The sequence below is a fragment of the Nelumbo lutea genome, chromosome 5 (genome assembly GCF_056320005.1).
Source record: "Nelumbo lutea isolate HS-2025 chromosome 5, American lotus-T2T, whole genome shotgun sequence".
Classification (NCBI taxonomy): domain Eukaryota; kingdom Viridiplantae; phylum Streptophyta; class Magnoliopsida; order Proteales; family Nelumbonaceae; genus Nelumbo; species Nelumbo lutea.
The window spans coordinates 47,822,194-47,894,282 of NC_142688.1; the positions used below are offsets into that span (position 1 = coordinate 47,822,194).

The 72,089-nt window shown below is 34.6% G+C and overlaps 1 protein-coding gene, 1 long non-coding RNA gene and 1 pseudogene across 5 annotated transcripts; all 3 read left to right on the plus strand.

The window, feature by feature from the left end:
- The first annotated feature begins 13,642 nt into the window (after positions 1-13,642).
- Positions 13,643-30,017, plus strand: LOC148852210 (uncharacterized). 2 transcript variants are annotated; one of them, XR_016098824.1, is made up of 4 exons: positions 13,643-14,089; positions 14,166-14,363; positions 14,457-14,608; positions 29,807-30,017. It is a non-coding gene; the product is annotated as an uncharacterized LOC148852210 (long non-coding RNA). The 2 variants fall into 2 exon arrangements; XR_016098825.1 differs by having other exon boundaries at positions 13,657-14,089; positions 14,166-14,331.
- A 2,266-nt stretch (positions 30,018-32,283) lies between these two features.
- LOC148852211 (dihydroflavonol 4-reductase-like) lies at positions 32,284-37,255 on the plus strand (annotated as a pseudogene). Its single transcript, XR_016099929.1, has 6 exons — positions 32,284-32,539; positions 32,645-32,814; positions 35,350-35,496; positions 36,228-36,387; positions 36,469-36,661; positions 36,931-37,255. The product of XR_016099929.1 is annotated as a dihydroflavonol 4-reductase-like (transcript).
- LOC148852212 (dihydroflavonol 4-reductase-like) lies at positions 36,973-49,276 on the plus strand. 2 transcript variants are annotated; one of them, XM_088947732.1, is made up of 8 exons: positions 36,973-37,111; positions 39,559-39,615; positions 39,722-39,837; positions 39,943-40,112; positions 47,371-47,565; positions 48,378-48,537; positions 48,615-48,807; positions 49,014-49,276. In XM_088947732.1, exons 3-8 carry the CDS (start codon positions 39,723-39,725, stop codon positions 49,168-49,170), a joined length of 990 nt encoding a protein of 329 aa, XP_088803858.1. In that variant the 5' UTR covers positions 36,973-37,111; positions 39,559-39,615; position 39,722; the 3' UTR covers positions 49,171-49,276. The 2 variants fall into 2 exon arrangements, with proteins under 2 accessions (XP_088803858.1, XP_088803859.1); XM_088947733.1 differs by having other exon boundaries at positions 39,754-39,837.
- The last annotated feature ends 22,813 nt before the right edge of the window (positions 49,277-72,089 follow it).

The window sequence follows — 72,089 nt, forward strand, 5'->3', positions numbered from 1 at the left end:
AAAACCCTTCAATTTCTGGGTTGATTTTCAGAACATTATTGCAATCTAATAGCCATGTGAAGTTCCTGAACTAATATGTTCACTAGCTCTTCTCTCAAAAGCATATAGAAAGGACTAAGAAACACCCTCTTTTTCTGCTTATAGTCATGAAAATCTCTCATTGCCAAATTCTATTCAAGTTTTGTCTGTATTTCGTCTCTACATCAAGTGAAACTTCATTTGCAGCTAATGAGAAACCAACAGAAACTTAATTCTATGACATAAATACTAGCTTTTTCACTAAGATTCTAATTTTACAGTGTTCATTTCTGTGTTTTAATTTCATTTGATTTTTTGTTGCCACAGTTTAGCGAATTACTAAGTGGGTGTTTGGCATCAATGCTGTTTTTTTAGAAAAAACTTTATCTAAACTATGTCTTGGAAATCGGAAAAGTGTGGTCAGGACTACTACCAAAGCAATGGTGTAGCATCAATGTGACATCATCTTCGACATTGGATGATATAGACAATGTTGAAAACATTGTTGCTAGCACCGGTACCAAACAAAACCAATGCTGTTTTCTCATTAAATAACCTATGTGATAGCATCGGTGCTTACAACTTTACATGCCAAGCACCGTTTTTCTCAGAAAAGAATGCAATATTCCTATGCCTATGCCAAACACCTACTAAAGTTTAAGTGAATATATAAAGTGTTATTAGATACTCAGACACTCTACTTGAGTGGGCATATACCATGTGCCCTTGCTGCAAAGCCAATCAACCTTGATAAGAACGAATGTTTTTAAACTGTTGTTGATCCAAATGGTTGGATCATTCGGCCCAAAAATCGTTTAGGCAATTAATTCCGTTTTACCCCAAACCCAATTCAAATAAACCGTTGAATTGGTTAAATCATTGATCCATTTGATCCATTTAACTGTTTTTATATTTTAATTGTTTTTTAATTTTTTATTAGGCCACTTGTTCGAACCGGACAGTGGAATCACCAACCAAAAAAGAAACGGTACAAAAAGAAATGGTACATTGGTACTTGGACATATTATCCAATTGACGTAGAGGACCAATGGCATTTAAAGAATTTGAAGCCCAGTAGCACCATGCTTTTTGATTGCGAAACCCGAAGGAACCCATAGCCAGAGAAAGCACATCGAAGCTTTTATAATTTGTGTACGGCTGGACGTTTGGAAGTTGGAACAACTCAGCTTCTCTGTTTTTATGCTGGAGTGTTTCTCTCATAGGCCGGGTTCAGTGGATACCAGGGCCCAGAGTGTACAGAAAGGTGGCATACACGTCCCCCACTTCACTGTAGCTACAAAGCTGAGCAGAATCGGGTGAATGTATGCAGACGCCTAGGGTCATTCAGTTGTAGATTTGGGTCAGGTAATGAATCAAAAGGGTACATGGTGGACACAAGCTTTTTGGATAGGAAGCATCCTATGGGGGTGGGACCATTTCAATTTGAGCCAATGACCAATTTGATGGTACTGAGGAAGAAAGATGGTTGCATTAGTTCCCCTACGTACTCTCCGGTTGACAGTTGACATGACCCAAATTAGTTCTTGGGTGGAACCATTAATGAATCAGCTGGTCACTTTATAGTGACAGTTTACTACAACATTCAGGTACCATTTGTTGGGCCATGTCCTTGATTAACTCAGTTGTGAGTCCCCTTACTCTTTTTAACTTTTCTTCTTGACTCGGGGTTCTGGTCGGGCGGGATGAACCAGGTTTAAGGTCAAACTAGGTTCAGCCCTAATAATTGAACCTATGGCCTGAGCCTGGATTGAATCCAACGCCAAGCCCAACCTATCCAATTTAGGCTCATCCCACTGAAATTTGATGTATTTGAATTGGGTTCGAACTCAATCTGGGCCCAGATTTGTAGACAATTAGTTCCTACTAAATTTTGACAAACATCTTTATATGTATAATGTATCTATGTAAAATTGTAAATCTATATCTATCATGTATCTTTATAATCAAATAGGACTCAGACCATATAAGGGGTAAGGGCTACGCCTAAGCTTAGTCGGAAAAACAAAAAGGCCTAAAGTTTTGGGCCCAGGTTCAGCCCGTATAAAATTGCAGGATATGGGTCAACTCAGGCTCGGATTGGACCTATTAGTGACCTGGTGAGCCTTCAGGTTCAGCCATTCATGATCCTTGTAATAATAGCCTGAACGACCTAACCAACAGATTAACCAGTAATTGAAATTAAACCATGACCCATTTCGTTTTCTCTTTGACAACATTGAAACCTTCCTACTTTGAAGGAACACAAACACAAATATGGACATTGCAGAGCCTTGTATTTTGTATTATGAAAGGTGTTTTTGTACTCTTTCCAAACTGAGCCTAATAAGGCTGTGTTTGGTTGCAGTACAAATAAGTGTATTTTACACTAATGCAAAATTATGGTAGTGTAATTTATCTCTGGATGCAAATTGTGATTTATTTCTGTTTCAAATTTTGCTTTATTTTGTTTGATTGCATTACAAACGAAGTAAAATAATACATGAAACATAATGAAATAAAACCCAAAACAAAATTTAATCAGAATTTGCATTTTATTCATTTGCACTCCTATGCATTTGTACTAGTACAAACAAGATTATACTATAATCAAACACAGCCAAAAGGGGAGAAAAAAAAGAGCTTATCTAGAACTGTCCCCCCTCCCGCAAACACAAGCACATGGATTGGACATGTAGAACTTTTAACGGAGAAAGACAGATGGGAAAGAATGAAACAAAGAAGAAAAAGGTAACCAGAAGTTAAAAAGACCAAGTAAAAAAGGAAAGCATCAAACAAAAGAAGGAAGAGGTAACGCAAGGCCAACACGGGTAATGCAAAAATGCACCAGTGAGAGTTGGGGCAGAGACGCTTGGAAAAGAGAAGTGCGTGGCCTCAACTCAACCTCAAAATGCCATAACTGTATCTATATTATTGCACATAAGTTTTTTTTTTTTTTTTTTTTTTTCTATTCTAAGGGCAAAATATGGAATAGAGAAATTTGGGTTCATCCTTGGCTCCTCGCCTAATAATAGGGAAATCCATTCATTTAATAAGTAGCATATAAGATACACATGCTTATTTATTTGTTTATTTTGAAAATCTCCCTTTGGAAATTCAATGATTATATATGTTTATTTATTTATTTTTTTTTAATTTAAAACTTTGTTCATATTTTTATTAATACAGGACCAGGTAATATTGAAAAAGGATTTTATTAATAGAGCTATATTGCATTTGGACATGTTCCAGGACTTCTGCTTTTAAAGAGCAAAAGCATAAAGCCTCAAGCCCATTTGGCAGAGTTCATGCAATAATTGAGCTGTGTTGACAGAGTTCAAAAAAAAAAAAAATCTGTTGAAAAGAGTTGATTCTGAGAAACTATCTTGAATAAGTTACCTACAATGACTTCACCGGGAAATCCATTTTTGGGCTCATCCAAGTCTATTTTTGGTTTCTTGGATTTTTATCAAATAGGATTTAAATACAATGCAAAGGTGCTAAGCTTGAAAGCCCTCCCAAATAGGAGACCGGGATCTGCTCTTCACACATGGTGCCTCACATCAATTTTACAGACATATCCCATCATACATTGGGACATTTTTCATACTTATATGTATTATTATTTATGGGAAATGTTTCTAATGCATGATGTGATATACTCATGAGGTCATTGTGAGAAGTAGATCCTAATTCCCCAAATAAACACTTAATTTTAATATTTGTGCTTTAGGACTTTCAAATATTTCTTTAGATTATTGTAGTTTAAGAAACTAGTTTTTTTGCTTAATTTCTGTTTTCCATGGCACAAAATTCAAAAATAATAACTTATCCAAATGGAGTCCAATTTGCAAAAACAAACTACTTACACATTTAATTTTGAAAATAGAAAACTTTGGGTTTAGAGTACGTGACAAAGTTTATTTGGATCAAATTTACCCCCAAAATAAAATGATCCAATGGAAAGAGGAGCTTTCTAAGCGTCAGAAGAGAGTCTAACCAATTATTGTCTGGTAGGGGTGCAATTCGGGCCAGTTGGGTCGAGTTGAGGGTCAACCCAGGCCCTACCTTAAAAGTGCAAACCTCGGGTTTGGATCTGGCTTAACCCGAGGTTAAATCCGAGTTTATCAATCCAGGCCTACTTGATCTTAAACTAATACAACTTGGGCTTGGCTCAGGCTCAAGTTGGATCAATCTAGGCTTGGGTAGATTGGTTGGGTTTGAAATTTGTAAATATAATTTTGTATGGTCTTCTTTTATTGGGTTTTGTAGGTGAACTCAGGAGTAAAATTGGTTAAAATTATATACAAATTTCATTTATAATTATACATATACATATTTTATATATACATATATACATACATGCATTAGGGGTGGAAAATGGGTGGGTTGAGTTAGATTGGGTGTGGATTGAGTACCAACCCACCCATATTGACCCAATAACCCATTTGCCACCCATGAGAGTGGGTCAGAGTGGGTTGAGCCTGACCTACACTAATCCACCCATTTGACCCTCTAATTCAAATTAGACCTTTTTTTTTTTATTTTTCTCTATTTTAATTGCATAAAAACACAAATTTGTATACTTCAACTAAAATAACATAAAAAGTTTCAATTTTTCACCCATAAAAAACAAAGAAATGTAAAACACTAGAAATTGCAATAAAATACGGGAAAATTATAAAAATTCAAAAAATGTAAAAGTTTGTAGAAAATTACAAAAAGATAAATACACACACACACACACACACACACACACATATATCTATATATATATATATATATATAAAAGAGGGACACCTTTGGCTTCCAAAATTTTTCATGGTATCAGAGCCATTGCTATTCGTTGCGCAACCAACGGTTATTGCTACAGATCTTGATCCAACCACACCTTGTTATCTTCAAGACTTCAACTATTATGGTCTTCACAGACTTCGCCTATCAACTGGAGAGAAGAGGAGTTGTCGATCGCCGGGTGTCATCGCTACAGCCGTGGAATAGAGGAACCGCCGACTGACAGGCCACATCCTTAACGTCAACTCGTGATCCAAACCTATATCCAGATCCTTGATTTGTACCTGCGTGCCCGCCCCGTTATTCACCTCCTCCACCTGCTCACCTTCCATGAATGGGAGTACGTGAGCTTGAACCAACGCCTTCTTCAGCATAAGCCGAGAAAGGTTGTCTACGTCGCTTATCATCAACGTCTTCTTCAATACCCAGGGATCTTCGTGTAGCTTCAATTCTGTTGATATACCGAAGTGATCATCATTTAATCCTCGGGGGCGATCATGGTAGCGATTCATCCTTTCAACTGCGACAAGGCCGATCCAGAATAACTCATCACTTTGATCTCCTCTCTTAGGGCGGTTGTGGCGTGCATTCATCATTTCATCAGCTATAGCAGTGTGGACGACGGGGAAAATGATTTCTTGTAAGTTTCCATTGTTGCTCTCCTCGTCGGCAAAGAAACCGGAGAAGGTGACTTCTTGTGCTTCTACAGAAACTTGGTGAGAGTAAAATAATCCAATTGAAAGGGAAAGGGAAAGCCATTCCTTGGGTACAGTCGAAGAATCAACCAACTTTTTTAGCACCATTGTCGAAACCCTTGCAACACTGACTTCTTGATACTTCACCTTAGAATTATATTAGAGACAGTACTGATCAGTCGCTCAACTCAAGTAGTGTTGTTGATCGGTCATAGTGGGTATTGCTGATCGGTCACCATGGATGCCAACAACGACAGGAACGGTGAGAGCTCGAGTAAGTCTGTTGGACCCTCTAGCAGATGTGGCCGAGGTACGGCAAAGGCTCATACTGCTCAGTCATCAGCGGGGCGTGAGGTGGTTGCTAATGCAGTTGTGATAGACGAAGACAGGACCGGACTGAACAAGCTTAATGACGAGCAATGGCAGACTCTTGTAAGCATGCTTAGTGCTTACAAAACTAGGACTAATGAAAAACTCTCTAGTAAGAATTACTCCACTGAATGGATTGTTGATTCTGAGGCGTCACATCACATGATAGGGAATTTAAATGTGTTCATCGACACCTATGATGTTGCACCTTGTCTTGTTAGCTTATCCAACGGTGCGCACATCGAGGCCATGAAAGAAGACACTATTGAACTTGGAAATAATTTTAAATTGTTGCACGTATTATATGTCCCAAAACTCAATTGTAATTTATTATCAGTAGGTCGGTTACTTCGTGACACAGATTGGATTGTGACGTTTACTAATAAGTTAGGTGTGATATAGGACAGCATCTCGAGGACTCTGATCAGTGCGGGTGAACAGCTTGATGGGGTCTATGTCTTCAAGGGTGTGGTGCCGGTTCGTACTTACAAGACAGATGAAATTGGATCATGCGATTTGTGGCATCAGAGATTAGGACACCCTTCTTATTAAACGGTTAGTTTGCTTCTTAATATCGATAATAGTAAGAACAAAACCTGTGATGTTTGTTTAAAGGCAAAGCAAACTAGAGATGTTTTTATTCAAAGCGGCAATAAATCAACCGATTGTTTTGCATTGATTCATTGTGACTTATGGGGTGTTTATAGAGTACCTGTATCTTGTGGTGATGTATATTTTTTGACAATTGTTGATGATTATTCTCAAGCAGTTTGGATTTATTTGCTGGCTGAAAAAAGTAAAGTTGGTCGAACACTCAAAAATTTTTGTGCAGTGATTGAATGACAATTTAATAAGAAGGTTAAGGTGGTGAAAAGTGATAATGGAACTAAGTTTAAATCCTTGAAATCATATTTTGACGAGCAAGGGATTTTATTTTAGACTTCTTGTGTTGGAACACCACAACAAAATGGTCGTGTGGAGAGAAAGCATCATCATATCTTGAATGTGGCCAAAGCACTCAGGTTTCAAGCACATATTTTGATCAATTTCTGTGGTGAGTTTGTTTTGACCACAGGGTACTTGATTAACCGGACGCCTTCGACCCTTCTTAGTGGTAAAACACCTTACGAGATGCTGTTTGGACAAAGTCCTTATAAACATCTTAGAGTTTTTGGTTGCTTGTGTTTTTCGCATACTCGGGACCGTGACAAATTTGCTGCTAAGAGTAGGAAATGTGTCTTTGTTGGGTATCCTTTTGAGAAAAAGGGATGGAAATTATACGATCTTGAGTCTGGTGATTACTTCGTCTCACGAGACGTGGTGTTTAGTGAGGCCGAGTTTTTCTTTGCCACTCTGGAACATCAACCCTCAATAACCAGTCCTCTCGTAGCCAAAGAAAATGTTGGGTTGCCTTGGGCCACTCCTCCTGACATGGTATCTGAGTCACCTCATATAGAAGTCAGGGGGAGCGACACGACCAATGAAGAAGGACATCAGAACACGGGTAATGAGGAGGAGGTAGGTCCTCTTGATGAGACAACGAGCCATACAGATTGCAGAAATAATGAAACTCCAGCTGCTCCTCAGCCCGCCACGGAGTTATTAGGCCGCAAACATCGAGAAAAGCGGCCCCCCAGCTATTTTCAGGACTTTGTCACACACTCTGCTCGTCGTTTAGACCCCTCTGTTGTTTCTCCCGCATCATCTCAACCCTTAGGTACTCCTTATCCCATAACTCATTATGCGACGTATGATAATTTTTCTATGAAACATAGACATTTCTTGGCAGCTGTTACTGTAGGCCGAGAACCTACTCGTTTCTCTGAGGCAATGACTGATGCTCGATGGCGCGAGGCTATGCACCAAGAGATACAGGCTTTGGAAGATAATGGGACATGGACCTTGGAAGACCTCCCACCTGGAAAAAATGCAATCGGGTGTACATGGGTCTACAAAATCAAGTACTGATGGATCCATTGAAAGATTTAAAGCACGGTTGGTAGTCCTGGGCAACACTCAAGTTGAAGGTCTTGATTTCAATGAGACATTTGCCCCTGTGGCTAAAATGGTCACAGTTCGAACCTTCTTAGTAGTTGCTGCGACCCAACATTGGGAATTGCATCAGATGGATGTCCACAATGCTTTTTTGCATGGTGATCTCCATGATGAGGTCTATATGAATCCTCCTCCAGGTTTTTCGGTCTCCGGGACTAGAAAGGTATGCAAACTCCGGAAATCTTTGTATGGTCTGCAGAAAGCCCCCTGGAACTGGTTCTCTAAGTTAGGTGCTACCTTGAAAACTTTTGGCTTTGAACAGTCCTATTCCGATTATTCCTTATTTACATATCGCAAGAATGGGCTTGTCTTGCACGTCCTGGTTTATGTTGATGACTTAATCATTGGGGGGAATAACCCAGAGTTCATACACGAATTTAAACAATATATGAATCGGTGTTTTCACATGAAGGACTTGGGTGTTCTTAAATATTTTTTGGGCATCGAAGTGACTCGCAGATCATCGGGGATATTTCTTTGCCAAAGAAAATATGCACTTGATATTATTACAGAAACTGGTTTATTGGGGTCCAAACCTGCTTCCTTTCCTATTACTCATAATCATAAACTTGCCCTTGCTAATAGAGCACTCCTGGATGACCCTGAACGATATCGACGTCTTGTGGGTCGTTTGATTTATTTAACCATTACACGACCAGAGTTTAGTTATTGAATCCATGTCCTGGCTCAATTTATGCAGTGTCCTCGTGTTGATCATTGGGATACAGCATTACGTGTGGTTCGTTATCTAAAAGGACGTCCTGGTCAAGGAATATTTTTGTGTTCTGATAATGATATGCAATTATATGCCTATTGTGATTTCGACTGGGCGAGTTGACCTCTAACTCGTCGCTCTCTTACTGGGTACTTTGTCATGTTAGGACATTCACCCATCTCCTAGAAGACTAAGAAACAACATACTATCTCCCGGTCCTCTGTTGAGGCTGAATACCGATCAACGACTACTACCAATTGTGAATTGAAGTGGCTGAAATGTCTGTTGTCATCTTTGGGTATATCTCATCCTCAACCTATACGCTTGTTTTGTGACAATCAAGCTGCTCTGCACATTGTTGTGAACCATGTCTTCCATGAGGGAACCAAACATATTGAAGTTGATTGTCATTTCATTCTCAATGAGCTCCAAGCTGGCACCATTGCGCCTTCCTATGTATGTATCGGTGAACAAGTTGCCAACATTTTTACAAAGGCTCTCGGACAAAAACAATTTGATTTTTTCCTTCCCAAGCTCGGCATTCACAATCCTCATGCACCACCTTGAGGGGGAGTATTGGACAAAGATAGACTCGCGAGAGTCCCAAATAGGAAGTCTTTTTGTTTTCATTTTCTTTTTGGATAAGGAAGACCTTTTTGTTTTTAGAAAGTTTTGGGGAGCAAGGAACTCCATCGTTTGTATATAAATATCATAAGGTATCAATGGAAGAGGGACACCTTTGGCTTCCGAAATTTTTCACAAATCTGGGTATGCTTATATGATCCGTTTGCAGCCCTAGTGATTAGAGATATGAGAGAGGGAGAGAGAGAGAGAGAGAGAGAGAGAGAGAGAGAGTGGAAGTCTACTTCAAACAGAGATCTAGGCGAGGGAGAGGTAGAGAGGGGTGATTGGTGACATGAGAAAGAGAGAAAGAGAGACAATTAGTGTGGTTGACATCAAACAAAGAACTAGGTGAGAGAAGCATAGAGGGGTGACCAGTGACATGAAAGATAAAGAGAGGGAGGGTTTCAAGAGAATAAATCCAACCCTAAAGAGAGGGTTGATGGGTAATTCTTGACCCAATCGACCTTAACCCTTTTTCTCCTAACCCTTATGGGTCATTCAATCAATATCTATAACTATGTACTTAAAGCTTTGGGAAAATGTACGATGGCATTTGGAGGTTGACATGTGATTTGCTCTTGCCTTGACAAGCATGCTCTAAATTATTAATAGGTGTTTCTCCCTCCTCTCTTTTACTCTTCCTCTCCCTCTCTCTCTCTCCTCTTCCACCTTTTTTTACTCTAGCATTTGAAAATTACAAGAATGCCACATACAAGGCAAACCTCCCTCCCTATATAATTGATTCTATAATATTTGAAAATCATAAAAATGCCACATATAAGACAAATGCACTTTCTTTACCTTCCCATGTAATTGCCTTTATGATATTCAAAAATTACAGGAATAACACATATAAGATAAGCCTCCTTATATAATTGAGTATGGCATTTGAAATTATAGGAGTGCCACATACAATTACATACGATTAAGCCATCCCTCTTCTTTCTCGGTTCTCTCTCTTCTCCTATTCTTAATCTCAAATTTCATCTATTCATTTATTCATTTTATTATTATTATCTAAACATTTATTTATTTAAAAAATAAACAAGTTATTTATTTTAATAAAATAAACTAGTAAAATAAAGGAGATGTGACATTGAGAGAAATATTTTAATGTTTATTTATTTATTTTACTAAATTATTTATTTATTTAAAAATAATTTATTAACAAATTATTCTCTCCCTTTGAGCCCATATTTTGGTCTATCAAAAGGTTAGGTCTAATTTGAGATAGCCTATACCAGTCCCATCCCAATAAACTTTTATTTATTTATTTTATTCAATTTAATAAATTATTATACAAATGTTAATTTATTTAAGAAAAACTAGGGTTGAACCAATCGATTGGGTCTATCCTAATGGAGCTAAATTGACTGAACATAATCATAATGGTTTTGGTTCCATGATTTTGTCTTTATTAATTATTGGATTGGTTCTCGTTCTTGCCTGTCTAGAATTGATTCAAGTCCAAAACCAAATATTTTATGAAAAATATAATTTTTTCTTTCATTTAATTTTTATCGTGTTTCATGTTTGAAATAGTAAATTTGATAAATAATAAATAAGATAATATTGGTTAAAAATGTTTAACTTATTAACATAAAAATAAACTAATATTATTTTAACTTTTCTTTTCAATATAATCAGATCTATTATTTGATCCCAATTAAATAATTGATTCAAAATTGGTTCTAATTAGTCCTGAATTATTAACAACTCTAAACCAGATTGGAGCCCACTATAATTATTTATTATTTATAGTAATATAGTTATAGTTATTTTATTTAAAAAATATTACATAATTTATTATTATATCTTCAAATGACATTTTTCTATTTTGCCCCTGTAAAGCAAGGGCTTCCCCCCTAGTTGACCCACTATTCAAATGGGTGGGTTGGATGGGCCATGTGAGTTAGGGTCAAAATTGGCAGCCTTATGCATATATTTGTTTTGGCAGACTCGAGTGGGGTTGGACTTGTGCCACCTGATTCCTTAAGCCTATTGCACAGCTTGAAATATCATTGAGATCCTATGGGCAAGGAAGAACTTGAAGATGTAAATCATGTCAAGCATGAGCTTGATAGATGCGAAAGCTCAAGCTCAAGGACAAGATTTATCTAACCCAGGGAGTATGATGAAGCCTACGGACTCCAAAGTTATATCAAAACCTAAGTTTAAGTCAAATCTGTAGGCCAAAACGCCAAGCCCAGCCTAGCTATAACCTGAAAATTAACTCAGACCCAAACCATATAAAAACTAGATTTGGTTGGGCCGGGCTTGGGTTAGGCTTACCCAAGTTGCAGTTGTAGTTATATACTGTGAAACAAAACAACCAGATCTAATGTAAAACTCAGTCTCTCATATTTGCATTAGATACGTCTAATGGAGCACCTATCACGTAGTGGATGGTTACTTTAGAAAACCCAAACTCCTAAAAAGAAGCCTGCCACATGGAAGATTATTGAGTTTGGATAGGTGTTTGGCATCGTTTCTTCAAAAAAGCAGTGCCATATCAGCACCACATTTGAAATCGTTTTTTCCGAAAAATCCATGATGTTTGGTTAGCCATTTTTGCAAAAAACATTTTCTCAGACCATGCCTTGGATATCTGGAAAGTTGTGGTCTGAGAAAATACCCTTTTTGGTGTTTTTTCATTTTTTTCTTTTGTTTCTAAAAATACTATGCTGAGTTGCTGACATGGCGTTGAAAAATGTCTATGTAATAGCAACAACAGTGGTATCGAATAGAAAACTCGAAAAAAAAAAAAAAATCTGTGAAATCGACTTTCAGGAAATGGCATTGGTTTCAAACACCATTTAAATAAATTAAGGGCCCATTTGATAACAGCTGAAGATGCTGAACTAAAAAGCTTATCACTTTGTGTTTTAGTGAATAAGATTTTGTAGAGGTTATATACTCTTAATGGCTAAAACTAATGTTGGGTAAACTACTATATGTTTAAGAATCTTATTATTTAATTATTTTAATAATTAAATGAGAAACCAATAGGTCTTTCGGTTCATCAATTTAACTACTACAACTGCAAGTTTGAAATGATTTTTTGATGCATGGACACTGGGCTGCAACTTGGGTGGATTAAATCGGGTTATTTTTATGCCAACCCAAGTTCAGTCATAAACCAGAAACCTAGGTCCAAGCCCATCAATACATCATCGTTTAAGCCTTGTCTTATCTATATAGGCTCGGCCACATGAATCTTGTTTTACCATTCCATTTTATATATTCAATGCCATATCAATTATTAAATTGTGAATACTTAAATAATTTCTCAATAGATTTAAACATTGATATTGGTCTGAGTCACGGCTTGTTTTTTGAGAAATATAAGCAAAGGGAACTTTACAATGGTTTTTTTTTTTTTCGTTAGCTCTCGGTCCCATGCTAAAGTTAGTTTCCATGGTACCTATCTCCCAAGTGGATAAATAACTTTCTTACCTGGCGAGAATTTTACAAAGTATATTCGGACAAATTTGTTATATAATTTACCGGAAATTAAAAGAATATGGATAAATGAACTTATCCAGATAAATATTTTACAAGAAACATTTACCTTAATAAGTGTAATTATTCGGGCAAGTGACATTCTTAAAAACAAAGAAGACCTTAATACATCCACATTTAAATTTTCAAAGTGAAAAGAAAGAGTATCAATGGTTGATAACACTGGATACACAATTTTTGCATATACAGCATACTTTGAACCTTGGTCATAAAGATGAACGGTCCTCCTCATCTGTTATATCTGCAATTTGGTGAGGTCGAATTAAAGTATTTGTACGCCAACTGAGGGGTGGCTTAGTTGATATATTAACTGGTTCGTTCCAGTATAGATGTGGATTTAATTCTCCAACCACCGACTTGAAGCTATTAGTTGGTGCATATCACCAAATACCAAAACAACGAAAAATCCAAGTTTTTGTATAAGATTTTTTTTTGTAATTTCGAACTGTCATCTGGGCCTGGGCCTGGACACTTGGGTTTTGTCCTGGATTTGGTTCTGCCTCGAGCCCTGGACCCAGTCCTTGGGTAGCCCAAACCTAGACTCAACCTGCCCACTCCAACCAGACCTAAGCCGTGACCATTTTAACATAGTTATATGTGTGCAGGATTTGATGCACTATACCAATTGGTAATTCCACTCGAATATTATGCAACTTTTAGTATTCAATATTGAAAAGTCAATATACCTAATTAAGGGGTCTCTGATAACGGCTTAACTGCTGAACTGAATCACTTATTTGCTTTGTCTTTTAGTAGATCAATGGCAATCCCAAAGTATGTTCTTGGGTTGATAACCCAAATACGCTCTACACCATAAATTATTATAAACTTGGTCACGTTAAGACGTAAATCTAGAGGCGATGCACTGATGCACACACATTTAGTTATTGAGAGAGAGAGAGAGAGATGAGGTGCCGAAAGAAAATAGTGTTGTTGTAACTGAAAGCGCAATTAATGCACTGTTTTCTTGCAGAATACCCTCCTTACCAAGTCCAGTTCTTGAGAGAGGTTATCAATGGGTAAGGAAGAGAGAGGAGAAGAGAAGGAGAAGAGGAAGAAGATTCCCAACAAGAAAGGTGTCATCATCACTGTATATGTTGAATTGCCTACAAGACGTCCCTCTACCTCTGATTCCGGCAATTTAACCAGGAGAAAACCACGCACCTCCAGGCCTCCGATATCTGTGACGCATGGGAACGATCGCAAGGCGCAACTCCTAGCCTACACTCGGCAACTGAGGTGTTCTAATTATTCAGATCAAAGCGAATTTTCCAGAAGAAGCTCGAGATCTGAAAGGAAGGTAACCCACCTATTACATATCACATACGGTGCAATGTAGACCTGTGCGATTTTGTATTGACAATGCTTGATTACAGTGGAGGTGGGGACCTTCTCGGACAAAATTCCGGTTCTGTTTCCAGAAGCAGAAGATCTTCCATCCAGTAAAAAGACGGTCGAGTTACGACAAAATGGTGTTTGTAGAGAAGACAACAGAGGAGAGATCAAGCAGCCAGAAAACAAGCCATCGAGATAAGACAAGAGGTGCTCAGAGAAACAATTCAAACCGGTTCTGTGTATGGCATTAACACCACCTTGAAAATTAGGTTTATTTAGTAATGGAATTTCTTCGAAACTGATTGTTGCATCCCCTTCTCCTTGTGATGCAGAAACAATTAAGACGTATGCTGAAAGAACTAAGTGATTGGAAGTGCAAATGAGTTGGGGGTTCTGTTATTGTGGTTTCCATTTTTATCAGTGCACGACATCAATACTATCATTCTATTTCAATACTTGGAAGTAGCGTTGAAATAAACCACAGGTACAATTTGAGTCATTTTCCTGAAAGAGAAAAACGACTGAGTAACAATAATATATAGTTTGGGCTGCCTGATTTCTAGAGTTTCAACTTGGGTTGGTAAGGACCCACAATCTATACTTAAATTACTCCTACTAACGATGTCTTTTTTTGAATTTCATCCCACTATTATATTTTTGTATCTAAGATCAGCACTTAGGGTATGTTGGAGTTTTATTGCTTGTGATTCAAATCATCAATTAAGTTTTTTCCTCTGTTTTGTGTTTGTTTTATGCCTTTTAAGTTTCCTTCGTGCCTCTGTCTACTCTGTTTTTTTAGAATTTACAAGCCTTTAACTCTTGTCTTTTGTCCTCTTGAGTTATGGAAAGTAGGGGTGAGCGACAATTTATTCAATTACAAACCGATCTAAATAAACCAAATTTTTAAATTAAAAAAAAAGCAAAACTGAAATAATGAAAAACCAAAATAACTGAAATTGAACTTTTTTTATTCGCTTTTTTGGTTATTTCAGTTAAAACCGGATTTCTTCATTATATATAATAAATTATATATTTTAATATATAATATAATACGATATAGTATATATTATACATATTATATATGTATTTGTTAGACGGTGTATATGCCCTCAGCCCCAACTGATGTATTGTACATACTTTTGTTATGAATAAAATCATATTTATTTCATGTGTTATCGGGTTGTTTTATTAAATACCCTTAGTTCACATAAGTATTATGTATGAGACCACATGATTATTTTAATTTTGACTTAAAACTTCACAACTAGTGGATACACTTGGAAAAGTCTATCCTTACAAGGTTGTCATTCCCACACTACCCAAAGTAGTAAGTAGAGTAGTGGGCCTCAGTTGCTTGGGTTGTGACCTAAGGTGTGATGATGAATGTTTACAAGAGACATTAAATTGAACTAAACCCAGCACGTTCTAGACTTTATGATAGGTGGAATAACTAGGTATTGTTTTTAATACCTAGATTTGATATTGGCATCAGGTTGAGTATTAAACTTTTTATCCTTAATATACCATCCGGTGAGAGGTCCTTCTGGGATCAAACATCTGGGTATGTTGGGACATTCAAGGATGGTATGTCAACTGGTGATCAATGAGTAGTAGGATTATCTAATTCCTCAATGAAGGATGCAATGGTGTTGTAAATTGGATATTATGTCATAAAGATAAAAGATGGAAAAAGTCCTTACGTAAATATAGTGTCAAGTGTTTATAGCAGTTGATTGCAAGTGATTAATTGGGTTGCTTTGACTTGATTATCACATAATGAGCTGAACCAATAGACTTAAGCCTTTGGGATGGTAAAGTTCCAAGTGTTTTTAACTGTTTGGACACTTAGGGCATGTTTGTTTGCTTTAAATGTCTGACTTTTGAAAGTGTAATAATTACATTAAGAGGTATTTTGGTATTTGTGAATTCTTTCCTCTGAAATCTAAATGTAGAGAATGTTGTTTTGAATTCTGAGTTCTAAATTTTGAAAATTGTTAAATGTCCATTTTAACCCCATATATGAAAATTTTTGTTTGTATTTTATAGGTATCATTGAAAACAAAAAGTTGTAACATTCCTCTTTAAGACATAAGACATAAGAGAAAACGACCACACATTTTTCTCTTAAATTTGTAAGATTCCTTTTAAGAGATAAGAATTAAGACTGACCATTAATGGGCCTGATCACTTAAACACATAATGGCTAAAGTCGAATTTGCCTATAATGGCTAATTAAAACTTAAGCCCCACTAACTTGTATAAGGCATGTGACACGTCAACTCTCCCATTAAGTTGTGGGCTCCACACCATATAAGCTGTAATCTTGCAGCCCTCCCAAGTCTATAAATAGAGAAGAATGAAAGGGGATCAAATCATGTTTTGTTCTCTCTATTAGCAGAATTCGATCCCCTCATTATGGAACACTTAAAATAGGGTTTTGAACCCCATTCTACAGGAGTCAATATCTGTTGGTTCAAGCATTATTCCAGCCTTCTTTTGGGTTAATAAAATCACCCAAAAACATTACAAAGGTTGGTCCTTTATTTTTGTACTTTCTAGAGAAGCAATCCAAGACTACAACATAGAGTTACGCCATCTTCAACATGTTGCAATATTACCAGGAGGATTCAAAGTTTGGGTGTAAACACATTGAAATCTGTAATTTTAGACTTCAATTCATCCAAAAAGATCTAATCTTTCAATGTCTAAGAACCCAATCAATCCTACGAGAAAAAACAGTTTTCTCATATGTGCGATTTCAACACTAGGGTTTTTTGAATTTTTGAAATCCTACCTCTCTTGTTGGTATGATTTTTGGCACAATATGATCATTGGATAATCATATTTCAATACATATGATCATTCAATTAATTCATATTTTTTCTTAACCAATTTTTCAAACCTGAAAAACCAAAATGAAAACTGAAATTTTTGGTTTGGTTTTTTGGTTTTAAACAAACAATGCTCACCCCTAATGGAAAGTACTAGAGTTCCACATAGACCAGGAAGGGAACTCCACTTGACAATTTTGGTAGTTATTTCTTCTTACTTTGTCTTAAAGGCATATAGAGAGAGTGGGATAGGCTACTAGGGATGGCAATTTTTCACCCAACCCACTGAACCCACCCAACCCACCTAGTATCTAACCCACCCAAACCGCCCATTAATTTGGCGGGTTGTGTGATCAACCCATCACCCAACCCGCCCATTTAAATGGGTTGGGTTGGGTTGGGTTGGGTTGTGGATAACCATTGGGTTAACCATTGCAGACATACTTATTAATTCCTTAGCTTTTTTTTTTAATTTTCTTCATTTGAATTAAATAATTTATAATTGATGCATTAATTTTCTATTAATTATTGACTAAATTTATTTTTATCTTGAATCAACACACTTCACCTAACATAAATCCGAATCAATTTGACCCGAATTCAGACCAATTCAATACGATATGACACGATCCAACATACACCAATCCGGGTCAACCCAAATCCGAAATGGACCCCGGGCAGGATGGTTCAGTACCGCTTGCTCTGCCCAGTTTGGGTCATTCGGTCCAACCAGTATTCGCACAGGCTGACCCGACTCGATACAAGGCGATTCAGGTCGACTCGAATTCGAAATGACTTCAGGCAGGATGGTTCAGTGTCCACGTGCTTTGCCCGATTTTGACCGTCTAGCCGGCCAAACTCGATTTACTTATGTTGACCCATTTTGAGTCAGTCAGTTCAGTCCCAAACCCATGCACAAACCTGATATGGTCTGGTCCAAGTCAATCCACCATTGATTGAACCGATCCGACCGGAATGATCCAGATCTAAACGGTTCAACCACCCTTTATGTGATTAGCTTGAAAATAATCCAATTAGATAGTTCAAGTTGGTTTGACTGGTTTGAACCTAAGTGGTTCGGTCGAACCCAAAATCCAAACATAGTCAAATGGCTTTGTCGCTTGTGTAAAAATAGCATGCATGTAATGTGATTTGAACCTTCACCACTTGTGTAAATAATAACTACAGTTACCACTAAGGTATGACCAACTTATTTGTTAAGAGAGAGTTAGTTTATCTTTTAAGTCAATAAATATAAGATTAATGGGTTTGGGCGGGTTGAATTGGGTTAAAGCAAGTTTGGGTTGAACCCAACCCATTTAATTTTATATAGCTGGGTCATTAATGGGTTGGCGGGTTAGATGGGTTGAGTTGAATCTCAACCCAAACCAAACCCAACCCAATCCACCGAATTGCCACCGCTACAAGCTACCTTTTATTTTCTCATGAGAACAACAAGTAACAAAATGGTCATGGAGAATATGACTGTTGGACAAAGTTCTTTTTTACCTTCTTCTTCTTCCTTAGACACCGGGCAATTTTTATTTATAGAGCTTTCACTCTTACTTCTCACCTCTTGCATTTCGGCATATATAGTGTTTTGGTTTGTAGTTCCTAGTCATAAAACACCTCTTTCGAGTAGTGAGCAGTCCGTGAACCCAATCCAATCCAACCCGAAAAATAGGGTTAGGGTCTCATATTTAGCTATCTGAATTTGAAAATGACCTGACCCAACCCGTTGACCCAATTGTTAGGTCTAATTGGGACTATTTATGCATTGTTAGAAGTTTCCACTCTTTAACTTTTACTGTTTAGTCTTTACTTTTTATTGTTTACTCTTTGAATTGTTAAATGTTCAGGTTTTTTTGTTTTACTTTTGGAATTTTAAGGTTAATTCCTTTAATTTTGGCAATTTCACATTTTTTTTTATTTTTTAAAATTTCAATTATTTATTAAAATGATCCAAATTGACCCATGCGTCAACCCTAACCCAAACATTTTAGGGTTAGGGTTTAGCATTTGACAACCCAGCCAAAAATTTAACCCAACCCGAAATCAAACTGAAATATGTTGACTCAACCTGAACCCAACCCAACTATCAAGTCTATCTCTTGGACACCGACCACCTGTCATGGGGGTTCTGTAGCGGAAGAAACCCGTGCGGCGTGTAGGCCAAGGTAGGCCAGGACAAGCCTTTGTGTGATGCAAGGCTAGGAGTTGCCCAATGAGATGGCTCCACCAAGTTCAGTAGCATTGGATCATGACCTCAAGTCACATGGCTAGGGCTCTCGGTTGGCTCTTGGCGGTCCATGGGAGGCGCCTCTTACGTGCTAAAGGGGGACGGCCATGATGTGAGGCGACTGGGCACCGATGAGAGGTGACTGGGCACCAATGTGATGGGTCTCCTGTATGCCGATGATGTAGGCACCTGTGTGCCATGAAGATAGGCAACCGCTTGGGCCAGAACACACCCGTAAGCTATGGGCAACGGGATAACTCATTCAGCTTGGGCAAGGGGGTGGGGTGGTGAAGGGTCATGCTTGAGCCAGGCCCGCATGTCGGTCCATGCACTGTCCCCATGAGAATGTGTGCACCCATGAGGAACCTTGGTAGCCATGCTAGTCATTAACCAGGGCCATCCCGCAAGGGAAGTTGGTCTAGGTGTGCCAAGGTTAGGCACACAAGGAGGTTGACCACCCTTCCTCAAAGTGTACGTTAAGATTTTGGTGGTTTGCTTGAAGATAACATCAATTTTCCCAAAATTCTTACAAGCAAAAATGATGGTGATGTCCCTTAACGTAAGCTTGCCAAGCGTAGGCAAGGCTAAGCCTGTGTTAGACCGTGATAGGCTCCCCCACTCAATCCATTGTTGTCCTCGACAATGGCTCTTTTTGTAAATGGGCATTTGTGTTTCGCGCCATTCACTTGTCTGCCAGATCCAGGCTCACCTAGCCAACCCGGGTCTCACCTATATTGGTGTCCATTTATGGGGACGGAACCATTTCACCACGCCGACCTGCCTAGACTTCACCCCATGTGTTGAGGTTACTCAAACCACGCAATGGCTATGCCATTGAAATGTGTGAGAAGGGCCGTCGAAGAAATTGGGTGTGTGTGCTTCGCGGAGGTCCGCCCCATGTATCATCTTTACCTCAAGGCTCGACCATCTTTTTGGTAGCTTTTTGGTGGTGCTACCAAACACGATGTGATAGGTCTACTCCTATTGTTGGCGATGTGTGCTGGGTGTACCCTCTCACCATGCTAGCTTGCAGACTTCACCTCGCCGTGTGTGGGTTACTCAAACCTACTTCATGGCTTATGCTCTGTTGGCCCTCAAAACTACACTTCACCTCACCGGTTCGGGCTACATCTTCACTCTGAGGGGGCCCCAATGTGTTGCTGCCTCAAGGAGATCTGATCACTTTGTGTGGGAGTGGTGGCAACTTGTACCCATGATGTTGCCGAACATGCACTCGCCTTGTGATGAGTTGTTGCTGCTACAAGTGTTCCACTTGTTTGTTGAACTGAGCATGTCCTCCAATGCTTTTCCGATGTAGGGTCGCCATGCTTCAATGGCTAGTGTACCCACATTCCTATCATTCCAACATTGTGCCTTCAATTGTGGATCCATTTGTGCTAAACTGCCACTTCAGTGATATTCCTTGACCAACCGTCGACATCAACTAATTTTGAATCGTTGTCCCTGCCTTAGTAGTGCCTTAGACAAAGCTACGGAACAATGGCTCATCTGACATGAAACCAAGATGTAGGCACACTGCCCACAACTCACTAAAATTAACAGCAACTGATGTTCGTGAGGAAGCAAGGCACTTCCCCACTCAAACCACCACAATATGCCTTCCACGAAAAGGCTCATGCGTTTGCCCCTGCATGAGCACAACAACCAATGTGTCTTCCCCCACAAGGGTGTTGTTTTTGGGGTCATTGGAATGGGGACACGAATGAATGGCCTCTTGCCAGGCTTGATATGATTTGCTTGCTTGAACCCAAGTGGAAGTGCCTAGGGACCGCACCCCATGATGCTGCTTGTCGAGATGACCGCTTCAACTAGCTCTGGGATAATCTGCTTTGACAACTATGGCAGCAATTGGCTAGCTTGCTCTGATACCAATTGTCATGGGGGTAGTTCTGCAGTGGAAGAAACCCATGCGGCGTTTAGGCCATGGTAGGCCAAGACAAGCCTTTGTGTGATGCGAGGCTAGGATTTTCCTGATGAGATGGCTCCACCCATGTCAGTAGCACTGGATCATGACTTCAAGTCGCATGGCCGGGGCTCTCGGCTAGCTCTTGCCAGTCCATGGGAGGCGCCTCTTACGTGCTAAAGGGGGATGGCCATGATGTGAGGCGACTGGGCACCGATGAAAGGTGACTGGGCACCGATGTGATGGGTCTCCTATATGGCGATGATGTAGGCACCTGTGTGCCATGAAGATAGGCAACCGCTTGGGTCGAAACACACCTGTGTGCTATGGGCAACGGGATAACTCATTCAGCTTGGGCAAGGGGCTGGCATGGTGAAGGGTCATGCTTGAGCTAGGCCCGCATGCCAAGCCTCCCTTGAGTGTTGGTAGCACAGTGCCGGTCCATGCACTGTCCCCATGAGCATGTGTGCGCCCATGAGGAACCCTGGTAGCCATGCTAGCCATTAACCAGGGCCGCCCTACAAGGGAAGTTGATCTAGGAGTGCCAAGGTTAGGCACCCAAGGAGGTCGACCATCCCTCCTCAAAGAGTATGTTAAGCTTTTGGTGGTCTGCCTAAAGATAACATCAATTCTCCTAAAAATCTTACAGGCAAAAATGACGGTGATGTCCCTTAACGTAAGCCCGCCAAGCATAGACAAGGCTAAATCTGTGCCAGACCGTGACACACCGGCATCGTTTTCTCCTAGATGACATAATTGGTTTTAAGGACAATGGCGTTTGGTGTAACTTAGGTTGTATATATATTCAATAAATTTTCCTCTCACTCTACTTGTAGGGTTGATTACATTACTGACTCAGAGGCATATATGCTACATTGAGTGCTAAATTTGATTTGTTTTTCGCATTCTACTTATCATTTATTGCTAATCAGATTTCATATTAGTATATCTTGCCTTTGCTTTGGCCATTTGCGCTATAGGTTTGCTTTATCTTAGTATTATTATAGAATTTTTTCCTATCAATCTTAAAACCAATTACTCTTATGGCAAATTCATATATAGCTTGTTTTTTTTTTCTAAACTTGAACTATCTGATGGTAACCGTAATAGAAGATGGTTTGAGAAAATTATGATATTCCTTAAAAATCAGATTATGACCTATGTATTGAATGAATCCCTTGAATCGACTTATGTACATTAGTACATAAACCTAATAGAACTAAAATTAATCGTGTGTTTGAAAAGGATAATAGATATGTTTGAGGACAATTCAAACCTTTCTTTAATGTTTATTGTACATATCGAACCTTTAAAGAAATTTGGTTTGCTTTGAAAAAAAAATATGAAATCAAAGATGTAGGTCTAAGAAATATGCTATAGCAAATTTTCTAGATTTGTGATGGATCAAATGCATGATTAAAAAATAATTGTTCATGAAATACTCTCTGAAAGTAGTAAAATAAATGAAACTTTTCAAGTTGCATTCTTAATTGAAAATTTACCCCCATATGGAAAGAATGCAAAAATTCTCAAATACAAAAATAAGGAATCCTCCCTTAGAGACCCAATTATAAGAATCAATAATGAAGAAACCAATTGTTTAAAAGACAAGAAGGAAAAGACGTTAGAGGTTACCTGCAAGGCCAACGTTGTAGAGAATGGAAACATAAACGAGACCAAGAAAACCTCTAAAATAAATTATTACTAAAAAGCCTTAATTATAACAAGATTAATGGTGACCATCTTAGACTCAAAGAACTTAAGAAAATAGCAGGTGGTGCTTGTTTTGTCTGTGGAAAAATAGGGCATCGTGCAGTAAACTTTTAGTACTACAAGACCAAACCAAACAAGGCTTAAAATAACTTAACCAAGACTGAAGCAATTGTTGTTGCATCTAAAGTAAATCTCATAGTTGATGCAAGAGAGTGGGTGGTAAATACAGGAGCAATTAAACAGATAAGTGGCAACAGATTTTTGCTTTGTAAGTATGAACATGTCAAGGGACATGAAGCTATATCCATTGACAACCACAAAATTGCTCGGTGGTAGGAAGAAGAATGGTAATGTTCAAATTAACTTCTAGGAAGATGCTTTAGCTGAATAATGTCCAACGTATCATAGACTTCATGAGAAGCTTAGGCCATGTTTGGTTCATTGCTCTGGGCCTCATTGTCTTAATTCTTGCTCATTCTAAGAAAGAATGAAAAAGAATGAATAACATTAGAGTGTTTGGTTACAAAATTCTTACCATGGACCACATTCTTTTTAGAATGAAATATGATCTCCATAGCACAGAAATTGACTATTTTGCAGTATGAAAAATAATCATGCCCCATCTTGCTCATTTCATTCTTTGAGGAAACTCTACCTATAAAACTGTTGTCATGTATGTTTACTTTTGCGAAAGTGCTTTTATAAAAGTAGTTTTATGAAAACACTTTTATAAAAGTACTTTTACATGAAAGCACTTTTACGAAAATACTTTTACAAAAGCACTTTTACGGAATTACTTTTATGAAAGTACTTTTACAAAAGCACTTCTACGAAAGTACTTTTATAAAAGCATTTTTACGAAAGCACTTCTATAAAAGTACATTGCTAAAGCACTTTTATGAAAGAACTTTTACAAAAGTACTTTTATAAAAGCACTTTTACGGAAGTACTTTTATAAAAACACTTTTAGGAAAGTACTTTTACAAAAGTATATTTATAAAAACACTTTTATAAAATCACTTTTACAGAAGTACTTTTATGAAAGCACTTTTATAAAATCACTTTTACGAAAGTACTTTTATGAAAAACACTTCTATAAAATAACTTTCACGAAAGTAATTTTATAAAAGCACTTTTATGGAAGTACTTTTATAAAAGCACTATTATGGAACTAAAGTTGGAGTTTGAATCTAATAAATTAATAAATCACAAAGTGGGGAATTTATTAGAAAATGATATAAAAGTAATGGATATTACTAAATATAAAGGTTAGTTCCTCTTCTATTTATATTATTGAGTCTATTAGTTAATGGTCTGGTAGATTGGAATAAGAGAATATTGCCTACATTAAAAGAATGAAACGACTTGGTTTAATTTCAAAACTAGAAATTTCTGAATTTAACAAATGCAAAACTTGTGTAGAGGTAAATTTTCACAAAAGGAAAACCATTTAAACAATTTGAGAAAGAGTTAGAACTTCTTGAATTAATTAACACTGATTTGGGAGATTAGAGAAATACAATGAATAGAGGAAACCACTACTACATTACCTTTGTGGATGATAACTCTAGGTACACTAGAGTTTACCTAATTGATACTAAAGATTAAACATTTGAAATGTCTATAAAATACAAAACATAAGTAGAAAATCAAATAAACAAGAAAATTAAGATAATAAGATCAAATAGAGGAAGATAATATATATATATATATATCCATTTCCTTATATATTGTAAAGAACATAGCATAATTCATGAAACTACAATACCCTACACCCTTGAATAAAAGGATTGTATTGGCTATCTGTCTCTCTCCCTTCTCTTATCTTTACCATCAAAGTCTCCTCCTCGCCTAGGTCCTTCTACTCGCTCCTCCTTTCTTTCTTCCTATATTCCTTTCTTCCTCCTAACCTGCGTTTAGAGCTCTCCCAAATGGATAACCTTGAAGCTTTGAATGAAGCTTTTCAGCACATGCTTCAAGGGAATGGGAAGAATGGTGTCGAGGTAGCCAATATCCCTCCCCTTCTTCCCCTAATGTTGCTAAGAAGTGGCAACTTTCTCTTATTTGCCGACTGTTTCCCCGTCTTACTGACCAGTTTGAAGACATTGTTCAAGGGCTCTATGACCTCTGGAATTTGGACCCTAGAACCCTTTTAATGGCCCCTTTCCATAGAGGCCACTTTAGGCTGACTTTCGTTTTGCTGAGGATTACGATAGTTTCCGTTTAAACGGACCCTGGATGCTTAATGGTCAGTGGCTCCTTATGTCAACGTGGATCCCAGGGCTCCCTCAATACACTTGGAACCTTCAGGAGATTGAAGTGTGGATTCAGATCCATGACTTGCCTTTTGAATCCCTGGTTGTAAATGTGGGTCATCCTCTCTTCAAACGTCTAGGTCCCACCCGCAATGTTACTGTGGTCCAAAATTATGTTCATGCTAAAGTAACTATTTCTATGGATTGTCCCCTTCGAACTGGATGCTTTGTCATTGTAACTAACTGGATCACCTACAAATATGAGGACCTCCCTTGGGTTTGCCACATATGTGGTAAGATAGGACACCAATGATGTCATTGTTCTCAACCTTTAACGGACTCTCAAGGTCGTTCTTACGGCCAGTTTTTCAATTGGAGAGTCATGAATCTATCGGGACTTTGGCTACGAGCAGAACTTGCCCTACGTCGGACGTGGAAGCATCCTCATTTCGTGGACTTTGTGGATATTCCCTAGCCTGCCCCTCCCAAACCAGAAAACCATCCAACTAAAGGAACTTCTTCCCTAGTAAACCAACAACAACCAGTTTCTACTTCCTCCCCACAAACTCCTTCAAACCCGGTGGCTCCAGTCACCTCTACCCTTTCGACCTTACGTGTGTCAGCATCCACTTATCATTAAGTTGAGTCTAGTCAAGATCTTGTTAATCAACTCTTTGAAGATATTCCTGGTCCTTCTACTCGCCCAAGAGGCAAGCGACCTAGAATCAATTTGACTGCTCACCTGTCAGTTAACCCTGACTCCCCAGACCTGCCCACTTATGGTAGGCCTAATAAGCTTTCTGAAGATCCTCATATAGACTGTATACTCGGGATCGACATGGGAACCCATAATGAGGATAACCAAAGCTTAGAAGCTCATTATTCAATAAGTTCTACTTTTCTGTTCTCTTTTTTCTTTTCTTTGTGGGTGGAGATGGCTGGCCCAAAACAGCCCCACCCTTACCAATGGTTGTTTTCAGTTGAAACTGCCGAGGGGCTGGGCGTCCCAAGGTAGTTCAGGGCCTCAAGGACTTTGTCAGCCGAATTAACCCCGACTTTATTTTCTTATTCGATACAAAGATCCCAGAAGAAAAAATTATTTCTTTATCAAATATCCTTCGTTATCCTAACTACGTCACTGTCAATCCTGAAGGTAGAGCAAGAGGATTAGCAGACCTCTGGAAAGTGGGTTTCATGTGTCCTTTTTGTCATCTTCTGCTAGGTACATCTTATTTCAAATTTAGGACTCTTTCTTATCTTGGATACTTGGTTTTATTTATGGACAACTGAAAAAACATCAAAGAAACCAATTCTGGTTCAACCATAATGATTATTTTCAGCAAGTTGGCTTTCCTTTTGCTTTAATTGGTGATCTTAACGAAGCAGCCACTTTAAATTCTTTGGAGCCTTCTACTTCCTCTAACCAATCTTCTCTTTCTTCTATGCAGTATCGCAATTTTGTGATCCATCATAATCTATTCGAAGTGAATATCCAAGGAGGTGGCCTCTCATGGTCCAATAAGTGCCACAAAGGTCTCATTCAATGAACTCTAGATAGGGTCTTAGTCTCCCCTGACTGGTTAGGAACCTATCTAAATGCCAGCCTCACTCTAGGTACCAAATGGGGATCGGATCACCATCCCTTAATCTTTAATTTATCCCCAACCAGAACTCACCTACCTAAGCCTTTCTGTTTTCTAGAAATGTGGCTCACTGATCATTCCTACAAACAAATAATAGAAAACGGTTGGAACATTCCCATTACAGGGTATCAAGCTTATAGAATTACACAAAAATTAAACTCTGTAAAAAAGAACCTCATTTCTTGGAAAGCAACCAACTTTACTGATCCAAAGCTTAAGCTCAAACATCTAGAGGCTCAGATCATACAGGCAGAACAATAGGAAGAATATTCCAATCTTATTTGCTTGTATAAAGAATATGATTTGGTAACTAAGAAAATTGAGAACTTTTGGAGATAAACTTCCTGACAAACCTGGTTGCACTTAGGACTGGAACACAAGGTTTTTTCACAACAGTACTTTGTTTAGGAGAAAGAGAAACTTTACCGAAGGAATTAAGAATCTCCAAAATGAGTGTGGAAGACTGATCACAAGGAGATTGCTCAAATTTTTGTGGACTATTTTTCTAATTTATTTTTGAGTCCAAACCCTAACAATCTAGATTTCCTGGATGAGGTAAATGAGCCTGTTATAAAAGAAATGGACAATCATTCTTTATTGATCACTCCTACAAAAGATGAAGTCAAATCAGCTCTCTTTTCCATAGGAAATCTAAAGTCTCCAGGTCCAGATGGCATGCATGCTCTAGTTTATAAGGACTTTTGGAAGTTGATGGGACCAGACTTAGTACAGTTGGTCCAGGAATTCTTTACAAATAAAAAACTTCTCAAAAGAATCAACCATACTTTTATTTGTCTGGTTCCCAAAAAAGTTGACTGTACTAAAGTTCAAGACTTCCGACTCATCAATTTGTGCAATGTCACTTATAAAGTCATAACCAAAGTCATTGCAAACCGTCTACGTCCTATTCTAGGGAAATGCATTTCCCCAAACCAGATGACTTTTGTACCTAACCGACAAATGGCAGAAAACTCCATTATAACTTAAGAACTTTTTCACTCTTTAAAGTACAAAAAGAAAGGTCTAGGGTACATAGGTTTAAAGTTAGATATGTCAAAGGCCTATGACAGATTAGAATGAGGTTATCTGTTAAAAGTTCTATCCCTCCTTAGGTTCTCCAAAGATTTCAATCAATTGATTAAGGAATGTATCTCATCAGTTTCCAACTTTGTACTCATCAATGGTATTTCCGAAGGTCACTTCTATCCTACTAGAGGTCTAAGACAAGGGGACCTTCTTTCTCCCCATCTTTTTATCTTAGCTATGGAGGGCCTCTCTAGATTGTTGTATAAAGATGAAGAGGAAAATAAAATCCAAGGCCTATCCCTCGCCTCCTAGGCACTGAAGATCTCTCATTGTTTCTTTGTTGATGACATCATGCTCTTCATTAGAGCACATAGACAGGAAATTGATAATCTCAACCAAATCCTCATTACTTTCCAAAATGTTCAGGCCAACTAATTAATTTTGAGAAGTCTGGTATTTACTGTAGTAAAAACATTCACCCCCGGCTTCAAAGAATGATCAAACGTCAACTTAACGTGAAGCCTTTACCAAACAATACCAAACATCTAGGACTCCCTCTTTTCTGGTCCAGGAACAAACATGCAAACCTAACTTTTATTCTGTAAAATATGGGAGTAAACTTAATCGATGGAGAGCCTCAACAATAAGACAAGCTGACAAAAAAGTCCTAATCCAATCAGTCCTCCAGGCCACTCCCATCCATGCCATGCCACTTGTCAAATTCCCTAAAAAGACTATCGATCTTATTGAAAAAACTTTTTGTCAGTTTTGGTGGAATGCCTCTAATCATAACTCCCACCCTTATCGTTGGTGTGCTTGCCATAAACTAACACTCCCCAAAAATGTAGGAGGATTAGGCTTTAAAAATCTCACTTTATTCAACAAAAGTTTGCTAAAGGAAGTAGCTTGGAAATATATCAACGAACAACATAAACTCTAGGCTCAAATCTATAAATCTAGAAATCTAAATATCTTAAGAACAAAAGCCTTTTTCCTTCTTCTATCCCCACTAGAGATTCCATCTACTAGAAATCCATCAGCCCAGAAATATGAGATTTAGCCTTTGAATGTGGGGCCCTGGTTAACTCCAATTCAGTTTTTCTGCTATCCCATCGACCCTGGATTTAGAATAATCAATCCTTCTCTTGGATTCCTCTTCCCTTAGCCCCTAATATCAAGCACATGAATGTTTCCCACCTTCTTCAACAGGGTCACTGGAACTCTACCCTCATAAACTCTATGTTCTCTCCTAGGGAAGCTCACAATATTCAAGCAACCCCTATTTTCACAGATTCAAACCTAGTTTCCTGGATTTGGCTACCTCAATCTTCGGGTCAATTCACATCAAAAAGAGATTATCAGGTCAATTCAATTTTAAACACATTTGGAGATTAGATACTACTCCGAGATTCAAGCTATTCTTATGGAGAATTGTCAATGGGTATGTTCCGGTCAAAGAAAATCTCACTCTTGAGGACAGTCAAAAGAACTATGTCTTTTGTGAATCTCATCAGGAATCAATTACCCACCTTTTCCTAAACTGCTCCTACACCCAAATAGTTCTTTTTGGCAATAATTGGAATATCAATTTTGTAAATAGATTTCAAAATTCTTGGGTAACAAGTATATACAATCTATTTCAACAAGTTCAGGACATTCCCTTAGCAAAGAAAATTTTAACTTGGGTTGCAATTGCCTTGTACTTTATTTGGTTAGCTAGAAATGAGAAATGTTTCAGAAGAAAGTTTATACATCATTTATCTCTCTTGCAAAACATAAACCAAATCTACAATTGCCCCCCTCCCCTCCAAGTACAAGGCCCTATTATTAATTCTATTGACAATACTGCATCAACTTCTAAGAAATACACTCTTATCATGGCACAAGATACAGAACTTGTTGTTTTCACGGATGCAGGGAAAATAGATGATTCCTCTTTCAGCTATGGCTGCATATTTCTATAACCCAATTTAACTTGTGTTAACATTATAAGTGGTTGAACTACAAATGTTTCTTATGTAATACAAGCTGAAGTGTTTGCCATTTTGCAGGTTTTTGGAAAACGCTTTTTCTTCTAGTTGTAACAAAGTTTATGTTATTTCAGAAGCTAAACAAATAGTAGATGCTCTTCTGCGACAATCAGAAATTCCCTGAACTTGCCTTTGAATTTTGAATAAGATTAAGGAGTTTTTAATTCAAAAACCTCTTATCAAATTATGTTTTGTATCTGTAACAACTTTAATATTCCATCTGTTCTTGATTTTTTTTTTGTTTATCTTTCTTACAAATATGGGATACCCCGGGTAGAAAAATTTGTAAATATTTGTCTGATTTAATATTATGCATCTCTTAAAAAAAGAAAAAAAAAAACTCAACATGGGCTCACCTGAGTCATGCCACGGGTTTGAATTGGGCTGACCTTTGAAGAATTCGAGGCTACACAGACAAGGCCCACGCGTGCCAAAACGACACAGCCCGCTAAAGCACGGGTGGCCCGCAAAGGAAAATTCTTGGAAAAGTTCACAAAATGACAAAATAATTCACTAAGAACTTCCATCAATTTTTTTACTCTCTCTCTCCCCTTCCCCCTCTCTCTCCTTAAAAAATTAAACAAACAAAATCAACAACTTTCATACATGATTACATTTGGACAATATGGCAGACTCATGGTTGAAGCTAGCCCACGAATACAGGTGAAGGGGGGAGAGTAGAGTTAAGAAAGTATCAGCTGTAAAAATGAGACAAACACCGACAGTATCAGCAAAGAGTTCGGATTTGCGCTTCTCACACAAACCTCACAAGCATTTGGAGCCCGCACATCTGGATCATTTCTTTCTTATAATTCATAGGAAAATGCTCCAACACATGTCTGCAACGTGCTATAAGGTTGGTGTGGAATTCGTATCGACTTTCCACAGAAGGTGTCCCATATACGTCTCACAGCCCATTCCAGCCGCGTATTGGAAACACGTTTCCACAGGTGTGCTATGTGGGATGTGTGGTGTGGAGCACCGAGAGCACCTATCTGAATTCGGTGTGAGGCAATTTCTATGAAGAACCAATCTGAATTCATCGACAGGGGATTTTTCTCCTTTTCTCCTTTTTTTGTTCCAATTTTCTTTAGCTATACCATCTCAGTGCTATCTGACAAGTGTCCCTGCTTTGTTCTTTTCTTACTTACTGTGGTTGCCCATTCTTCAACCAGGGCTATTTTGAAGTCTAGGAATGGCAGTAACTTTGAAAACACAAAGCCGAATCCTAACAAAATCGAACTCTTTCAATTTGTAACAGATTCTTGAAAGAGAGCAATAATTCATCTCCATCCAAAGTTTTTTTTGGCAATTTTCCCAGATTTTTTTTTGAAGATAAACGCAGATGGTAGCTTTGTATTTGTACTGTATCCAAGTTGAACATTATGGACCAAGTGCAACCTCCTCCCCGGTGCAAACGGAAACAATGTCGTGCATAAGAGGAGTCAGGAGTGCTTCTTGCAAAGCGCTTTTTTTCTGACCCTAGTCATAATCAGACCCTAATTCAGGCTCCTATTTCAAAGGATTTATCCACAAGCTGGCTCGTAAGGGTCGATGAGAGAAGCTATGCCCCTCTGGTTGGCTCCGTGGATAGATCATCCCTAAGTCGGATTGTAATGCTCATTCCCCTTTGTTTAATGAAAAGTAGTTTGTTTATACCAAAAAAAATAAAAAATCAGGAATAAGATTTTCCTCCATCCTTTTACCCTTTCTCCATGCCCACCAGATCAGTTCATTATCCATCATTCCATCTATAGCAACCATGCCACTATCACATTTGATCCTAATACAGGTTATGCAGGACGAGGGTTCGTCATCCAATATACGCAGCATCAGAAGGGAAGCCTTGTTGGGCCATCAACAGCTACGACGCCGAAACAAGAGTTCTCTTAGGAGGACTGCAAGCAGCGCAGTTACATGGCATTACCAGTCTTTTGGTGTTCTCGGATAGTGCAGACTTGATAGAGTTTGCAACGGCAGATAAACCGATCCAATGATCTGATCATCTCCATCGTAGCTATCTGCAAAGACTGATCTCTTCTTTTGAATATATTCAGTTTGTACATATAAGTAGGAACAACAATCAAGTGACCCATATTTTTGCTTATATCTCATGCAAAGGCCACATGTCAATATATTACAATGGAACTAACTCTCCCCATGTAACACTCGATTAACTAATCCGAGGCTGTTTTTAAAATCTATAGCAATAATAATAATAATAATAAATAAATAAATAATCACACAAATAAACAGAAAGTCAGACCTGAATTGGAGTCATCTGTGATATTTTCTTTTTTTTTTCTATTTTTTAGATAAATTATAGACTTCCACATTGTACTTTGGGAGTAATGATACTTGACGCCCTGAATTTTCATTTGCAACAAAGACCCACCCCAAACTTTTAGATTCCAGTGGGGTGCCATTGCTGTTAGAATTTTATAAAAAAATTGATAAAGTGCAGCCAAAAATATAGAAAACAAAGAAAAAAAAATAGAAAATTGCAAAATATGAAAAGTACAAAAGAACAAAGAAAAAGAAGAACAGGATGCAGCCTGTAATTTCCATTTTTTTTATCTGTCTAGTATTACTTGTAAAGAGCTTCTCTGCCGGCCTTCTCCCACGTCCTTTCAACTAGCATGGAATCCGAAACCACAGTATGTGTGACAGGCGCAGCTGGTTACATCGGGTCATGGCTTGTTATGAGGCTTCTCGTGCGGGGCTACGTCGTTAAGGCCACTGTGCGCGATCCAGGTACTGATCTCTAGCCCCTAGTAACCTTTCTACGATTTCATCTTTGTTAACTGATTTCTCACTGATCAAACGAGGACTCGTTGTTTCGGGTTCTTGTCGTTGCAGACAACTTAGAAAAGGTGAAGCATCTATTAGATTTACCAAAGGCTAAGACCCACCTGACGCTGTGGAAGGCCGACATTGTCGAAGAGGGAAGCTTTGATGAAGCCATACAAGGATGCACGGGTGTCTTCCATGTCGCTACCCCCGTGGCTTTTTCATCCAAGGACCCGGAGGTGAGTGACAGACTCCATTACCTTCTTAACTTTTCTGAAACCCGTAAAGTACTTGCAACGAGTCCAGAGATTGAAACTTCTATCTAGAGACATTCCACCAAAAAATCCCAGATCAAATGACAAGTCATTGATCATGGATTCTATTGATGGTTTTCTTCTCTTCTTACTTTTTTAACATAACCATCAAAGTTCAATGATTCTTGTAGAAGGAACCAGGTAGTTGTTATGTTTGTGTTATGCTTCTATACTTCTTGTTTGGGGTTCCCGGCGATCGGTAGCCAAAAACAAAGATAAACCGAAAAAGGGTAAGAAGGAAGTTTCTCTAATTTTCTTCTTCAAAATCACCATTTCTTCATCAATAGGTGTTCAAATTCCCTAGCAATAGGAAGTATTTATATTTACACCGGAAACAACTAGAGCTTTGAAGGTTCATGAACAGAAAAAAGTAATTGATTTTAATGTAAACAACCCGATCAGACTCCAACCAAAATACGGTTTCTTGAATGATGAATTGCAGCAAACTACCATGCCACCAAGTAAAATTTCGCCAGTGAGAATGGAATGAGGGAAGGAATTAGCCTGACAAATGGGGGGAGAACCACAGAAGGTAATTGCTCAGTTTATCTTAAGAAAATTTGTCAGTAGCTGGGGTTAGTCTCAACTCTATCTTAAGGGGAAAGACAGAGGAGTTGCCACGGCTATCAGTCAATCTATGACACATAAGAGAAGGGATGAGGTAGTTGCCATTGGCTATCAGTCATCTTGCTTCCTAGTTACTTCTGTGTTAGAAGCTTTCTAGCTACTTCATTCCTAAATAAATAACCCTCTTTCTACTTTCAATATTCTCTTCAATACAAGGTGGAGACTAAATCATTTTACTTCATATTCTACTTCTAACCAACAGATAAGGAAACAAAAAAATCTGAAACAAAAGTAAACCAGAATCTACACTCAACCTATTTGCACTTCCATGTATTTTTTTACACCAGTCCAAATGAAATTGGCAGCGCAAATAAGCTGAGCCTTACCCAGAGACAGTGGGATCTGAAAGCTCTACATTGAATCAGAATCATGTTCTATGTAATTTCAGGAATTGGATTTAACAGATGAAGAACATGCAATTAATCCCTACTCTTTGCTAAATACGGACTCTGTATCATTTTATTCCTCTTTTAGTTATCCTTATTTCAATCCACACTTTTCCTCCACTAGTCTCCAACTTTCCTTTATAAAGTGCATATGCATTGATAAAGTGCAATATTCTCTTTTATCATGGTCTATCTGTACTTTCCCTTAAATGCTTCCATCCTCCCTCATTCCAGCTCATGCTCCTTTTGCTTAAAAAGCGTCATTACATAGTATTAATGGGGAATTCTAGCTACAAATAATAGGTATAGGAGCCTCTGGTTATGCAACCAGATGATCCCACTCAAAATATACCTTCAACCAAGGGAGGCTAAATTGATCTTTTCGATCAGGTTCTCCCTTTAGTTTGTTCAAATAGGGATGGCAATGGGGTGGGTTTCTGGAGGGTTTTGTAAATTCTAGACCCTACCTGCCTCCCTAAACCTCCCAACTCGTACCTGCCCTAAAACTTGTAGTGGGTTGGATTTTGAGAATCCAAACCCTCCCTGCACATGAAAATGCAAAACCCCCCCTGACCCTGTCCTCCCCACATTCAAGGGTAGGACGGGTTTGGTTTAGAGCCCACATTTAAATTTTTATTATATATAAACAATAAATAAGTAAAATAAGACAAACAAACAAAAAGATTCTGATATTTGATTAAAACATGTAAAAAACACATGAACTATCAATTATCCTTCACATAAAATTCAAAATATTATTAAATTCAACACCTAATACATAAAGTTTATATGCTTTACAAAATTATGCGGGTCGGGTTTAGCCTAATACCGTACCCTATCCATTCCCATACAGGTGGTAGAATCCCAAAACCCATCCTTCAAGCAAACAAACCCGCCCCATCTGGGCGGGTACCTAGAGTTGACATAAAAAATACAAATCATTTCCTTTCGAGTATTTGTTGTCCTTGAATGGCTGAACAAAGGACAATGGTACCTGACCACAAACACCTTCATCCAAGCAATGTGGAACATTATTTCCTCATTCATATTACATCTTTACATAGCTCGAGTCCTGATAAGCTGCATTTGATGGCTGTGTTGGTGTCTGTTTAACCATTAATAACGCCCTGCAACAGCCATCAAGTGTATATACCTCACAAGGACTACAAAACTCCTCTCACCCATGGCTATCTTGAGGTGTTATTAGTTTTTCTCAGCAGCCCTTAACACAACCATCAAGTGCAGCTCATTTGGCCTCCAAACTCATGCCCTGATCCCAACTAGTTAGTTAGGATGTGTTCTTGAGCATGGGCCTAACTTCAAAAGAAAAGAACAGAGAGATAGAGAGTGGATAAGGCCGAAGTGGGCCTCAATAGTTGGCTGGGTTCAGACTGCAGAAAAGGTGTACTTTGAAAATTAATGTTTATAATGTTCTTGTTCTTTGCAGAATGAAATGATAAAGCCAACAGTTAAGAGGCTGATCTACACCTCATCCACTGCAGCCATTCGGTATGGACCACGTAAATTGTCAAAGTATGACGAAAGCTCTTGAAGTGATGTAGATTTTATCATGAGGACCAAGATGACTGGATGGGTTAGAATCTCATTCCCTTCTTACCATTTCTACTCAGAGAGATGTTGCATAGAACTCTTAAAGTTTGAATCCTGTTGAGCTCCAAATTTGTTCTAGGTGGCTCCATGCAATAGCACACATATTGGGTATTTTGTGATCATGGATCAATAGTGAAACTGGTCATCTAATTTGGTAAAAGGGTTGAAAGTGAGGCAGCCAAAGGTGAAAATTTGAAGTGCTTTTATGGAGGAGTTGCATGGCAAACTATGTTAAGGCACAACCTTATGCTTGAGCTTCAGTTGGGGATAAAATTGGCATCATCCAAAGCCCATTGGGATGCACAGCCCATTTGCAATCCTAATGAAACCAGTACTCCTGGTATGACATTGGATGTCTGTAAGTCTCTTTGATGAGTCCACTGTTAAGTCGTACGGATCTCTGAGGCCTCTTGCACTTAACTCTGTCATGGGATTCTGGATGTCTTTCATGTCTCTAAGAACTAGGCTTAAGTCATCTAGGAAGAGTGAGGCTCACCAGAGCCCAGAACCCATTCCTTCAAGACTATTTCCAAAAGTTTAAAATTCTCACATTTTGAGATGCTTACTTTCATAGCTAATTTGATGGCGCTACTCTTAAGGCCCATACTTCGCAGAAAATGTTGGAGATAAAATTTATTATTTAAAATTTAGGCCTGTGAAGTTGTGATTCTTAACTTCAGCTTATGATGCTTGTGTTATCTTGTTTGTGTTTAGATGTATTTTGTCTCCAAAACTTTGGCAGAAAAGGCAGCATGGGAATTTGCAGAGGAGAATAATATGGATCTAATTAGTGTTATACCACCACTCGTGGTTGGGCCATTTCTCGGGCCATCTATGCCTCTGAGCATTACAATGGCATTTGCTTTGATCACTGGTATGGACCATCATTATCATCATCATCATCACCATCTCTCATTTAATGACTTTAAGTTATTATATCATATTTTTTTTGCAGGAAATGAATATTACTATTCAGTTATAAAGCAATGTAATTTTGTGCACTTAGATGGCCTTTGCAATGCTCATATATTTTTGTTTTAGTACCCTGAAGCAAAGGGAAGGTACATTTGCTGGTCCCATAGTGCTACTATCATTAGCCTTGCAAAAATGCTAAAAGAGAAATTTCCAGAGTATGATATTCCAACCAAGTAAGCCCCGTTTTTCATTTCTTCTTGTTCATGGCATAGATATAGTTTTAGAAAATATGCTGATAAAAAAAATGGTTTTAGAAAAATCTATAAAATTTCAAATGCCATGCATGCTTAATGAGTTGCCTTGCCTATTTCTTTCATGTTTGATATGAACATGAGTACCAAACTTCAAGTTATTGCATCATCATAGCCTCCAAAGTTTTCTCTTCATCTACCCTGTTTCCAATCAAGTAATATTGATGATCTAACATAGCAACCATTCACAGGTTTGAGGGTGTGAATGAAACCTTGGAAACCGTCTCTTATACATCTGAAAAGCTTCTAGACTTGGTTTCAAGTTCAAGTACAACTTAGAGGAAATGTACCTCGGGGCAATTGAATCAGCTCGGGAGAAGGGATTGATTCCCCAGTCCACACTATAAATCTTGTTAATTGGAAAGGCTAAAGGTGAGAGTAGAAATAAAAGAAGTCATTCAAACAAAGTTGGGAAGTGTTTTCTATTGTGATATGATACGATCTAACTGTTCTACATTGCATTCTTGCCTGTTGGATGCTCTGAATTGAATAAAACTACAAAACAAGTCAACTTAACAACTGGACAGAAAAGCAAATACAAAAGCGAAAGCAAATTAAAAGAGGTCAGTTTTCTTTTTACAATAAGAGCATTAGCTCTAATAACAATGGAATGCATGAACTCATGGATAGAGTTGGAATGAAAGTGACAAAAAAACTGGAGGAGAACCTATGAGGCATATCTAAAGACATCATCTTTAGAATGTTATTTGCCTTACTCAGTAAACTGAGTTTGTTATTGGGTTGTAGGCAAATTCATTCCTAAAATACTAGAGCTTTGGGTGAGAGACTGCACCAACAAAGTTGAAAAACTTCCAAAGAAACCTTTTATGAGATAGTAGCAGTTTGGACTAAGAGAGGCAAGAGTAGGGGTGAGCAATATGGAATTAATTGCTTTGTAGATTGAAGCTAATAAGGTTGATACCTTCACCATTTCCTCTTTGTTCTCTTAGTCATCTTTCATATGGTCTCATTTGTTTAAAGAAGGGGGTTAGATATTTTGCTCATTTTCCCTTTTTGTCTTTCTAATTGGGTGGTTAAATTTGTTTTTCAATTTTAGTCTTATTTTTAAAGCCTTGTTTATTTTCTATGAAACCATTTACCTACTTGTGTTGTTTTGATTCTCAAGTACGTTATATAACAATACATTTTTATCCATAAAAAGCCATTATTAAAATGGATAAATGTTTTCTATCATGTTTCGTCACTTTTCCCACCACGTTAGAAAATTATTATTGCACCCGGTAGATGGGTATCACTTATCCTTCTTTTTTTGGATTTTGAGAGGGGGGACAGTTGGTCAATGGGATTTTGATTCCCATTGACCAAGAAACTCATGTTCTTTTTCCATATTTATATGGGGACCAAGGAAAGTTTATTTTCCTAGGTATCACTTACCCGGGTAAGTGATACCCATCTCCTAGGGGGCTGTTTGGCATCATTTCCATTTCTTGGAGCAATGGCGCCACATTGGAAAAAACGGTGTTCCAAGAAACGGGCATTTTTTTGGAACCATTTTTTCATAAAAAACGGTGCTCCAAGCCATGCCTTAGAAATCGAAAAGTCAAGCTTGGAGCAATGCCAAATTTGGCGTTTCTTAGAGTTGTAGCTAGTTGCTGCCAACATGGCAGTGATGTGGCACTGGATAATGTGTATTTGTGCTGAAAACGTTTGTTGGAGCAGTGGTACCAAACAGAAAAAGTTGTCATTGCTCCAGGAAACGTTATACCTGAGAAAACAGTATTGCAACTGCAGTATCGATGCCAAACATATACTAGGTAGATAAATAACTTTTTCACCCACTAGAAAGTTACCAACACTTGAATGAGCTAAAAATGTCCCTTTTAATAATGAATTTTTATGACTAAAATGGTCATTGCCTTATTTACATGGGAAATAAAATAATATGGATAAATGCATTTATCTACATAAGTTTTTCCAAAAAAGCACTTATATGGGTAAGTGCATTTACCCGAGTAAATAATATTAGGGAAAAGCAGGACTTACAACCACTTTCCTGAATGGGAGTACACCCCAACATGCCCGGCCTCGAGAAATTAAAGTTGTGGCCTTCAAAAAAGTTCTTGAAAAATTTCACAAATTTTCGTTAGTAACTCCTGTCAACTCTATTGAAACAAGCAAACGATGAAACGATAAAAAACCAACAACTTTCTCAGCCTAAAAATGAAGAATAATTAGACATTTGGACAAAATGGTAGAGTCATGGTTGAAACATGCCCACGAACGTGAGGTGAAAGGGGGAAGCAGAGGCAACAGGATATCAGCTGAAAAATGAGCCCAACATCTATCGACGGTTTCAGCAGAGGGAGGGTATATGTCCTTTTCTCCTTTAATTGTTCTCAAATTTTTTACAGTGCTATCACATAAGTGCCCCTGCTTCCTTTTTTCCTACTACTTAAAAAAGAATTCTCTAGTGACTATCAATATCACATGCATGTTTAAACATATCTAAAACCCCTTGCCATTTTATCATTTTAAGGAAAAATGATAGTCGCAAAAATATGGAAAAAAAAATGTAGGAAACTATAGAAAATACAGGAAATACAACGAAAAATGAAAAGAAAAAAGAGAAAAATAAAACAATAAAATACAGAAAACACTGGAAATTGTAAAAAAAAAATACAATAAAAAATTGTAAGCAACGAAAAAGGGGGAAGCACGGAAAGATAAAAAAAATACAAAAGAATACATAAATTCAAATGATCATTCTCGTAATTTTATTTTTTACTCTCTAACCCCATTAATGGGGCAGGGAGCGAAATGCTGGAATTTAAAAGTTACAGGGTAAGTTTTTGGCACAGATTAAAGTTGGGACTTGAGAGTTGGGAGAGCTAATTGTGGCTACCCTCGAAGTACAGGTGAAGTCTGAATTTATCAATTTACCTTTTTCTTTCTTTACCTATTATTTTTACTTTATAAAGAGCTTCTCTGCTGGGCTTTTCCCTCCCTGGTCCTTTCAACTAGCATGGAGTCCGAAACAACAGTATGTGTGACAGGCGCAGCTGGTTACATCGGGTCATGGCTTGTTATGAGGCTTCTCGAGCGGGGCTACGTCGTTAAGGCCACTGTGCGCGATCCAGGTACTGATCTCTAGCCCCTAATAACCTTTCTACGATTTCATCTTTGTTAACTGATTTCTCACTGATCAAACGAGGACTCGTTATTTCGGGTTCTTGTCGTTGCAGACAACTTAGAAAAGGTGAAGCATCTATTAGACTTACCAAAGGCTAAGACCCACCTGACGCTGTGGAAGGCCGACCTTGTCGAAGAGGGAAGCTTTGATGAAGCCATACAAGGATGCACGGGTGTCTTCCATGTCGCTACCCCCGTGGCTTTTTCATCCAAGGACCCGGAGGTGAGTGACAGACTCCATTACCTTCTTAACTTTTCTGAAACCTGTAAAATACTTGCAACGAGTCCAGAGATTGAAACTTCTAGCTAGAGACATTCCACCAAAAAATCCCAGATCAGATGACAAGTCACTGATCATGGGTTCTATTGATGATTTTCTTCTCTTCTTACTTTGTTAACATAACCATCAAAGTTCAATGATTCTTGTAGAAGGAACCAGGTAGTTGTTATGTTTGTGTTATGCTTCTGTACTTCTTTTTTGGGGTTCCCGGCGATCGGTAGACAAAAACAAAGATAAACCGAAAAAGGGTAAGAAGGAAGCTTCTCTAATTTTCTTCTTCAAAATAACCACTTCATCATCAATAGGAAGTATTTATATTTACGCCGGAAACAACTAGAGTTTTGAAGGCCCATGAACAGATTGCAGCAAACTAACATGCCACCAGTAAAATCTCGTTCGCTAGTGAGAATGGAATGAGGGAAGGAATTAGCCTGACAAATGGGGGGAGAACCAGTTGCTCAGTTTATCTTAAGAAAAGTTGTCGGTAGCTGGGGTTAGTCTCAACTCTATCTCAAGGAGAAAGAGAGAGGAGTTGCCACGGCTATCAGTCCATCTGTGACACAAAAGAGAAGGGGTACTGAGGTAGTTGCGGCCATGGCTATCAGTAGATCTGTGATAGCCCCCACGCCAAACATAAAATGCATGCGGCCCACAACTCTCTTAGTTTAATTTTCTTTCATATAAAGTGGGAACCGCATCATCTTGCTTCCTACCTACCTTCACTCAACAAATAACCCTCTTTCTACTTCAATATTCTCTCTAGACAACAAAAAGTCTGAAACAAAAGTAAACCACAATCTACAGATTCTACACTCCATCTATTTGCACTTCCATGTATTTACCAAGGTTTTATAAATCGGAGCGGATATGGAACCGTTTTGGGACCGATTCTCAAGTCGAACGGTCTGATCGTCTGGTTCGAAACAGCCCATTCTGATTTAAAAAAAATAGAAAAACATAATTGAAATAAAAAATGGTCAAAAACCGCTACCGGATCGACGAGTCAATGGTTTGACTGCCCAGGTCAGCAGGTTGTTAACTAAATCAACGGTTTTTGGCCCAGAAATGGCTTTAGGGTAAAACAGAACCGAATGCCTAATAAAATTCCTGGGTCAACCGATCCGACCGTCCAGTCTGGTCCAATTCTCAAAACCATAGCTTTTACACCAGCCCAAATGAAATTGGGCACAACAAATAAACTGAGCCTTACCTATTCCAGAGATGGTGGGATTTGAAAACTCTACATTGAATAGAATAATGTTCTATGTATATTCCAGAATCAGAAGAATTTGTAACTAATCCCTACTGTTTGCCAAAGAGGACTTTGTATCATTTTTCTTTCTTTTAGTTAGTTATCTTTGTTTCAATCTACATTATTCCTCCACTAGTAACTATCCTATATGAAGTATGAAGTAAATATCTACATCAGATTTTTGGCTTTGACAACTCTTGAACTTTGTGAAAAAATCAATTTTGACCTGAAATAATTTAAAGGGTCATTTTGATTTTCAAACTAACTTGAAAAGGCTCAATAAGCCCAAAAACAAACAGTGTTAGTAATCCTATTCAATTGGGTCCCATTGAATAAAATAAAAACTATTTGATGTATAAATTAATAAAAGCTGAAAATAATACAAGTCCAACTTAAAATTTTCTCTTTCAAGAGAAAAATAATAAGTAGATCCCACTTGAAATTATAGGTGGGCCTCACTTCAAATTTCCTCATTGAAGAGAAAAGTAATAGGTATGTCCTACTTAAAATTCTCCATTTTAAGAGAAAATTAATAGATGGGTGCTACTTGAAATTATGTGTATCCCACTTAAAGTTTTAACGCCCTATCTCTCTCTTTAGTCACATATCAAGGGTATCTTTGGTGACAAGGGCAACGGAATTTGTATGGACGAGAATGCCAAAAATTCTGATTGGCGTTCCTTTAGACATTGTACTGCATGCAAAAGAGCCAAAATTGGTATGTGTAGCCGACCACCTCTCAATATAGCACTCAGCCGTCGGCCAAGTAGTGACCAATAAAATGTCCGACTTGGTTTCAAACTAGTTAACAACTTTTCCATTTTAGACATCTATAAGGCTATAACAATAACACTTTCACCTGGAGTGGCCTCACGCTCCCCCTTCCGGAGCTTCTTAATCAGGGCCATGGGGCTCCTCTTCTGTCCTCACTGAAACCTTTTTCTAGCACAAGCATGGAAGAACTTGACCATCTAGCCCATCAGTACCCATGCCAATAGGATTGACAATCTTGACCCCAACCCATTTGATCCACCCAACTATCCCATTGCAAAACTCACCCATACCCACCCCTTCTAATGGTGGATCAACATGGGTCAAGTGATCCATTAGGGTCAGGGATAAAGGGTCAGGGCGGGGTTGGTCGAGGGTTATCCATTGACCCTCAACTTTACTTGTTCGAAAATCAAAACATTCTATCTTCCACAACTTTCCTTCTTCACCTCTTTAGGGATTTCTTCTCTGTTTATGACTGATGCAATCGTTAAAGCGAGGTTCAAAACCACCAAAGATTGCTCTCATTGCCACAGTTCCTTAAGGTCGCTAAAGTCGCTATTTCCTGCTCAATGTGTTGTTTCTCGCTCAAGTCGCTACAACTATTATTGCCGTCGCCATTCTCAACTCCCACAACAATGACATCGATCTGTTGAATCATTGCAGATCTCGCATCAGTGGCGAAATGAAGGTTCCCGAATGTTGTTTCCCCTGCCAACATTCCTTCTCCCCGAGCTTTGGATCAAAGATGTTGATGTTGTTTCAATAGATTAACGTTGGCAACGGAACGGAGGAGGAGATCAATGTCGACGATTGAATGAAGGAAAGAGGATAAACAAGGGCAAGTAGGGGTAGATGATGCCAGCGAGTGAGATGGGAACATCTGATACAGAGGCACAAACACAACCATTTTTTTGTGATTTTCTTACTATTTTATAATTCTCTATAATTTTTCTATTTTTACCTGAAATATATATTTCAGGAGATTTTTGTTATCACTTTTTGTATTCTTTTGTGATTATTGTTTTTAGTTGAAATATATAAATTTTTGAATTTTATTATTTAATTTATTATTCTGCAATTTCTGATTCATTGGATAAAAAAATATTTTTTATGAAAATTTTTATCATTTATAAGTTTTTAGTAATTTCTATCAATTTGTGCATTTTTTGCAATTTTTTGGCACTTTCTTGCAATACTTTTCTTACTTTGGGAATTTTATTGTAACTTTTTTTGTATTTTTTGGAATTTTCCTGCAATTTTTTGCATTTTCTTTAATTTTCTATTTTTTAACAAATTTTCTTTAATATTGTTATTTAATTTTTTATTGTTTTCTATTTTTTTGTAATTTCTGATGTTTTACAAGGAATATACTTTTTTCCATTTAATGTGTTTTTATGTATTTTTATTTTTATTTTGAAAAATTTGAATTTTTATGTTTTTGTAATCAAAATATATAATTGTATTTTTTATGTAATTAGAATAAAGAAAATGTAAAAAAAAAAGGTCATAATTGAATTAGAGGGTCAAATTGGTAGGTTGTGATAGATCAGGGTCAAAGTGGGTTTTGACCCATTCTGACCCACTAGGAATAGCAATCGGGTGGGGCGCGGATGGGGAGCCTCTCCCATCCCCGTCCCTACGAAAATCCCATCCCCATCCCTACTAATAGGGACAAGGTTATCCCCATCCCCAGCCCCATGGGGATTCCCATCCCCACAAGGATCCCCACTCCCCGTGATTTTTTTATAATGTCAACATTTTGTTTTTATTTTTTATTTTATTTAAAAAAAATAAAAATAAAATAATTAAAAATTGCAACCATATTAAAAAAGATTCAACCATATTCAACCATATTATTTTTAAATATATTAATATATAGACGCACTATACACATATATAAATGTATGTGTACATATATATACATATATTAGCGGGGATCCCATAGGGCGGGGATCGGGGTCCCCATGATCCCCATCAACGGGGACAAAAATTTCCCCATCCCCATCCCCACAGGGGGAAAATCGTCACCACCCCCACCCCATTCGAGGCAGATCCCCACGGAGATCGAGGAAATGGGGTTTAATGGATTTGTGAACGACATCATTAACATTGTTTGTTTTTGGGCTCATAGTGGCCTTATAAACTTAGTTTAAGGTCTAAAATGGCCCTTAAAATTCTTTAGGGTCAAAATTGGCCTTCTCACAAAGTTTAGGTGTTGTCAGAGCCAAAAATCCTACATATATCTATATAGTATTTTCATGCTTTATGGTTTATTCTCAAATGCAATCATCTTTGTTTTTTTTTTTTTTTGGTCTTTTGATTTTTTAATATTAAAATTGAACAAAATAATTCAATTGGCCAATTACCTTTATGAATTTTAACTCTCATTAACTCTCTCAGTCTCTCTCCCATTTCCCATTAATTCTTTTGATTATCTTTCCTCATTAATTATGTCATTAACTCTCTCCTTCAATAACTTATGCCAGTAATTCTCTCTCATCTCCGTTACTCTATTAAATTGCCTAAAGTTCATTAACTTTATCTATATCTATATGCATATCAATTTGACTATAAGTTTATATACATTAGATCTATTTATATTAAATGGTAATTATTAATAATGATTAATTATATTGAAATGGGGATATTCAATGGCATTTTATTAGGCTAAAGAATCTACTTCCGATTGAAAGATAGTCAATTTTTAATTTAATTAATCAAGTAATTTGCATTTCAAAATATATACTGTTTACTTCATCGAACAAATAAATTGGTATTTTAAAAAAATTGTCTTAAAGGTTGAATAGTTTTCGCTTCTAGGTCACAAGTCAACAAATCTGTTCTTTGGGTAGGATGAGTCAAACCACAACACATCATCCATCTATATATGTAGAATATAAGGTCTATGTATTTTTTTTTTATATAAATATAAGAGCCGAAATAGATCCACTTGTATATTGGGACTATAAAGATCGCAAAAAGTTATCAAAAATAAAAGAAAAGACTCATGGTTCAATTGCCATGATCCAAAATAAAGTCAAATTTTGAAATTTGAGGACAAAATATCATAAAAATAATTTAATTAATCAAAAGGAATAGGATAAATTAAAAACTAATATCAATTTAAAATTAATTATAAAACTAATAAAAAAATATTTAACGATTAATTTTAAATATAGTTTAATTAATTGAAAATCAATTTAAGTTCCATTTAAAAATAGGGAAAATTATAAAAACCTACTTGGGTTTTCTAACAATTCTTTGAAACCCCTATGTGTTTTGACCTTAACAAAAACTTCCCCTATTGTTTTGAAAACACGGTGCAAATACCTACCTTTTGTTAGAATTCCAAATAAAAAATGCTGATGTAATACATTAATTTTTTTAAATACCAAATTAACCCTTAACCAACTTCATTTACATGTAAATTTACTAAAATACCTTGAAAAAAAAAGGATTTGCTTCCTTTTAATTCACTATAGCATTTACCTTACTTTGTCCAATAGTAGGGAGAATTATATTACTCTTTGAAAGTTGTTTACCAAAATAAATTAGTAAAAGGTAAATTTAAAACTTTGAATTGTGTATGATAAATTGATAATGCCTTAACAATGATAAAGGTATTTTGGTAACTCCATTTCTTTCTTATTGAAAAGCCAAGGGAAATGAGGCATTTGCACTTTTTTCAAAACTATAGGGAGGTCTTTGTTAGTGTCAAAACAAATAGGTGGTTTATAAAATGGTTATAAGATGAGATTTTTTATAATTTGGCCACTCTCACTAAAATGCAACTTATATTGTGATCAGATAAACTAGACATAACCCATAACATAATATTTGAATTTGACTTAGATGAGCATCACTTAATTGGAAACATCGTTTTCAAAACCGGACCAGACCAGACGGTCGGACCGGAAAAACTGGGAACAGATCACTTGATCGGTTCCATTTTTCCCCAAAACCGTTGATTTTGGTCAGCAAACCGCTAAACCAGCTGGTTAACCGTTCGAATAGTTTTGACCATTTTTCAATTTTTTTATTTTTTTATTTTTTGTCAGAATGGGCCAACTGTTTAGATCGAACAATCAGGTAACCGAACCCCTGACTGGTTCAGTCGCCGGATTGGTTTTAAAAACCATGATTGGAAATGACATAGAGCCATGTTCTCCATTTTACTCATAAATAAAGCCTGTGCATCGCATGGGTCCTAACATGCATTGATAGAGTGCAACATTCTCTTTTATCATAGTCTATTTTGTACTCCTTTATGTCAAATGCTTCCATTCTCCCATAGGTCCAGCTCATGCTCCTTTTGCTTAAAAAGCGTCATTACTTATTATTAATGAGAAATTCTAGCTAGAAATAATAGGTATAGGAGCTTGTGGTTATGCAACTATATGATTCCATTCAAAATATACCTTCAACCAAGGGAGGCTAAAACATTTCGATCAGGCTTTCCCTTTAGATCAGTCAAATAAAAAAAAATGTTCAAAGGTATAGTAATCAACCCCAATTTAGTTTCAGCAATTAAGGAGCTTATAACGTCCTTATTAACTTACTAAAACATAAGTAAAGAATTTAGTCATTTAATTTAGCCTTTTCAGCTGATATCAAACGGCCCTAATGTAGGTACCATAGAGAGAGAGAGATGCCTTAGTTGACATAAAAATTACAAACCTTATCTTTTCAAGCTTTTGTTGTCGTTGAATGGTTGAATAAAGGACAATGGTACCTCACCACAAACACCTTCCTCCAAGCAATGTGGTTATTTCCTCATTTAGATTGCATCTTTACATAGCTCGAGTCCTGATACGCTGTGTTGGTGTCTGTTTAACCAATAATAACGCCCTGCAACAGCCATCAAGTGTATACACCTCACGAGGACCTCAACACCCTTCTCACGTCTGTGTGCATGGATATCTTGAGGCGTTATTTATTTATTTATTTTTTTATCAACAACCCTTAACACAGCCAAATCAAGTGCAGCTCATCCCGTCTGCAAACCCGTGCCTTGGTCCCAAATGGGTTCTTGAGCATGGGCCTAACTTCAAAAGAAAAGAAAAGAGAGATGGAAACAGGATAAGGCCGAAGTGGGCCTCAATAGTTGGCTGGGTTTAGAGTGCCTCCAAGGCCCATTTTGAAAATTAATGTTTACAATGTTCTTTTTCTTTGCAGAATGAAATGATAAAGTCAACTGTTAATGGGGTGCTGAACATTATGAGATCATGTGTCAAGGCGAAAACGGTTAAGAGGCTGATCTACACCTCATCCACTGCAGCCGTTGGATATGGACCACGTAATTTGTCCAAGTATGACGAAAGCTCTTGGAGTGATGTAGATTATATCAGGAGGACCAAGATGCCATTATGGGTTAGAATCTCATTCCCTTCTTACCATTTCTATTCTGAGAGATGTTGCATAGAACCCTTGGCCAAGCAAAACTATTTGTACTAGAGCTCTTAAAGGTTGAATCCTGTTGAGCTCCAAATTTTTTCTAGGTGGCTCCATGCAATAGCACACAGATTGGGTATCTTGTGATCAAGGATCAATAGTGAAATTGGTCTTCTAATTTTCACAAAAGCTCTGTTTGTTTCGAGGTAAAAGGGTTGAAAGTAAAGCTGCAAAAGGTGAAAATTTGAACCATTTTTATGAAGGAATTGCATGGCAAACCATGTAAAAGGTCCAACCTTATGTTTGATCTTCAGTTGGGGATAAAATTGGCATCATCCAAAGCCCATTGAGATGCACAACCCATTTGTAATCCTAATGAAACCAGTACTCCTTGTGTGACACTGGATGTCTATAACAGTCTGATGAGTTTCACCGTTAAGCCATACAGATCTCTGAAGCCTCTTGCACTTAGCTCTGTCATGGCCCATGGGATTCTGGATGTCTTTCATGTCTCAAAGAACTAGGCTCTCAAGTCATCTAGGAAGACTGGAGGCTCACCAGATCTCAGAACCCAATCCTTCGAGACTATTTCCAAAAGTTTAAAATCCTCAAATTTTGAGATGCTTACTTTCATAGCTAATTTGATGGGGCTCCTATTCTAATTACTCTTAAGGCCCATCATAGCAAATGTTGGAGCTAAAATTTCTTATTTGAACGTAAGCATGCGCCATGTGAAGTTGCGATTCTTAACTTCAACGTTATGATGCTTGTGTTATCATGTTTGTGTTCAGATGCATTTTGTCTCCAAAACTTTGGCAGAAAAGGCAGCATGGGAATTTGCAGAAAAGAATAATATAGATCTAATTAGTGTTATACCATCACTCGTGGTTGGACCATTTCTAGGGCCATCTATGCCTACAAGTATGACAATGGCATTTGCTTTGATCACTGGTATGGCCCATCACCATCACCATCATCATCATCTCTCATTTATTGACTTTAATCTGTTATATCATATTTCTTTGCAGGAAATGAATATTATTATCCAATTATGAAGCAATGTAATTTTGTGCACTTGGATGACCTTTGCAATGCTCATATATTTTTGTTTGAGCACTCTGAAGCAAAGGGAAGATACATTTGCTGGTCTCATAGTGCTACTATCATTAGCCTTTCAAAAATGCTAAAAGAGAAATTTCCAGAGTATGATATTCCAACCAAGTAAGCCCCTTTCTTGATTTCTTCTTGTTCATGCAATAGATTTAGTTTTAGAAAATCTTTAAAATTTCTAATTAATGCAATGCATCCTTAATGAATTGCCTTGCCTAGTTCTTTCGTGTTTGATATGAACATCAGTACCGAACTTCAAGTTGGTTGGATCATCATAGCTTTCAAAGTTGATAATCTAACATAGCAGCCATTCACAGGTTTGAGGGTGTGAATGAAACCCTTGATACACTCTGTTATACATCTCAAAAGCTTCTAGACTTGGGTTTCAAGTTCAAGTACAACTTAGAGGAAATGTACCTCGGTGCAATTGAATCAGCTAGGGAGAAGGGATTGATTCCTCAGTCCACACTATAAATTTTGTCAATTGGAAAGGCTAAAGGTGACATTAATAGAAATAAAAGAAGCCATAAGACAATGTTGAGAAGTGTTTTCTATTGTGATATGATATGATCTAAATGTTCTTCATTTCATTCTTGTGTGTTGGATTTTCTGATGAATTGAGTAAAACTAGAAAAAAAGTTTTCAATTTTCAAATGGACACAAAGAAAATACAAAAGCGAAAGTAAATTAAAAGAGCTCAGTTTTAATTCTTTTTACCATCAGCTCCTACATTTCATTCATTTGTTTTGCAGGAAGATTTTGATAGAATAGGATTCCATGGGAAAATGGGAAAATAAGAACATCAACCCCAACAAAAATGGAATGTATATGAGCTCCTAGATTAGTCATTGGGCGGCAGTGACACTCTATTTGGCTTTGCTAAAAAGGAAGTTGCATTTGATTCCACCACAAGTTCATAACCATGAGCTTAAACAGATAAATGGGGACTTTTGAAGCTAATCAAGGAATGAACCTGCAGCAAAACATTTTTTTTTATTTAGATTCTTAACTCATATCAACTATGGTGGTATTTGGTTTCACTTCCGTTTTCTGAGAAGACGGAGTCCAAGCCACATCAGATTTTGCCATTTTGGGAAAACAGAAAAATAAAATACATTGGCACATGGTGTTTGGTTAGACATCTTCTCAAAAAACGGCAAAAAAGCGTTTAGCCATTTTCTCAAAAAACGTCACTTTGACTTTTTTTTTTCTTTTTTTTTTTCAAAATGTTTTCTGGTATGATGAGTGACATGGTTCTTATGGGTTATCATTTTCTTGGAAGGCCGCAATGGAACCAAACAGCACCATGCATAAACATTTTTTTTCCAAAATCACAAAAATATAATACCATTTTAGAACCAAACGACTCCTATAACAATAGTGCTCGCATTTAAATTGACCCTACTCAAACTACATAAACCCCTAGAGATGCTCATAGAGCAGTGGAATTGTCTAAATTGGAAAAACATTACATCAGAGCGATTGTGGGAATGCCACGTTAATATGAGTGTGGGTAAATTAGTAATTGCCCCCTATTTTATTTTGATCAAAAAGAAAGACATAGGCATGAATACGTGAACGTGCCCAGTCCAAAACCGCTCGCAACAGCCTATGCTGTTGGCCCCCAACAACTAAGGGTGCAAGTCAGGCGGCTTGGGCCAGGCCCAGGCTCGAGCCCGAGGTAAAGCTTGACCTTCCCAACCCAAGCCTAGCCCACAGTGTAATTTGATATACTTGGGTTGGGCTCGGGCCTAGGCTGAGTTTGGATTGGTCAATTAACCTACTCTAAAGTTATACATACATACATATATACATATATACATACATATATGCAAAATTTACATATATATGTCAATGTGTATAGTTGAGCCAAGCTCGGGTAAGGTTTGGATTACCTAAGTGCTAAGCCCAGTCAGCCCAAAAAATAAAAAAGCCAAACTTCTTAGGCCCAAGCCCAATTCAAAGACTGAATATCCAAGCCCAGCCTATGCAAAATTTCAACTAAGCTGGTTCAGGTTCAAGCTGGGCCTGCCCAAGTTGCACCCCTGCCACCAGCCAAAGTTATCCTGTCTAAATTATAGGATTTTGCAGATAAACCACAGGCGTGCACATAAACTACATTTCTGCACTCTATTAATCCACATCAGTCTAGTGAGATCTATTTTCCAAGTGATGGTTGTTTGGCTTCTAGAGGCCTCAATTTCTCAATGGTGATGAAAAGGTTATATTAAGCAATGTTTTAAAATATGACCTAGAAATGGAACCGTTTTTCCTTCCGGGTCATGATTCAGCGGTTTGACCGTCTGGATTAAATAGATTAACTCATCATGATTAAATGTAAATAAAATAAATAAAAGCACAACAGGTTTTTTCTTCTTATACGCTTATATAATAATTTATATGCATCACACCGAAAAAAAGTACAATTTATTTGAATTTACGAACGAATTGAAAATAATCAAATGAATAATTCATTTATTCAATACATGGCACAACAGTTATCCTAAAGATACAATAGTTTAAAGAGTTGTTCATATGATCTTGAATAAAATAAATAAATGGGATAAGTAAATTGCATTCTACCTCAGAATTCTGAATTCAACTACAGACCTACAACAATTTAAAATATCAAATACCTCCACCCTAAACACCAATACGGGCTTGTGTATTGGCATCAATTCTGAGCTAGCACCTACCCCAACTGTATGTGGAGTTAAGAATTCTAAGGGTGGACTGAACAGTAAAAAACCGATAAATAAATCCTTTACATTAGTTAAAAAATTATTAAGACTTTATATTTTTCACCTTTATACTTTTTGTCAGTTGTCAGTTCATTCTTTGATGATGAGAGAGAAAAAAGTTTGGGTTCAGCCCAGAGTCAGAATTTTTAGGCCCAAATAGGGGTGACAACGAGCTGAGCTTTTCACAAGCTGCTCGAGCTCAGTTCGGCTCGGTTTCAACCGAGCTCGAGCCCAATTCAGTGGCTCGAGCCTACTAGCGCTAGGCTCGTGAAGCTCGCAAGCTGGTTCAAATATATATATATATATATATATATAGAGAGAGAGAGAGAGAGAGAGAGAGAGACAGAGAGAGAGAGAGATCATAAAATTATTATAATTATTAATTATTATAATTCTTAATTTTTTAAATATAAAATAAAAAATTATATATAATTTTTATTTTTATAGAATATTTTTTCTCAAAATCGAGCTCGAGCTCAAGGTTCTGGCTCGAACTGAGCTTGAGCCTTATAGAACAGTCTTGAGCCGAGCTCGAGCCTGGTACTATTCGGCTCGGCTCAGCTTGAATCCACCCCTAGGCCCAAAGTACAGTTGGGGTAGATGCCAGCTCGGAATTGATGCCAATTCGCGGGCAGGCATTGGTGTATAGAGTGGGGGTTTTTAACATTTTAAATGTTTATAGATCTGCAGTATAATTCAGAAATCTGCATTGAGTCTGTCCGTACTTTTTCGAATAGATTTTCTGTATGCATTCTTGGATACGGAGATCTCCTTTAGGCAGTTATTCAGATAAGCAAATCAGGCAGTGAACTAGTTAGCATGAAAAACAAAGAAGTTTTAGTGTATCAACATATTCATTTTTAACCCACAAATTGTTATCCAAGTTGAGGCCATTGAGGCCATGTCAATGGTTTGTTGACTTTTTCAACAGTTTTTGTTATAACACCAGGTTAGGAGCGAGGTAAATAGAACCGGATTGATGACCGGTTTTTCGGATTGAACAGTTTAGCACTTCATATTAACGGTGGTTTAAAAACATTGATATTAAGTAAAGGTGAGCATTATTTGGTTAAAAAGCGAAAAACCAAACCAAAAAATTTGGTTTTAATTTTATTAACATAAAAACCAATTTTACTAATTTTGTTACATATACAATATAATATATATTATTAAGACTTAATATTAATAATATAATATTATACATATACAATATTATAATGAATACAATTCCCATGTAACGGATTTGAATAATTCTATTTAATTTTTAACCAAAGCTCAACCTAATATTAAGTCAATTATTTTATAGAAATTTGTAATGGCAAGGTTTGGATTTGTTACAACTTTTATCGAAAGAAAAAATAAACAATTTTTTTAATTTTAGGAACAAAGTGGATGGCCGTTCGAGAGTAAGAGAGCAGTCTATAACATTTTGATTGGACTTTCATTTTTTTTTTTCTTTTTTTGAGGGGAGGGGAGGGGAGGAAGGACCCGGGACCCGGGGGTTATCCACATATCCTTTTATAACCATTCCATTTTAAATTTAAATATCTGCAATCAATGTCTTGAAAACTATACCGGATGATCGGACTAGAAAAACCGAGAACTGATCACCTGACTGTTTTCATTTAACCACAAAACTGCTTTTTGGTAAAAAGTCGTTGATTTGGTCAGCAAATCGCTGACCCGAGCAATCAGACCATCAAACCATTTGATTCATAAATGATTTTTAGCTGTTTTTGGGTTCTTTAATATATTTTTTTCTGTTAAAACGGGCTGTTCATTTGGACCAAATGACCAGACTGTTCGACCTAAGAACCGGACTCAGAAAAACCTTGCCCGCAATGACTGACATGATTATGAGTATAAATAGACCCATTGTCACACGTGAGAAATGTTGCATTTCTTCTCAAAATTTCCATTAAGAGACATTAATGGAGAGATGCGAATTTCAGTTTAAAATAGAGTTATTTTGTTTAAATTTGAAACCTAAAATGAAAGGATATGTGGATACCCCCAGCCGGGAGCATGTTGATGTTGATGTTGATAAGTTCCTAATGGCTTAATGTTGATAAGTTCCTAATGGCTTAGAGGAACAAGGAGAGGCATGTTGATGTTGACTGTGTTAAGCGAAAGTTAAACAATAGTTTTATATTTTTAACTTTTAGGCTAGCAGGGACCATGAGATGCATGGGCTCTGTTAAGCGAAAGTTAAACGATAGTTTTATATTTTTAACTTTTTAATAATAAATCCGATCAAACTCAACCCAAATTGGTCAATTTTCTAGTATTTCTGATCAGTTTTAGTTTAGCAATTTTCCAATCCGACCAAGTTAAGTTAGTATCGGTTTGATCATTTGTAAACCGACCTAACCATAGATATATATATTTTATATTTTAAATATAAATTTTTAATATGGGAAAGTGGGAAGATTCTCATATTTCTTAGTAAAAAATATTTTGTATCATAAATTTAGTTTTTAATAATACCTCTATAATTTATTAGATTTAAATTTACTATTTAAGTTTAAATCTTTTGAACAAATAGACCCAAATTGATATAACCCCAGTTGGTGGGTTTTCATTAATTGTCATTTGGTTTCGAGTGACAAACTCCTAACCTAACTAGGCCGATTTGGTTGGCAAAACAACCTATAACCGAATTGAACCAATCCTTGAACATCGTAATTTCAGCTAAATTGATAGTCTACTATCTAATAAATAACAATAGTTTAATCTCCAATAATTATTGAAAATTTATATAAAAATACAAAACTATTGAAACTAATTTATAATGAAACTACAATAGATATCTAATAAAAATATAATAACTACTGGAAATATATTAAATTAGTTAATAAATAGTGTGTTCTCAAATAAAAATTTAATCCTTAATAAATATTTATCAATAAATTATAAAAGTACATAATTAATAAAAATACATTTATAAAAATACAATAAATATGATAGATTAAAGTTCAAAAGTTAAGTAATGGTTGTCTAATTTCCAATAATTATTGACATTTTTTTGTTAAATAATGAAATTAGTTATTTACAACATGATCTAGCTATTTAAATAATATTTTTATTTAAAATTTTAAAATATTAATTATTTATTGCATTTATTAATCCATAAAATTATAATTAGTACTATTATTACACAATTCATTATTAATTTTTTAAAATATTAAATTATTATTAATATGAATACTATGAAATATATTATAATTATTTTTCTACTTTTAAGAAAATTTTTAAATGTGTTACGTAATTTCATTATTTTAACTATTTAAAAATTAGCCATGTTAAATATTTTGTTATTTAAATATTTAAATATTATTTAAAATATTTAGAAATTTTAATTATTTTAATTTTATTTATTTTAATGTTATTACATAATTTTAATATATTTTGTTATATAATTTTTTAGCTATTTTTAATGTTTTGTTATTTAAGAGATTTAGTTATTGAAATATTTAAATAATGCTTTATTTTTAATGTTAAATTTTTATTATTTGAATAAATTTTAAATTGAATAATTCATAAAATTATAATTTATATTGTTTAATTTCATAATGAATTTTCTAAAAATATAGAATTATTAATAATATGAATACTATTTCATTTATTATAATTAATTTTTGTGTTTTGTATAAACATTTTAAAGTTAGTATATAATGTTGTTATAATATTTAAACTAGCAGGGACCCGTGTGATGCACTAGATTTATTAAGCGAAAGATAAATAATAGAAAGGGTCATTTATTAAAATCTACCCTATAGTTAGCATTTTACTAAAAGACCACTTATAATTTTCAATAGATTTAATCAATCTTCCATTAGATGATAGTGGAAAATGAAAATTTTGATCATAATGCTCATTTAAATAAATTTAATCATAATAAAATAGAAATAAAAATACCATTTTTTCCCTTAATAAGACACGGGCAACCACTCTATTCGCTATATTTTGCCAATTTTGTTTTCTGTATAAAAAGTGTTAAGGGTACTTTTGGAATAAAAAATCATGAGCCTAATGGCAAAAAAAAACACTCCTTAGTGATAGGTTGATTAAGTAAATAAGTTGTAAGATATATGGGATGTTTTATTAAAATGAAAACTACAAGGTAGGTTTAAAAATAATTAAAAATAAAAATGGTCAAAAACCGTTGAACGGGTCGACCGCCCAAGTCAACAGTTTGTTGACTTTTTCAACGATTTTTTACCAAAATTGGGTTTTGGGTAAAACGGAACTGGTTGCCTAGACAATTCCCGAGCCGAACGTTTCAACCGTATGGGTCAACAACGGCTTGAAAACCTTGATAGAAACACATAAGAGTATATAATTATTTTATATTTTCAACTTTTTAAATAACTAATAATTATTCATATTTTATATACTACTTTTAATATTTTTTTATAATACAAAAATAACAATAATTAATTTCAGTTACGTTTATTCATCAAACTTATTAACCGACCAACCCGATCAACTCAACCCAAGTTGGTCAGTTTTGTAGTATTTTATGTCTTCTTTGGTTCAAAAAATACCCAATTCGACCAAGTTGGATCAATTTCACTTTTGCCATTTGTAAAATTGAATGACCTAACCATGGATATATATATTAATATTTTTATATTTTAAATATAATTTTAATATGAAAAAGTGAGAAATTTCCCATATTCCTTAGTTTAAAATGTTTTATTTTATAAATATAATTTTTAAATTTATTTTTTAATACTTGCACTATAATTTTTAAAATTTAATTTAATTTTAAGTTTAAATATTTTAAACCAACTGACCTTTTGTGAAAAATGACCCAACCCATACAACTTGAGTGAGTCTATTTTCACAAAAGGCCAGTCAATTTCAGCTGACCAACTCCCCAACTTGACCATGTCCATTTGGTTGGCCAAATAGCCTATGGCTAGACCAAACCAAATTATGAACACTCATGATTTTAGCTAAATTAAAAGTCTTATCTCCGATAAATAATAATAGTTTAATCTTCAATAATTATTGAAAATTTATAGTGAAAATACATAATTGTTGAAAATATACTAATGAAAAAATAGAATAATTATAATAATTACACAATAAGTACTAAAAGTATATTAACTTAGTCAGTAAATAGTATAATCTCAAATAATAGTTTAATCTCTAATAAATATTACTTAATCAATAAGTTATAACAAAAATACAATAAATACAATAATTACAATAAATTAAATTTAAAAATTCAATAATAGTAGTTTAATCTCCAATAATTATTGAAAGTTTTCTATTAAATAACAAAACAAATAAATTTATACATAATCATTGAAAACACATTTATCACAGAAAACAATAAATAATTACTGAAATACAATAAATATTAATTTTAGTATATATAATTATATAATAAATACATACTAGAGGTGACCTGTGCGATGCATAGGATTTATTAAGCGAAAGCTAAATAATAGAAAGGGTCATTTACTAAAATACCCTTATAGTTTGATGCATTTACTAAAATCTACCATATAGTTAACATTTTACTAAAACACCACTTATAATTTGCAATGGATTTAATCAATCTTCCATTAGATGATAGTGGAAAATGATAGTGTTGACCCTAATGCTCATTTAAATAAATTTAATCAAAAGAAAATAAAAATTAAAATATCATTTTTGCCCTTAAGGATATTTTTGGCTATATTGGCTATATTTGGTCAATTTTGTTTTATGTACAAAAAAGTGTTAAGGATATTTTTGAAATAAAAAATCATGGGGCCTAATGGCAAAACAATCACTCCTTAATAGCACATGAACAACCATATTGGCTATATTTGGGATGTTTTAGTAAAATGAAAACTATAAGGTAGGTTTAAGTAAATATGTAAAACTATAAGTGTGTTTTAGTAAACGACCCTAATAGAAACACATAAGAGTAGAGTTCACATCTACACCCCACAAGGGGGCACCCCATAAAGTTCCACAGCACATCTCCACCGTGTATTGGGAACATCTCCAGATGATAATACTAGAACTGATGATGTCATCATCGTGAGATGTTCCCAATAAACGACAGGGATATGCTATGGGACGTTGTGGGGCACCCCCTTGTAGGGTGCAGATGTGAACTCATAAGAGTATACAATTGTTTTATATTTTTAACTTTTTAAATAATTAATAACTATTCATATTTTATATACTACTTTTAATAATTTTATTTACAATACAAAAATAACAATAATTAATTTCAGCTAAGTTTATTCATCAAACTGATGAAACCGACCAATCCAATCAACTCAACCCAAGTTAGTCAGTCTTCTAGTATTTTAGGTTGGTTTTGGTTCAAAAATTTCCCAAATCGACCAATTTAGATCAGTTTCACTTTGGCCATTTGTAAACCAACCAAAATCGAACGACCTAACCATGGATACATATTAATGTTTTATATTTTTAATATGGAAAATGGGAAATTTCCCATATTTTCTAGTCTAAAATGTTTTATATCATAAATCTAATTTTTAAATTTGTTTTTTAATAATTGCACTATGATTTTTAAAATTAAATTTAACTTTTAAGTTTAAATCTTTTGAACTAACTAACCAAACCAAAAAATTGACCCAAACCGATACAACTTCAGAGGGTCGGTTTTCACAAAAGGTCAGTCAGTTTCAATTGACCAACTCCCTAACCTGACCAAGTCAATTTGGTTGGCTAAATAGCCTACGAATGAACCGAACCAACTAATGAACACTCATAATTTCAACTAAATTAATAGTCTCATCTCTAATAAATAACAATAGTTTAATCTCGATTAATTATTGAAAAATTATAGCGAAAATACAAAATTATTGAAAATATAATGATAATCTCTAATAAATATTAATCAATAAGCTATAACAAAAATATAATAAATACAATAAGTACAATATATTCTATTTAAATTTTTCAATAATAGTAGTTTAATCTTCAATAATTATTGAAAATTTTCTGTTAAATAACAAAAAATAAATTTATACAAAATCATTGAAAATACATTTATCACAAAAAACAATAAAAAATTACCGAAATACCATAAATATTAATTTTAGTATATATAATAAATATAGATTAAGAGTTTAAAATTATTATTAATAAATATTAATTTTTTTGAAAGTTATTTTCTCGTATTATTATTTTATATAAGTTAAACTATTATTTAAACTATTATTTAAAATATTATTTAAAAATATTAAATTATTATTAATTTCAATATTGTTATAATTATTTTTCAACTTTTCAGAATTTTTTAATTTATTACATAATTTCTTTATTTTAACTATTTAAGATCTAGTTATGTTAAATATTTTGCTATTTAAAATATTTAGTTATTTAAATACTTAAATAATTTGTATAATATTTAAATTTTAAAATATTAATTATTTATTGAATTTAATTATCCATAAAATCATAATTATACTATTATTATATAATTTCATTATTAATATTGTAATATATTAAATTATTATTATTTTCAATATTATGTTACAATTATTTTTTTACTTTGAAGATTTTTTAATTTATTACATAAATTCGTTATTTAACTATTTAAAAACTAATTTGATAAATATTTAGTTACTTAAATATTTAAATAATATATAAAATATTTAATTTTTTTGTTATTTGAATTTTATTTATTTAAAGCTATTACATATTATTAAATATTTGAAAACATTTAAATTGATAATCCAGAAAAATATAATTTAAATTGTTAGTACATAATTTCGTGATATACTTTGTTAAAATATAAAATTGTTTTTTGTGTTTCGAATAAATATTTTAAAGTTATTATATAATTTTGTTAGAATATTTAAATAATTCTTAAATTTTTTTATCAAAACTTTCTTTAGATAGATATAGATAAAATGTAGGGGGGAGGATAAATAGGAATAGAGATTAAGATAGAAACTCTACTAAATTAGATATAATTTTGGAGATAAATAGGAATTAGAGATAATTTTGGAGAAAGTGGGAAAGATAGTTTAAGAGAAATTTTAGGAGAAGAGATTATTTAGGTTATTGGAAAAGTGCATCTCATTGGTTGTTTCAAAAATGACATGGAATAAAAAAATAAAAAATTCAACAAAAGGAGAAAATTTCTTGATCGCTTTGTTTTAATATATACTAGCGGGGACTCGTGCGATGCATGAGATTTATTAAGCAAAAGTTAAATAATAGAAAGAGTCATTTATTAAAATACCTGTTATAGTTTCATGGATTTACTAAAATCTACCCTATAGTTAGCATTTTACTAAAACACCAATTATAATTTGCAATGGATTTAATTAATCTTCCATTAGATGATAGTGGAAAATGGCAGTGTTGACCTTAATGTTCATTTAAATAAATTTAATCAAAAGAAAATAAAATACCATTTTTGCCCTTAATAAGACACGGGCAACCACTCTATTGGCTATATTTGGTCAACTTTTTTTTATACAAAAAAGTGTTGAGGGAATTTTTGGAATAAAAAATCATGGGTCTAATGGCAAAACAAACACTCCTTAATGAAAGGTTGATTAAGAAAATAAGTTGTAAAATATATGAGATGTTTTAGTAAAATGAAACTATAAGGTAGGTTTAAGTAAATATGTAAAACGGTAAGGTGTAGGAATGGCAATGGGGTGGATTCGGGGTGGGGATCATATTCCCTGTCCCTGACCTCGATTCTAAAATTAACCCCCATTCCTGATCCCCGACGGGATGGGTTCCCTGTGGGGACCCGAATCCCCAATATGTTTTTAGATAATAGTATTTTTTAAAATAAATTTATTTAAAATAAATAAAAATTTTAAATTATAAATAATGTTTTAAATGTGTTTTGATATATATATATATATATATATATATATATATATATAATATAAATAATATAATAGTATATTTAATATAAATAATATTTTATATAGATAATTGGGGTCGGGGCGATGCGAGGGTCTTAATCCCCATACCCGACCATGACTAGGGATTCCTATTAATCCTCATCCCCACCAAAACAATCCCGATCCCCAGCCCCATCGAGTCGAGGAAGTCGGGTCCTCGTCGGGGATGGGGAAAATTCCCATCCCTAAAGGTGTGCTCTAATAAATGACCTAAATAGAAACACATAAGAGTATACAATTGTTTTATATTTTCAAATTTTTAAATAATTAATAATTATTAATATTTTATATACTATTTTTAATAATTTTTCATAATACAAAAATAATGATAATTAATTTCGTTTAGGTTTATTCATCAAACTAATGAAACTGACCAACCTGATCAACTCGACTTTAGTTGTTCGGTTTTGTAGTATTTTAGGTCGGCTTTGGTTTAAAATTTTCCCAATTAGACCAAGTTGGATTAGTTTCCCTTTGGCCATTTGTAAACCGACCAAAATCGAACGACCTAACCATTGATATATAATAATATTTTATATTTTAAATATAATTCTTAATATGGAAAAGTGAGAAATCTCCCATATTTCTTAGTTTAAAATGTTTTATATCATAAATCTAATTTTTTTAATTTTTTTTTAATAATTTCACTATAATTTCCAAAATTAAATATAATTTTTAAGTTTAAATCTTTTGAACCAACTGACCAAACCAAAAAATCAACTCAAACCGATACAACTTGAGTGGGTTGGATTTCACAAAAGGTCAATCAGTTTCAGCTGACTAACTCCCCAACCTAACCAAGTCAATTTGGTTTCCCAAATAGCCTACAACCGAACCGAACCAACTCATGAATACTCATAATTTCAACTAAATTAATAGTCTCATCTTTGATAAATAAGAATAGTGTAATCTCCAATAATTATTGAAAATTTATAGAAAAAATACATAATTGTTGAAAATATATTGATAATGAAAATAATACAATAATTACAAAACTTTCTTTAGATAGATATAGACAAAATAGGGGAGAGGATAAATAGGAATTAGAGATAATTTAGGAGAGAAAATCTCTACTAAATTAGAGATAATTTTGGAGATAAATAGGAATTAGAGATAATTTTGAAGAAAGTGGGAGAGATAGTTTAGGAGAAGAGATTATTTAGGTTATTGGGAAAATGCATCTCATTGGTTGTTTTGAAAATGACATGGAATAGAAAAAATAAATAACTCAAAAAAAGGAGAAAATATCTTGACTGCTTTATTTTAATATATATAGATTAAGAGTTTAAAATTATTATTAATAAATAGTAATTTTTTTGAAAGTTATTTTCTCGAATTATTACTAAATATAAGTGAAATTAGTTATTTACAATATTATGTAAAAATATTAAAGTATTATTAATTTCAATATTATGTTATAATTAAATTTCTACTTTTCAGATTTTTTGCATAAATTCTTTATTTTAACTATTTAAAATATTTAGTTATTTAAATACCTAATTAATTTGAAAATATTTAATTTTTAAAATATTTATTGTTTATTGAATTTAATTATCCATAAAATCATAATTTATACAATTATTACATAATTTCATTATTAATTTTGTAATATATTACATTATTATAAATTTCAATATTATGTTATGACTATTTTTCTACCTTGAAGAAATTTTTTAAATTAATTACATAATTTCATTATTTTAACTACTTAAAATCTAGTGATGATAAGTATTTTAAATAATCTATAAAATATTTAAAATATTTTCTTATTTGAATTTTTTTATTTAAAGCTATTACATATTATTAAATATTTGAAAAACATTTAAAATTGATAACCCGAAAAACACAATTTAAATTGTTAGTATATAATTTCATGATATATTTTGTAAAAATATAAAATAATTTTTTGGTTTTTAATAAATATTTTAAAGTTGTTATATAATTTTGTTTGAATATTTAAATAATTATTAAATTTTTAATCCAAATTTTCTTTGGATAGATACAGATAAAAAGTATGGGAGAGGATAAATAGGAATTAGAGATAATTTAAGAGAGAAACTCTCTACTAAATTAGATTATTTAGGTAGTTTTGGATAAATTTTAGGAGAAGAGATTATTTAGGTTGTTGGGGAAGTGCATCTCATTGGTTGTTTAAAAAATGACATGGATTAAAAAACAAAAAAAAATCAAATAAAGGAGAATATTTCTTGACCGCTTTGTTCTAATATATATTACTAGCAGGGACCCATGCGATGAACGGGATTTTTTAAGTGAAAGATAAATAATAGAAAAGGTCATTTACTAAAATACCCTTATAGTTTCATGGATTTACTAAAATTTACCCTATAGTTAGCATTTTACTAAAACACCACTTATAATTTTCGATAGATTTAATCAATCTTCCATTAGATAAGTGTGGAAAATGATAGTGTTGACACTAATGTTCATTTAAATAAATTTAATCAAAAGAAAATAGAAATAAAATACCAATTTTAACCTTAATAAGACACGAACAACCGCTTTATTAACCATATTTGGCAAATTTTGTTTTCTATATAAAAAAGTGTTAAGGGTATTTTTGGAATAAAAAGTCATGGGCCTAATGGCAAAACAAACACTCCATAATGAAAGGTTGATTAAGTAAATAAGTTGTGAAATATATAGGATGTTTTAGTAAAATGAAACTATAAGGTAGGTTTAAGTAAATATGTAAAACAATATGGGTATTCTAGTAAATGACCCTAATAGAAATACATAAGAGTATACAATTATTTTATATTTTTAACTTTTTAAATAATTAATAATTACTCATGTTTTATATACTACTTTTAATAAATTTTTAATACAAAAATAACAATAATTAATTTTGGTTAGGTTTGTTCATCAAACTTATGAAACCAACCAACCCGATCAACTTGACCCGAGTTGGTTGGTTTTCTAGTATTTTATGTCGGCTTTGGTACAAAAAATTCCCAATTCGACTAAGTTTGATTAGTTATACTTTGGCCATTTGCAAACCGACCAAAATCAAACGACCTAACCATGGATATATATTAATACTTTATATTTTAAATATAATTTTAATATGAAAAGTGAGAAATTTCCCATATTTCTTATTCTAAAATGTTTTATTTCATAAATCTAATTTTTAAGTTTTTTAATAATTGCACTATAAATTTTAAAATTAAATTAAATTTTTAAGTTTAAATCTTTTGAACCGACTGACCTATTTGTGAAAGCCGACCCAAACCGATACAACTTGAGTGGGTCGGTTTTCACAAAATGTCAATCAATTTCTGCTGACCAACTCCCCAACTTGACCAGGTCAATTTGGTTAGCCAAATAGCCTACAATCGGACCGACCCAACTCATGAACACTCATAATTTCAGCTAACTTAATAGTCTTATCTTCAATAAATAACAATAGTTTAATCTCCAATAATTATTGAAAATTTATAGAATGCAATGTACATTTATTGAAAATATATTAATAATGAAAAAAAACAATAATTACAAAAAAATAAAATAAGTACTAAAAATATATTAATTTAGTGAATAAATAGTATAATCTTAAATAATAGTTTAATCTCTAATAAGTATTAATTAATCAATAAGTTATAACAAAAAACAATAAATAAAACAAGAACAATAAATTAAATTTAATAAATTCAATAACAGTGTTTAATCTCTAATAATTATTGAAAGTTTTCTATTAAATAACAAAACAAAATAAATTGATACATAATCATTGAAAATACATTTACACAGAAAACAAAAAATAATTATTGAAATACAATAATATTAGTTTTAGTATATATATACGTATATAATAAATACAGATTAAGAGTAAAATTATTATTAGAAAATTTTAATTTTTCTGAAAGTTATTTTCTCGAATTAATACTTGATATAAGTGAAATTAGTTCTATACAATATTATGTAAAAATATTAAATTATTATTAATTTCAATATTATGTTATAATTATTTGTCTACTTCACATTTTTTTTAAATTTATTACATAATTTCTTTATTTTAAATATTTAAAATCTAGTTATGTTAAATATTTTGTTATTTAAAATATTTAGTTATTTAAATACTTAAATAATATGAAAAATATTTAAATTTTAAAATATTAATTATTTATTAAATTTAGTTATCGATAAAATCATAATTTATACTATTATTACATAATTTCGTTATTAATTTTCTAATATATTAAATTATTATTAATTTCAATATTATGCTATAATTATTTTTCTACTTGGAAGAATTTTTTTAAATTTATTACATAATTCTGTTATTTTAAATATTCAAAATCTAGCTATGATAATTTTTTTTAAATAATCTATCAAATATTTAATTTTTTTTATTTGAGTTTTATTTATTTAAAGTTATTTTATTTTATTAAATATTTGGAAAACATTTAAATTGATAATCCGGAAAAACATAATTTAAATTGTTAGTATAATTTTGTGATATATTTTTTAAAAATATAAAATTATTTTTTGTGTTCTTAATAAATATTTTAAAACCATTATATAATTATGTTAAAATATTTAAATAATTCTTAAATTTTTTTAATCCAAACTCTCTTTAGATAGATATAGATAAAAAGTAGGGGAGGGGATAAATAGGAATTAGAGATAATTTAGGAGAGAAACTCTCTCCTAAATTAGAGATAATTTTGGAGATGAATAGGAATTATAGATAACTTAGAAGATAAATAGGAATTAAAGATAACTTTGGAGAAAGTGAGGGAGGTAGTTTAGGAGAAATTTTAGGAGAAGAGATTATTTAAGTGATGGAAAAATGTGTATTATATTAGCGGGGACCTGTGCGATGCACGGGTTTTGTTAAGGAAAGCTAAACAATAAAACACATAAGATTATAAAATTATTTTATATTTCTAACTTTTTAAGTAATGATTAATTATTTATATTTTATAATACTTTTAATAACTTTTTACAATAAAAATAACAATAATTTATTTCAGCTAAACTTGTTATCAAACTGATGAAACCAACCAACATGACCAACTCAACCCAAATTGCTCAATTTCTAATTTTTCCCAGTTGAAATTGGGATTAGTTTCAATGTGACCATTTGTAAATTGACCAAAATCGAATGACCCAATTAAGCAAACCAATTGATCAATCTTAGTCTCAAATATTTTATATTATAAATTTATTTTTATAATATTAATGTAATTTAAAAAATTTTTTCAATGTAATATTTTCAACCAATTGAGCAAACCAAATATCAACCCAAACCAGTAAGTACAACCCAATTTAGTTCATTTTCACTAATGGTCAATACATTTCGGGTATCCAACTCCCCAACCTAACCGTATCAATTTGGTTGGCCAAATAGCCTACAACCGAAATAAACCTGGCCGTGATCAACACTCCTAATTTCATCTAAATTAAAATCTTAATCTCTAATAAATGAAAGTAGTTTAATCTCCAATAATTATTAAAAATTTATAGCAAAAATTCACAATAATTGAAAATATATTGATAATGAAAATAAAATAAATAAAATAATAAAAATAAAATAATTACAATAATTACAAAAATACTAAAAAATATATTAAGTTGGTCAATAAATATTGTAATTTCAAAAATACAATAAATAAAAAAATTATAATAAATTAAATTTAAAAAGTTAAATAATAGTAGTTTAATATCCAATAATTATTAAAATTTTTCTGTTAAATAACAAAACAAATATAGATTTATACAAAATTGTTGAAAATATATTTATAAAAAACTATAAATAACTATTGAAAATACAATAAATATTAATTTTAGTATATTAAATATATAATAAATATAGATTAAGATTTTAAAATCATTACTAATGAATACTATTTTTTTGAAAGTTATATTTCTAGAATTATTAATTGATATAAGTAAATTTTATAGAATATAAAACTATTAATAATATGAATATTATTAAATATATTATAATTATTTTTTGTGTTTTTAATAAATATTTTAAAGTTATTATATAACTAGCGAGGACCTATGTGATGCACGGGATTTATTAAGCGAAAGCTAAACATTAGAAAGTGGGGGAAGTGGTGCCACTATTCTAAACATTAGAAAAAACAAATCCCTCTTTCTTTATGGTTGTTAAAAATAGTTAACCCTATGTTATTTCCTTATTGGTTTAATGGGTAATTATGTGGAATTAAAAATTAAAAAATTCAGAAAAACAGAAAATTAGGAAGGGGGCTTGGAGAAAGGTGAGGTATGGTGACGTGGATATATATATATGTTTACAATATCACATGGATTCCTCTCTATTCAACTTTATTCCTCAAACTAAAATGCAAAAGATAGACCTACCGTTTTATGATGAGTTAATATGGGAGAAAAAGGTATATGAAAATGAGTTAATAGGTTAGACTAAATTCGTAAAAATTAGTTTTTCATTAGAAAATGAAAATGACACATGTCAAGCACTTTTATGTATATAAGTGTGTGTATAAATGTTCTAAGAATTGGACCAGGCATATAACTGGAAAGGCCTGAGGTTTAACTGGGGTCGAATATATATGTATATATACTAGAGGTTATAGAAATATTATATATAATACATTATACAACTTTTAATATAGTTAAATATGATGTATTGATTACAAGTTGCTTAATTTTTTAAGCAAATGATTAGGTTCAAGTCTCTTAATTTACATTTTCTTTAAATACATGCATAATAAAATTATATTTATATCATAGAGTCATTAATTAATATAAGCTAAGAGGTGGACTAATAGTAATTAAGTAATATATAAAATAAGAGATCATAGGTTTGAATTTTGCTAAGCACATTTTAAACTTTTGGGAAATTGTCTAAAACTCACCATGAGTTTTCAACATTTTTCTTAAACTCACCATAACTTTTCAAAATGTCTAAAACTTACCAAGTGAGTAAGCTTTTATTTTTCAAAACTCACTTTCTGTTAGTGCACCGTTAATGCTTCTTAACAAAGGTGTCCATGTCAGCATAAATAACAATTTTCATGGTCAAATTACCCCTCAATTGTGAGTTAGAGGAAAAATGGACCTTTCTAGTTTTCAATTTTCTTGTTTTTTTTTTTGCATTTTTTAGTGTTTTGTTATAATTTCCAATGTTTTTTATAATTTCTGCTTTTTTACATTTTTCTATTTTCTACAATCCATAACTTTTCCTGTATTTTCTGTTATTTATTTGTATTTTCTACGTTTTTCTATAATTTTTGGTGTTTTTTCTACAATTTTTATTTTCTCATTTTGTTTTTCCATTTCTATAGTTTCTATAATTTGAAAACAATTTTTTATTTTGTTTGCAATTTCTATAATTTTTTATGTTTTTTGTGATTTCTATAATCTTTTATATTTTCTATGTTTTTATGTATTTTATATTTGAAAATGTTTTTTTAACTTTTTCCTTTTTTTCATGTCTAAATATTAAAATGGTAATATATTAACACCCGTTAATTTATTTTGTGTATATTTTATAATTATCTATGAAGGTTAAAATGGTAATATATTAACACCTGTTAGTCTATTTAACGTCAAGTTACTGACATGGTGAGTTTTAGACATTTTGAAAAGTTGTGATGAGTGTAAGAGAAATGCTGAAAGCTCATGGTGACTTTTAGACAATTTCCCTAAACTTTTTATTAGTTAAAGGACCTGAGCTGTTTCATTAAATTGAGACTGGCTCACAATTTTCCTGTTAGACCGGTCGATCAATGGGGTTTTTAACTGAAATGGTTATTAGTGTATGTCCTAACCGACCAAGGTCCTAGGTAATAGTTCAACCAATCTGGTCTAGTTTTCTAAACACTAGTTTGATATAAAAGGGTCTCTTTAAATATCCAAAATAAGTTTAACAAAATGGAGACTATGGAGTTTCAGATGATAACCCTAAATAATTATACAATTACAGTTTGTAATAGACAAATTTACCCTTTAAAGTCATCAATCAATTAAGGACTTGAGTTGTTTCATGAAATCAGGACCAATTCATCATTTTTCGGTTAAATTGGTCGATCAGCCGATTTTTTAACCAACACGATTATTAGGGTATGTTCAAAGCGACTAAGGTCCTGGGTAATAGTTCAACCAGTTTGATCGGTCGGTCTGGTTTGGTTTTCTAAACACTTGTATGACAAATGGGGGTTTCTTTAAATATCAAAAATAAGTATAAGAAAATGAACACTATGGAGTTTCAGATAATAACCCTAAATAATTATACAATTACTATTTGTAATAGACAAATTTACCTTTAAAGTCATCGATCAATTAAGGCAATTTTATAATACTAAAAATACAATATACATGTAAAGGGAAAATCTGTGATGCGGGAAAGATATGGTATGGAAACTAGAAAGAGTTTTGATCGATCAAAACCCACCCATGAATTTTAATAAAGGGTAAATTACAAAGAACCCCCTGTACTATGACTGTGAGACAAAAACCGCTTCCGTTAGCCTTCCATTGAAATCTGTCATTGCAATATTTTTAATCCCCATACTACCCTTGTAATACCTGTTCGAAGAAAAACACTGTTCATCTTCTCTGACCTCGCAATACATGAACAGAAACGGTGGTAGCTGTTGCAGCAGCAACGAACTTCCGAAGTCCTCCCTCTCTCTCCCCTGGTCTCTCTTCTTCCCCTTCCCCTTTCTCTCCCCAAAAGACTGTGTTTGTACGGCAAGAAGGTCTTCTTCTTCAACTCCTTAGATACCGCCCACTTCACTGTGTAATGCAACTCGTGAGCTGAAAACTGAAACTGGCCCTCTTCTGAAGTCCTCCCTCATCATTGGGCCCGTGAGATTATTGTCGTTCAGGAACAACATCCTCAATGAAGTAAGGTTGCTAATGGTAGGCAATATCATCCCTGATAATTGTTGCTTCCCCAAGCTGATCACAATAACATTTCTCTGTGAATTACAAGTAACAAAGGCCTAACCATGACATGTGTTATTACCAACCCAAGCTTCCGCCAAGCTCATGGGGCACTTGAAGCCGCCGGCCATAGCGAGCAATACCGTCACCTAAGGATCACAAGGACCAGGCATTTTACTATAGAAATGATTGCCCAAGCCAAGATTAACCTCCACATTGGACTTGAACTGGGGCAATGGACACTAAAACATATTGCTCGATAATGACATGTGAAGCAAGCTGGGCATCGACATCAATGTCTCGGGCATGACTCCGGTGAATCGATTGTCACGGAGCTGAAGATCGAAGAGCACTATGCCCTTGGAAAGATCTGGGATCGGACCTGTGAACTTATTTGATTGAGCCACACCTGGGAGATCTGCATCATTGTTCCGAGAACCTCAATAGTCCCAACTAACCCAAATGCCTAATGGTCAAGCCACAGGTACTGGATCTTAGTACCACCTAAAGAAGGAGGCAGAGGATCCATCAGGATATTGTAAGTAGGGGTGTCCATGGTTTGATTAACCGAACTGATGGTGCACGATCTAGATACTCCTAGCTAGAAGACGGTCCAATCTCCAATTGTGCGACGAGTTGGACCAATCTGTAGAATAGTAGATCAGAGAATCTGGGGTAGCTAACCCGGTAAGGTCGCTCTGATGCTTAAGTCAATACTTATACTGTGAATGCGAACTGAATACTTGAGTGCTTGAATGCTAGTGAGTAAAATAATCACGCGTACCATGTGTCATTGCAGTTGGTGCCTTTATATAGGCATTGTTTGGTATAGGCTTCGCGCACCACATCCAATATTTCTGGGAGGTCGTGCCTTACCGGTCTGAAATCCTCGGAGGTAACTGCTATGCACATTGACCATCCTTCAGAACATTCGGTACGCGGGCCAACTTCATAGAAACCTAGGAGTGTCGGGGTATGCATGCTGAATTTGTCGGCGAGCACATCTTGTAGGTCCCGCCTGGTCCTCGATTAGGTCGGCAAGCCCTCGAGAGAGATCGTGCCTCACGTCGATGTCACTTCGGCCGGTGACGAGGTGCTATAGGTCGGCCCTGGACGAGGTGCTACAAGCCGACCTAAGTTGTGGTCGAGGTCGCCAAGTCAGTGATAAAAGCAGGTCGCCAGGTCAGGGCGAAGACGAACTACGATCTAGGACTCCAAATCATCGCTTAGGTGGCATCTGGGTGTCGTCCAGCTGTTTCGGGATGCCATGTGTCATGAGGTTATTGGAGGGCCAAATCTGCCCTCATCACGAACCATGGCCCTTTTTTGTAAACCAAACCGATGGTACCGGTTTTACCATTTTGCCAAACCGAAACCAAACTAGTACCACTGATTAACTAGTCTGCCGGTTCCAATTTTTGATCGGTTCGATTCTTCAGTTTTTTAGTTTTTTTATATTTATAATATATAATATATAAATATATGTATAATATTATATTATAAATAATAAATGATATGTAATATATTATAAATATTTTAAAAATATATAATATATATAATATATTTATATATAATACATAGAAAATATGTGACATATATTAAAAATATATATAAAATATACATATAAATATATATACATATAAATATATATACATATAAATAAATAAATATATATATATATATGTCGGTTGATTCGGTTAACCGCCGGTTTATTTTGTAGGTTAACTAAAAAATGAATCGATCCTTTGATTTTTCAAAAAATTTGAACTAAAAATGAACCAATTGGTTCAGTTAACCAAATTTTGCGGTTCGGTTCGGTTTTTCAATTTTTAGGTTTTTCATAGACACCCCTAATTGTAAGATAGCCTGAGAGACAACAAATTCATAAATGAGCCAAAAATGTCAGGTATCATACCCATTATGTTGGCCCTACTCGCGTAAAATGTGACCAAGGTCGTGGATTGCACCAAATCAATAGGTATAGACCATGGCGCGAGATCAACATTGTTGTTGATGCTCAGCAACTGCAAACTAGTGAACCCCATAGAAATGTGTCAGGAATGGAGGTGAATTTATTAGAATTAAGATTAATTTCTATCAAATTTGTGAGGTTGGCTAGAGAAGGCAAGTCACCGGGGATTGCGTTGCCTAACCAGTCTGAAGGGTGCCCAGAAAGCGAAGTGGCGTGCTTTCCCATTATTGCGGCATCATCAACAATGGCTATAGAGATGAGATTGAAGACGGAGAAGAGAAGAAAGGGAAGATGAGAAATGTGTTTCCTCCGTCCTCTCATTTTGGAGAGTTGGGAGAGAGAAAGAATGAGAGAGGACGGTGAGGGAGGGGAAAAGAAGAGAAGAAAGGGAAGATGAGAAATGGGTTTCCTCCATCCTCTCATTTGGGAGAATTGGGAGAGAGAAAGAATGAGGTAGGCCGGTGAGGAGGGGGAAAGAAGAGAAAAAAGGGAAAACAATAAGTTAAACAGGTTTTATGAGAAAAAGGGCAAAAAAGAAAATAGAAAAGATTTCATAGGGTATTTTGGTAATTTAATATTTTTCGTTATCTGACTTAACACTCAAGGGGAGTTTTTATCTAACGGTTAAAGTTCAAGGGGTGTTTATAGCAAAAAAAAGGTACAGGGGCGACTTTATCACTGACCCCATAATATAAGGGGGGTCTTTGTAATTTATCCTATCCTTTAATACCACGTTTTATTTATTGGTCAGTTATTTTTCAAATATCATATATTTTCAATATCATAGTCAAACCCACATGTAAAACAGCTTATCGCATCACATCAAATTATAATTACTCTCACGTGAATAATGAAGTGTATTAAAGTTTGATT

What these genes read in the sequence shown, in the direction of transcription:
- LOC148852212 (XM_088947732.1), top strand. Translation starts at nt 39,723, where the DNA reads ATGGAGTCCGAAACAACAGTATGTGTGACAGGCGCAGCTGGTTACATC. An exon ending in GGCCACTGTGCGCGATCCAG is followed by an intron (nt 39,838 to 39,942) that starts GTACTGATCTCT and finishes TTGTCGTTGCAG; the next exon opens with ACAACTTAGAAAAGGTGAAG. An exon ending in GGACCAAGATGCCATTATGG is followed by an intron (nt 47,566 to 48,377) that starts GTTAGAATCTCA and finishes GTTTGTGTTCAG; the next exon opens with ATGCATTTTGTCTCCAAAAC.